Source organism: Hipposideros armiger, unplaced genomic scaffold, assembly GCF_001890085.2.
Source record: "Hipposideros armiger isolate ML-2016 unplaced genomic scaffold, ASM189008v1 scaffold_637, whole genome shotgun sequence".
NCBI lineage: Eukaryota > Metazoa > Chordata > Mammalia > Chiroptera > Hipposideridae > Hipposideros > Hipposideros armiger.
In genome coordinates, this window is record NW_017731987.1 from 609,064 (window position 1) to 681,152 (window position 72,089).

Genomic DNA, 72,089 nt, shown 5'->3' on the forward strand with positions numbered 1-72,089 from the left:
AATCTTCTGGGAAAATTTCCTATTTCATATAATTTGTCTAATCGTTGGTCATAAACTTGGTAGTAATATTCCCTTATTAACATTTTAATGTCTGTGAGATCTGAAATGATGTTCATTCTCTCATTCCTGATATTGGTACTCTCTCTCTCTCTCTCTCTCTCTCTCTCTCTCTCTCTCTCTCTCTCTCTCTCTCTCTCCCCCTGCCCCCTCCTCTCTAAGTTTAGCTTGAGATTGATCAGTTTTATTAATCTTGTCAAAGAACCTCATTTTGATCTTCTTAATTTTTCTTGATTATTTTATGTTTTCTTTTATTGATTTCTGCTATTATCTTTATTATTTCTTCTTTCTTCTCAATTTGGGTTGAAGTTTTGTTTGTTTTTCCAGTTTCTTTAAGAGGAAGCTGAGTTCATTATTTTAATCATTCTTCATTTTATTCTTCATTTTTAGCTGCATCTTACCATCTTTTAATGTTTTATTTGATTCAGAATGTTTTTTAATTTCCTTTGTAATGTTTTCTTTGATTCATGAGCTATGTAGAGAGTAAATCTTATGCCTAATATTTATGTATATATATATATATATATATGTATATTTAAGTCTTCTTGGTTTATAATAAAAATCATTTTCTCCTTAATTCCAGTTATAGAATATGATTTTTAAAGTGTAGAGTGATTTTTAAAATTATTTTAAATAGAAAATCACTTGTAAGCCATTGTCACTGATATTAATGTCTGTTAAGTAATTATACAACTTTAGCTGTTTAGATCAATTTGCATAGTTTATTGAAGAAAGATATTGAATGTTGAATTATAAAACATAAATCAATATTCCCGGCCCCCTTTGCCTTTCTACTTTTACCCATCACTGTCAGTTACATTTATTTTCTTTAATTTGTGTACCAAAAATGATACATCCTGAAATTGAAAAATATGATCAAAATGTATAAAATACGAGTACATTCCTTCTTAATGTGGTTTTATTTTCATTTGTACTTGAGTCATTTGTGCTTTTATCTCTTAAATTCTACCCTACTCATTCTCTCCTTCTTTTAATCTAAGTTATTACATATATGGATAGAAAAATGCTTGATTTTTTTTTTTAGGAAAAAGTCATCTTATTTTAGTTGTTTATTATGAAATCAGACAATTATTTTATTGATTTAACCAGTATTTCTCAAGAGTCTGCTATCAGCTCAGTTTGGGGGATATTTAGTGAAAACTATAATAGAATCCTCTGCTTATTTTTAAGAGGAAAAAATGTTGTTATAAAAATATATCAATAAATATAATAATTTTAACTAAATGCATGAGAAGTAAATAAAATAACAAAGAACTATGAGAAGACTCATAGGGAGATAAGAGAAGTCATCTTTGAAGAGGGGTTATTTGAACTGAGCCCTTCATATAAGATAGTACCAGCTGCACAAGAATATGCTAGAAGAATTTTCTAGGAAGAAGTAAGTTTGATGATATATAATGAATGTCAAGAAGACCCAGTGTGGCTACAATGTGAGAAATTAAAAGCAATATAGCAATGAGTCAAGGGATAATCAGAGGTCAATTTGTTTTAAAGGGACATCTAGTACTTAAGAATACATTTATAATTTTTGCTAGAGCAATGGGAAGCTATATAATTTGATTTAGGATTAAACGATTATTTTGGATGGTCTGTAGAGAACTGGTTTTAACTGATCACTAACGTAAACAGAAAGGCCAGATGGGAAATTATTGTAGGATCCAGGGTACCACAATATTGTTATGGAGGTAAAAGGAGAGATTGAAATTGGGATATAGATTTTGGTGATGGGGCTGGCATGACTTGCTGCTGAGAGATTTAATATGAGGACTGAGGCAAAAAGAAGAGTTAAGGATAGACTTGGCGTTGCATTAGCTGGACCTTAGGTGGGAAGCCTGGTCCTCACACTTGCTAGCTGTGAAAATTCTGGTAAGTATTTATCATTCTGAGACTTTGTTTTCTCATCTCTCAAGTCAGGAAAATAATGTCTAGAACTGATAACATTCAAAAAGGTAAATTTTATACCACATCTAGTAGAGTGCCTCAAACGCAATAGGTGTTTAATAAATATAATACTTTCAAGGACTTTGATAAACTAATTGAAAAATACTTCAATTAATTATGTAGTGTATTGTGACCTCTTTCTGAAAGACATTTAATAAAATCTCTGCTGATATTTGATGAAAGAGTGAAAAATCCCTGAACCTGGTGATAGTCATTATATCTAGTCATACCTGATTGACTGACTGTACCAAACAGTCATTGATGAGTGGACTGCCGCCATCTGGAAGGATGTCTCTCTGCTGTCATGCCCGTGCCTCCACCCTTGGCCAGGCAAGTGTTCAGCATTTGGTTAACACTTGGATGAAGAAAAAGAGAAGACATGGCTATCGATGTTTTAGATGATATGAGACTAGAAGAGAGAGTTAATAGGAGAGATGTTGAAATCAGAGCTCAAAATATTCTCAACAGGCTGACAGCACGGGCCAGAAAAAACAGGGAGAAATTTAAGAGCTAGAAACATGAAGTTCTACGTTTCTGTTAAAAACATGAACTTCACATATACAGGATTAGCAGCAATTCATGTGAAAGGATTTGGCAGTTAGAGTTGACTGCAAGGTCAGAATGAACTTGCAGCGTGACTTAGTCACTAAAATAGTAAAGACAGTTTTAGGCTGCATGAACGGAAGTCGAGTGTCAGGGGCAAGAGAAGGGAAGGTTCTATTGTGTTCTGTTCTGATCAAAACCATCTGGAGCATATCTACGTTTCTGAGGCCATGATTGATTATTTTTTTTTATTGAGTAGCTACAATGTGTTATTAAGATTGAGATTGTAAGAATACAAAATTATATAAAGCAAAGATCCTACCCTCAAGGATATCACAGTGGGATAAGAGGAAAAAGACATAAATATAAATAACTAACAAACAAGGAAGAAAGAGATAAAACCCTTCAGGTAGCTAGCAATAAAAAATAATGTAGATATGTGAGATAGCTATTGATCACTAATAATTGTAGAAATCAAAGAAGTTGGACTTTATTTTGTAGGCAATCAGTGGCTGCCCCACTGCCATCGAAAATGTTTGTATTGGGGAATGATATTATCAAAGCTGTGTTTCAAGAAAGAAAAGAGAAATAAATACCCAGCAATTTGCACATTAGTCCATATAATCCTCACTGTGTTGTAGATGAGGGGTTTAGACATTTGAGGCAGAATTCTCTTCTCCCCCAAAAATGATGGAAATTGCAAGGAGACAGATTTTGATTTACTATAATGAATTTCTGTCCATGATGTTGTTCAAGATTAAAGGACTACTGGTGAGCAAGTGACCAACCTTTCCAGTGGATGAGTTCAGGAAAAGACTGGATGAACATGTCTTATGCCCTGAATGACCTGATGTAGTGGTTGACCTTGGGGTTTCTTTCCAGCCCTAGAGATCTTGGAAGTCCTTGTCTTCATGGCATAGCAATATGCTGATTAATTAACATGATGAGCAAAATTACTTCTGTATTTTGCTAGCCTCATATATGTCCTTTCTAGTGTCTAAAACATACCATTATGTCCTTTTAAATCTAATTATTATTTTTTATTACATCATATTAAGGAGTTTTTCTGCTTTTGTCACACTGTTTTATTTTAATTCATTACTCATATGTTTTCATCAAATAATTTTGTTGACGAATTTTGCTTTTAGTCCCAATTTTAAAATGAGCTCCAAAATCTTTATTTCAAAAAATAAACCCCATAATACATAAATTATGAACCACAAGTATATGTGGCTTTGGATTTTCAGTTAATCCAACCAGTATGATAAATTTCTATCTTATGTTCCTTCTATGTTAAACATACATATAGCAATAGAAGTATAGAAGTGGTAATTTGGCTTTCTAACTAAAGAGTTTCATTTCAAGGACAATGGTAAAATATATTAATAGTTCATATCACAAACTATTATTCTGATTTCTTAACATTTTTAATAAAACAATGTTTTTTTTCGTTTTTGTCAGCTTTATGTTCATTCTCAGTATTGTCCATATAATACTAAAACATCAGCAATAAAAACATGGGCCTACCACTTTTACACGAAAGTAAAAAATCAATCACCATGCTGTCACAGGCAAGGAAACATTCAGGAAACAACAGGAAAGGGGACTACAGCACCGGCTCATAGTGATAAATTATACTGTGGCTAGTGCATGCAACTAAATCAACAGTGTCCTGATTAATGGCTCCTCCACACTACATTGCAGAATGAAAAAGCAAACTTTGCAAGTTTTCATTAGGGAGTGCTTTAGTACACCCAGGGGCACAGTGAATGGAATGTATGAGGAGTTTCTTTCTTTAAAAAATTCCTTGAGTACACTTGGTTTAATATTTATTCACAGAAAACTTACTCTGAGAAAATTAGACTTCTTGTGCTTCATTTATAAGGAAAAAAAAATGCCAGCTTAAGTATTAATAAAATTCCTGTTATCTTCCATTTCAGAATTGTATAATACCAGAAAATATGACTTTGCTAAAAAAGGAAGTGTTGCTAACAACACTTGTGATATTTGAAGACATCTTTAACTGACAAATAAAAATTAGTTTCAGATAATTTTAGATGATAAAACAGGTAAACACAACTGTGAAATTGCTAGCAATTCCCTATTTATAAGAGTGACTCCATATTTGATTTTTATTTTAAAATTTTATTTTGTTCACATTTTTCAAAATTTTACTTGTAAGCTAATGTCCCAATTAGCCCTCCTCTTCAGCAGCAAGACTGCCAACCCTCAGTGGTGGGAAATCCTACTATCTGTTTCCTTGTTTTCAATGACTTTGACCATTTTGAGGAGTATACTGGTCAGGTATTTTTTAGAAAGTCCCTAAGTTGAGATTTGTCTGATATTTTTTCCATGGTTAGACTACAATTGGAAAGAAAAACAAGAGGTAAAGTTCAGTTTTCATCACATTATATCAAAGGTACATACTGTCAACAGGACTTACTATGTTTGATGTTAACCTTGGGTATACAGCTAAAGTAGAGATTTTCAAGTTTCTCCACTATGAAGTTACTCATTTGCTACCTTTTCATAATGTTTTGAAAGGAAGTCACTATGTACAGCCCTCACATAAACAAATGAAGATTTAAGCTTTGTTTTCCAAATCATCCTAAACTTAATCACAAATTCCCTAGGAAACCCGCAGCAAATATAATGGTAGTACCTCAGCACTAGCCATCACCTTTGACACAGAGGTAACAACACATCAGCCAGTGCTGTCATATTTGGGTACTCTCCCAACTCCCACCCACATGGCTTCTAAGAACAGCTGTGACCCCAGGATCTGGGCCCAAAGAGACATGAAAATGTTGAATGAGTCTACCAGGCAAAATAGACACCAAAATTGTACAACTCAATAGTTCAACTTCCTTATCTTTAGTTCTTTCCTTTTGCTTAGTTTGCTAAAATTTATCCTCCTATTAAATTAATTTCTGGTCATTCTCTTTCCACTATTCTTTTCTTATTCTGTCTTATTTCGTAATTGTCTTATTCCCAAGTCCTCTTTTATAGGTCACTTATAATGAATTAGTAAAAAATCTGATTAGATAAACCTTAAGCAGCATCATGTTGACTGTGCCCTGCTTCCATACATTGTTTTCTGATGTTTACTTGTCTTTTTATGTATTCATAACATTTTTTTCTACTCAAGAAACTTTAATTTTACATTGCCAAATTTATTAATATTTTCCTACAGGATTCTCCTTTTCATATTATTTTAACAATATTACTAAAAATATCAAATAGAAAATATTAAAGCTAACACTGTATAAGCAGTATCATCATACTTTTGTAAAAATAAAAACAGAAATATAAGAAGGAAGAAAATTGCACTTCCCAAATTTTCCAAACGTTTTTTGGCTAATGTGTTTTATTCTTATAATCAGAATAACCTATAAATGTTACATATTTTTAATGTACAGATGTACCTCAAAGAGAAAATGCATGAACCCTTTAGCACCCATCATTTCAACATGGAAAAGCCAGTACCCTTGGAAACAAAGCTTAGGGGAGGTGAATTTTAAGCAAATAAAAGGAGAGATTCAATTTTCCTTTTGGGATAGATTCCCCGCCTCTGCCAAGACTGGTAGGTAAGGCTGGTATAGACTCCACATAAAAAAAAAAAAAAGGACACTGAACAGCTGGGAAGTAAAAAGGAACCAAGAAAAAAATATAACGTTGAGAAAACGCCAAACAACCTAATTTATTCATATATAAATGAAGGTCCTCAATTTCAGTTAGTAGTTTAAATCTATAAAACATTGGGGTAAGGCAATAGGGATTTGCAGGTTATTCTCTTTTTTCCTTAACAGACACTAAATGCTTCTGAGTCTATAAAATGCAGCCTTTTAGACCATAGGTATCAAAAAAAAAAAAAAAGGAGAGTTTTGAAGACCTAGCAAAATGGGAAGGTAAGTATTGCCTGGGAAGAGAAAAGAAGGATTCAAAACAAATCCGAGCAAGAACAGATTGTACTTAGGAGGTTTAGAAATTATCTTCAGACCAAGGGACAGCCATGTGTACTAAGCGTGCGTGAGTCTCTATCCAACCGGTGGGGTCACCGTGGCAGTGAAGTGTCTGGCAGGGTGACAGCAGCATTCAGAGGACTCGAGCTCAGAAGCCAGTCTCAGCTTCCTTTTTACTCACTGTGTGACCTTAGTAAGTCGTTTAGCCTCTCCAAGTGGCAATATCCTATTTGTACACTGGGGATGATACCAGTGTTAGCACACAAGATGACTGTGAGAAGTGACCGACGTGACGCCTGTAGGAGCACGCACAGTTCTTGCCTCACCGCGCAGCTGAGCACCGACACCTGGTAGGTGCTCAGGAAGTTGTCAAATGAAGGAACAGATATCACCCAACGAGGAGCTGGGATGAGTTACTATTTTCGGAAGGAAAGCAGCAGGTACATGGTATAGACATGTGTTATATTTGCTGAACAGAAGCACTCCTGTTCTGAGTGTGGCCGGGATGTTGTAAAGGGGAAGCTAGGTATTCGACAGAGCGCTGGATGAATGGGATACATTTGAAGATGTGAAGAACAAGAAAGAGAAGACATAAAAATAGTAGCATTTGGATGAGCCTACACAAATCATTTGTGATTCAAGTACCTGCAGAGTGGCAGGAGGTATAGTAGGAAAAGTTGGGTGGGCACAGGGAGCTAACAATAACTAATAGACCATCATTTAAAGTTCTGTGTATTCACAGGTGGTTTTTTTTCAACTTATGTATATAATATGTATATTTACTTGTATGTATCAAACATTAAATAATTATTTTAAGTGGGCAAGGGCAGGAGAGGAAAGATTAGCATGTCAAATTACCAAGTGGAGGGGAGATACCTAAATTTATGTTTAATGGAAAAAAAACCTTATCCCATGTTTCTGGTATAGCTATATCCTCTATTTCTCTGTTAACATTTTGTAACTGTCCTGGTGGATTAATAAAATGGTATAATTTTTTTCAAATAGATTATTAATAAAACTGAAAGAAGGGTGATATATTTTCTACACTTTCCTTCATTTGGGTGAAGGAAATTCAAGACTCCTTCTTTACCAATTCCTTAGCATGCTTCTGGACATTGTTGCTCTACTTGCATAGCTGAGTGTAAAATCTAGCTTGCAACCAAAGTTACGGAAGCTTAATGCAGCGCACAATAGCCTCTGCTGGTTTCCTACTGTTTTACTGACACAGTGCATTTTTTGTTGAGAAACTGCCTTATAACTCAGCCTGTTTATCAGCATTTCCTTTTGACCATCCTAAACTTTTGACAAGTTAAAATAATATGATACACAACACTTAATTTTAAAATAATTTTGCATAGTGTTTCTCCATAAGAATAAGGAGTTTGCTCAAGATGAAACGGAGGCTTCTACTGACCCCAGGGGGGAAATTGGAAGACGGCTAAATTGTGTTGGAAGAGGGCATGAGGAGACTTGAAGAAAATGAAACCTAGAGGAGGTCATGCTGAAGACAGCAGGTTCGGATAAAAGTGAGGAGAGAAACCTTTAAGTGGGCCTAAGGCCAATGTTTGGAGATGGGAAGTAAGAGCCTGGAGAGGCAGTTACAGGAAAGGCCAAGCAACTTTTAAACAAGACACAGATTCACAAAGCAAGCAAAATGTGAACATTTGTGTCCCCGCTAAGTGAAGGGAATGTAGATGTGGAGAGCTGACACAGATCTGTGCTTCTTAAGTGCTGGCAAATTTACATTAGGGCCACTAACATAAACATAACAGTCATATCAATAAAAGTACCAGCAGCGGTTATTTATTGAAATGTTTCTGTGAGCCAAGACTGTGCTAATTGTATTTAATAGATTAAACCCCGTCCAACAAACTGTGAGGTAGGTGTGGTCATCTCTACTTCATAGACGAGAACAACAAGGCCCAGAGAAGTTAAATAACCTGCCCAAATTCACAGGATTAGTGAGTCCTCAGGGAATGCAGAAGCTGCCAGAAACCAGGATTCTGTGTATATTCAGGACACTCCCCACCATATTCTATCACTTTTACAAAGTGGTCTTCCCAATTTTGGCTTGCACAGTTGTTAAAAGAATTCTCAAAAAATTGTACTTCCTGGCACATTTATAAGTTAACATCTGTATTTTTCCAAAGCTTGAATAGTTGTAAATGTATTCATTTCTCATGAAGTTTAAATAGAGGCATTTTAAAATAAAACTCATCACTTTAATTTATCCAATGTAATATATATTGTAGTGTTTTAACACCAATCATTGCTCATTGTTAAAATACATGAGCAAAATTTTTAAGTTACTATTTTACCTCTTCCCTATCTCTCTTTGAACTCATGTCCATTCAACTTTATCCCACATAATTTTATCTTATTGTAATATAGTTTTATTCTTAAAATCATCCTAACATACTTTGTTGTAATAAAAACATATAATACATTTGAATGTTTTTTACTTAACTTTCTATCACTTCAGGCTCTAAGAGTTAAAATGGTTTCTTCAGATTTATTTTTTTCAAATACTATGGGCATACAATTGATCAAAACACTGTAAGTATAATGCAAATGTTGACAGTCATTACACTAAAAGTATAATTTATGAGGAATACATTGTTTAATAACATGAATAGAGCTTTTTTCCTAACTCGTTGATGCATTTTTAATTACTTGCTGCTAAAATGCATCGGGACTTAGCAAAAATAGCAAAAAGAAGAGAAAGTACTTGTCTGCTTCAGAGTGTGGCTTACCAAAGGTGTACTAGTCTAGTCACTGCTATTATCTTATATAGTACACATCATGTTAAATTATCAAAACTGAATATAAAATAATAAATGAGGAGAAAGTGGTAAGGAGTGGCAGTAGGCAGAACACTTTTGTCCATGAAAAGAAAAAATGGTAAAGAAGTAGTTTCACCTACAAATAGGAAAAAAATGTTGAAGAAAATATAGAAATATAGAACATTATTTTACATTATACATTTTAACTTTTATCATAAATTAATTTAACTTTATTTTTTATGCTTGCAGGTTGAACACTGATTCATCAGAATTAAATTTGAAACTTGATTCAAATTTAAGTTTGAATTTAAATTCCTCTTCCATGAAAATTATATAACTGAGACACAGATGGCACCTTTATAAAGAACTTTCCAGACACTGATATTTTAAACTGTTGTTTTCTTTGTCACTATGAAGTTGTTTGGCTTTGTATTTTTTTTCTCTCTGGGACAAATTTCGCTGGCAAGATTATGGATTAAGATGCCTTTCTCTTGAAAGTAGAAGTATGGTAGATGTCAGGGGAGAGACGGAAAATAGAACCCACATGACACCCCTGACCAGAAATTGAGTCCCTGAAACTCTCCATGCCGACGAACCTCTTGGAAAGTCTTCAGATACCGCAGGGACACTCATGCCCAAGTTGGGGGGCTACAGACATATGATACTAAACATGTTTGAATAGGAGAGTGGAAAGAACGCCAACTTTGGAATTGATCAGATGTGGGCTCTAGTACTACCGGCACTGCTTACAACTTGTGTGATCTTAAGCACCTTACTTAAACTCTGAGTCTCAGGTTTCTAAGGTGAAAAAATGAAAGTCATAATTCTGAATACAAATGATTGTTGAGAGTATAAATGAGACAATGTGTGTAAATCCCATAATGTGGTACCTGCAAAAAATGCATTCAAGAGATATTAACTTTCTCTTAATAAGTTTCTTCACTTCATAACAGAGATATTAGTACTTATTCTACAGGATCAGTTGAGGATATAAAAGTAATTCCAGTTTTGTTTTTATTCCCCACTAGAGATTAGAAATTTTTATTTATCAAGAAGTTTGAATATCTAATTCAATATATATTTATTGAGTGTTTATCATGTGCCAGATACTGCTTTAGGTGCCTGGGTTAAAAAATAAATAAAACATAGCTCCTGGTCTCAAGAAACTCACAATTTGGCCATATAAATTAATGTTCCTACTAAGTATGATAATGAGTTAATTAGTTATTGTACTTAAAGTATTTTACTGACCTCTGAGAGAACAGTTTCAGTGAGAAGATGAGAAGAGATACTGGATTCTGATGGTGTGAAGAATAAATGGGAAGAAAGTGGACACAAAGTGTATGGACTACATCATCAAGAAATCTAAATCAAAATGGAAGAAAATGATGGAGATGCTTGAGCAGAAGGCAGAGTGAAAGATGTGAGAAATGCTAGTATGTTTATAGACATACGTTTAGCAAGAGGGACTGACACCTAAGATAGAGAATCAACATTGCAAAGTCAAAAGTGTAGGCAAATGATGTGTGTTTGTGTCCTAGAGGTGCTTATAAATGATGCATTAGAGCAGAGTTGGATGACAGAAATGGAAAATAGGCAAGCAGGACAAAACAGAAAAAGTAAACTTTGGTTATTGGGTCTGGACCCTTGATGCTGTCACACCTGACACATATTTTTCAATGAAGAGGCATCCTGCTTCTGCCATCCTTATGCCAGACCCATCTGCAACATCACCACTCACAGTGCACTGAGTTTGAAAATGGAACTTTAGTAATTAATATAAACAAATGATAAAAACAAGAAGTTAATCAAAATAATAACATTCTTAAAGAATGTTTGATATTTATTTTATTTACAATTTCCCTACCTAATGCAATCCACAAACCAGGAACTTACAGTTTATAATACTTGGGATCCCACTACCTGTAGTAGAAGTACTTTTTTACAGCTTGTATATTCCTCACCCACAATTCCTCCTTATTTTCTTGGCCAAAAAAAGCCAAGGATTCATGATCCCAAAATCTTATTCCATGTCTTTGTGTTTTTCTAGAAGTATAAAAGCGTGAACCTGTTTGGGTTGGGGATTTCTAAGGAAAAAGAAAAGCCTAGATTTTTGTGTAAGTGCAGTACATGCTATTATTAACTTAATGCGTCCTTAATGCAATAGATTTTAAAAGACCTTTTAGAAAGATCTCATCGATACACTATGGATGAGAAATGGGAATATTGAGGGTGTGTGGCAATTTTATAGTTCCTTGTAGGAAAAAAAATGTTTAAATTATGTGTTTGTAGGTTTAAAATTTCACCAGATGTCCAGACATTCTAATGTTCTTACTTCATGAGAAATTCTTTTAAAAATCTACCAAAAGTGATCTTGTCTGGTTGTTCTCCCTAAATGAAACATGAACATTGAATCTGGAATTAAAGATAAATGAAAATTAGTGTACAACTAAGTCAAACTAAATAGTTTTCAAGTTTAAAAGTACTAACAATATAGTGTTTAACAATAATATTCAAAATAACCTCTATTTACATGGTGATGTCTGGATCTTTAAAAGAAATGGAGATAAGTAGTTTGCCATTGAATTCTCCATTTTAATGTTGTACATTAGTAAAAAACTTAAAGGTAAGTTAAGTGAGGAAAATTCATTTTCATATTTATTAATAAAACTATAGTTTAATATTAATTTTTGATTACTCTGTAACATGCACTGGGCCAGGTATTTAATATAAATCATATTATGTAACCCCCTCAACTGTCCTGCTATTATCCCTATTTTATATATGGGGAACTAGATTCTTGGGAAGTAAATGTGATTTGTATAAGGTGAAAAAGATAATAAGTGGCAGAGCTGAATTTTGAACCTTTGTCTTCTGAATTTGCAATTCAAACTCCATCACTTGAAGCATTATTTTTCTTAAGTGTCCACAAGTAAAGAATTAAAATTCATGTATAAAATTCACCCACAATGTGCATCAAAAAGGAAAAAAAATACACATGAAGGTAGCAGCAACCTCTTGATGAACTTATGCTGTACAAGAATTCTATAAAAACATTTTCAATGTGAGCTATAAAAATACTTTAGGTTGTACTCTGTAGCCAAATGTATTAGAATCAGAGAGTTTCCAAAGAGCAGCATCAGATGTGATATACCCTATTACATTTCAGTAAAAAAAGAGGACAGAAAGAGATAATTTCCACATAATCAAAGAGGGTTTGTTTCCTACAGCATGATGTTAACGCTTTTCTGGGGAGCTGACAGGGTTTTTCACAAACTTTAGAGGGAAAAGTAAATTAAATGCCAAAAGGCTATTCAGAAATCTCCAACTACACAGAAACCCCTTGATGGCTATTGTACCTAGCATTTGCCAAGCACAGTTCTTTGCCTAGAGTTCTGGGGACTTAAACTGGACAATTAGGGGCAAATTTTATAGATTAGAAAACTAAAATCTCATATAAATAGCAGAGATGCTATGCACTCCCCAAACCGACTGTGTTTATCTGCTACACCAATTCTAGCCTGTAATGAACTCAAGGGATACTACTAGGAGAAGGGACTCTTTGACTAAGATTAAAGGACTAGTACATCAAGAACATCCAGAACAGTGACAAAGAGGAGCTGAGTTTGAAATATTTAGCCCAGTGCATGTCACAGAGCAATCAACACTTAATATCAAACTATTGTTTTATTATTAAATATAAAAATAAAATTATATGTCGCATCTAGAAAAAATAAATGAACAAACAAAACAGAAACAAACTCATAGATACAGAGAAAAAAATTGATCGTTGACAGGAGGGGTATTGGGGAGATGTATTGCAAAGGTGAACAGTATTAAGGAGCACAAATTGTCAGTTATGATATTAATCATGGTGCTGCGAAGTACAACATAAAGAATATAGTCAATAATATTGTAATAACTATGAATTGTAACAAACGGTTGCTAGACTTGCCAAGGTGATCACTTATAAGTTATATAAATGTCTGATCACTGTTGTACACCTGAAATTAATATATTATTGTACGTCAACTACAATTAAAAACAAATTTTAAAATATATGATATTTAAAGACTTGCAAAAAAGATATAAAAGTGTTAATGTTCATTGAACATAGTGGAATGGAAGATGAGACAGTAAGGCAACAGCCTCATCCTGAAGGGCTTCCTGTGTTGTTGTATATAGTTGAGGTTTTTGTCAGGAAGACAGTGGGAAGCCACTGAAAGACATTAAAGCAGATAAGTGGCATTATTGGATTTGCATTTTTGAAAGATTATTCTAAAAGCAAGTAGGATTTCCCATGGCGTGTAAAGAGGAAGGGAATCACAGTAGACATTCCAGGTTACTATATTCCTTACCCCCACCCAAATTGTTGAAATGTGTTCCAATCATATTTATAGAACAAATTGTTAGACATTATTTTTTATTAGTTTTTTGCACTGAAAAAATTTTAATCATCACAAATTGTTTTTCAAGTCGCAAGTAGCAACTATTATGATGTTTTTGTCCACTAAGATAGTGCACTAGTACTAAGTTGTCAGGTCATGCCCTTCCACTTTCAATGTTTTGTCTTAGGACATGGCAGAATAATGTTATAATTAGGAAATCATATCAGGGGATGGAGAAGAAAGCATATTAAGCAGATTTATCCTGATGCTACTCTACAGCATAAGGATTAAAGAAAAGAGACACTAAAGGCAGAACAGTAGACAAGTCTACTGAAGAAACTCAGGTGAAAAATGGTGAAGGTCTGAACATAAGCAGTGGAAGTAGAAATGGAGATAAAGTTTTGGGAAGATAATAGGAAAGGAGGGAATCTAATGTGATTCTTATGTTTTTTATTTGTTTGTCAAGGACAATGTAGAATACAGGAGGAAGTTTTGTGAAAGTGAGAGGATTGAAGAAGCAATAAGAGATGACCTTTGAACAATTTATTTTCAAATATCAATGGCACATCCAAGTGGGGTTAATTGTAGGAAATGAGATATATGGCTTTTGATCATAGTGCATCAATAAGATATGGTTGAAAATAAATGTGTGTGGGTTTAACTGATCATTAGATAATTAATCAGAAGGTCAGCTGGGAAAAATATATATTGGGAAATATAAGTCTGATGTTAGCATCCTAAGAACCATATATGGATGAAGAATTAAAGGGGAGACTGAGGAAAAATGTGAGAGAAGAGAAATCCTGAGGTGAAGCCGATATCACAGAAGACTGGATGACATCATTGAATAAACAGGGAGTGGTCAGAAAGGTCTAATGAGATAAAGAGAAAAAAAATTAATGGGCAATTAGAAAGTCAATTATCAATACAAAATATATATAATGCTTATATTCATTAAGTTTCTCAAACTTGTGGTATAATTCAAAACTTCTAATCCAAAAATGCATTCACTCTAAGAATAGAAATAAGAAGTGTATCAAGTAAGAATATACAAGACTATCACATTAAGATTAAGTATAAGAATAAAGAATACTGAAAGGTGTGTGTGTGTGTGTGTGTGTGTGTGTGTGTGTGTATTTGTGTGACAATATTATAAATCGGGGGAGCATTATTTAACAAATCTGTTGGGACAATTTGTTAGCCACTTGGAAAAAATCAGTTGAGATCTCAATACCCCATGTAAAATTCACAATTTTGTGGAAATTATATCACACACACTTATACAACTAATGGATCAAAGAAGAAAGCACAAGGAAAATTATAAAGTATTTAGAGATGAATGAAAACAAAACCGCAACATACCAAAACTTATGGGGTACAGATAAAGCAGTGCTATGGGGAAATTTATAGCTACAAACACTTGCATTTAAAAAAAGAAAGATTTTAAATCAACAACCTAACTTTTCAACATAAAGAACTAGAAAAAGACCAAACTAAGCCCAAAGCTTACAGAAAGAAGGAAATAATAAAGATTACATCAAGAACAAATAAAATATAGAATAGAAAATAGAGAAAATCAATTAAATCAAATGTTTTTTTTAAAAGATCAACAAAATTCACAAAGCTTTAGATAGGTGAACTAAGGGGAGGGAGAGGAAGAATACTTGAATTAGAAAAATCAGAAATGAAAGTGGGAACATTACTACCATTCTACAAAATTAAAAATGTTTATAACAGAGTACTATGAACAACTGTCTATCAATATATTGGTTACCTGTATAAAATGGATATATTTTTAGAAACACAAAAACTACCAAGATTGCAACATGAAGAAATAGAAAACTTGGATACATCTATAACTAGTAAGAAGATTGTACCAATAATGAAAAATCTCCTGGGGAAAAAAAAAGCCTTAGACCTGATGGCTTCACTGATAAATTCTACCAAACATTTAATGATGAACTAATATAAATCCTTCTCAATTTTTTCTAACAAATTGTAGAGGAGGAAATGTTTCCTAACTTATTCTATGATGCCAGCTTTGTTCTGATATGAAAGCCAAACAAACATATTAAAAGAAAAGAAAATTACAGACTAATATGCCTGATAAACATTGATGTAAAAATCTTCAAAAAATTTTAACAAACAAGATTCAGCAATACATTAAAAAGATTATACACCATGATCAAGTGGGATTCATTTTGAAATGCAATGATGGCTTGACATATGAAAATTGATCACTGTAATACATCATACTGACAGAATGAAGGACAAAAGTCACATGATCATCTTAATTTATGCAAAAAAGCATTTGACAAAATTCAACAACTTTTCATGATAAATACTGAATAAACTAGGAATAGGAGGTTCTTTGACCTGAATTACATTAGATCCCCCTAAAATTCATATGATGAGACCCTAGCTCCCAATGTAATGGTATATGGAGATGGTGTCTTTGGGCAACAAACAGGCTCAGATGAGGTCATGAGGGTTGTCCCTCATGAAGGAATTATTACCCTTCCAAGAAGATACAACAGGTAGCTTGCTCTCTTTATCTCTGCCATGTGTAGACACAGCAGGGAGGTGCCATCTACAAGCCCTCACTAGAAAGTGATCATGCTGAAAGCCTCAAAACTAAGAAAACAAATTTCAGATTTTTTTTTTAAGCTGAGCCATCCTGCCACCTGTTGGCAGCTCAGTGGCAGCTCAGCTTGGGCCGGGAATCGAACTGCTGTTGCTCAGAGTTCACACTCTTGAGCAAGCTCTTAACTAACTGAGCCACTCGGCTGGCCCAAATTTCAGACTTTTAAGCCACCTAATCAATGGCATTTTTTATTGCAGCCCAAGCAGACTAATACAGAGAAAATCTACCTCGACATAATAAAAGTCATATATAAAAAGCACAGTAAACATTATTTCCAATGATAAAAGCCTAAAAGCTTTTTTCTAAGATGAGGAACAAGACAAGGATTCCCACTTTCACCACTTCCATTCAAAATAATACTGATAATCTAAGCCAAAACAATGAAGCAAGGAAAAGAAATAGAAGGCATCTAAATTGGAAAGAAGGAAGCAAAATTATCTGGATTCACAGATATAATCTTATATGTAGAAAACTTTAAAGATTACACAAATAGCTGTTAGAATGAATAAACAAATTCAGCAAAGTATCAGAATACAAGGTCAACACACAAAAACCAGTTGCATTTCTATATAACAATGAACTGTTGGGGGAAAAAATTTAAGAAAACAATTGTATTTATAACACCAAGAATAAAATGCTTATTATTTAAGTTAACCAAGAAGATTAAACATTTATACAATGAAAACTACAAACATTGATGAAAGAAATTTAAAAAGACAAAAATACATAAGAAGGCATTTATGTTCATGAATTGGAAGACTTAATATTGTGAAAATATCCATACTACCCAAAGTGACCTACAAATTAAATTCAAGATCTATCAAAATCCCAACACTTTTTCCAGGAATAGAAAAATCTGTGCTACTGATACATACATACAATAGAATATTATCCAGCCTTAAAAAAGAAAATTCTGCCTTTTGCAACAATATAGATGAAAGCAGAGGACAAATACTGCACAATTCCACTTATATGAGGTACCTGAAATAATCAATCTCATACAAGCAGACAATAGAATAGTGGTTTCCAGGGGCTGGTGGGAGGGAGAAACGAGGAATTGTTTTTTTAAATGGGTATAAAATTTCTATTTTATAAGGCAAATAAGTTCTAGAGAGCTGCTGTACAACATAATACCTATAATTAAAAGTATAATGGTGTGCATTTTAAAATATGGTAAGAGGATAGATCTAATGTTAAGTGTTCTTAACAAAACAAAACCTAAAATATAAAATATAAATGTCATATAAATGACGTTTTTGCAGTTGATAGTTATATTCAATGTCTTGGTAGTGGTGATGGTATCATGGGTATATGCATATGTTCAAACACAGCAAGATGTATATATTAAATGTGTATAGTTTTTTGTATATTAATTATATCTTAATAAAACTAAACAAAAAAGAACAGTTATCTCCAGAGGGGGTATTGACTGGAAGGGTATTTTCAGGGGTGATGGAAACATTTTATACATGGATCTGCCTGGTGGTCACAGGGATGTATACATATAAAAAGTCATCAAGCTATACACTTAGGGTGGTAAATATTATGTTGTACATTCTACCACAATAAAAAAGTCATCTACAAGTATTTATGTGTAAGGCTATTGAGCATTACTTATGATTGGAATTAAAAAATTACCTGAATGGCTAATAATAAAGGTTTATTTAAGCAAAGTTTACACATTATGCTTTAGAGTAAGGCTTAACACTGAAAAATAGCCAAGTGCATGTAAATGGCAAAGCAGGTCACCACACAGTAAGTACAGTGTGAACTCAATTTGGTGACACCTAGTGCGGTAGCTGAGAACAGCAAACATTTGGAAGACCATGCACCAAAATGCTTATATTCATTCTCCATACTTTTCCAGGTTTTAAAATTTTCCAAAATGATCTACAATAATTATAAATTGATGTTATAATTAGAAATTATATGTAAAAATGTGATAAAGTCTATACAAATGAAAGAAAAATGTGAATTAGTAATACTTGTAAATATAAATATGAACAAGTAAACATAAAAGAGAAATACAAATGTCTAATGAACGTATAAAAGTATAACATAACTGGCAATTAAATAAATGCAACTTAAACAATAACAAACTATCAAACTGAGAAATGAAAAGCTCGCTGCCATAGGGTGCCTTCATTTGCTCTAGGGAGAGTTAACTGTTACTGACTCCTGGAGAACAACAGTAAGTTCTCGTGACTGCATTTCAAGCTATCTCAATACAATACGAGATAGGTTGGAGGAGACTCATGGAATCTAAGGGAGAGTTAAAGAATCAGGTCACAAAAAAGGCAAAGATGTAGCTGGGCCTGACTCACCACTGAAATTGGGAACTCTGCTGCCAGGAGGACACATCTGCACCTCCATCAGAAACTTCATTTCCCCCTTTTGTTGCACATTGACTTGCTCTCCATCATGGAAACGGGGCCCTGCAGTAGCTTTGGTGTTTTACATTCTGTAACTGCAGTTCCTGGTAAGATACTATCCTGTCTTCCTTGTAGCCTCTTGTCCATAAATGCTGGGCAGATAGTCATTGATCTACACTAGGTGAACTGTTGGCTGTAGCCAATGAACTGTGGCTGCAGGAGCAGATTTAATAAGAACTTGGAGGCACTACACAGTCCAAATAACAGGTGTCCACCACATACAAACCCCTTTACATTTGCAACCTTTGACACAGGTCAGGCAGCCTCAGAGATATTGAAAATTTGGTGCCAGAGCACTACAATAAAGTGAGCATCACAATAAAGCAAGTCAGAATCTTTTGGCTGGTGGAGGGTCTTGCCTTAAATTTATAAAAAATGCAACATCTGTGAAGCACAATAAAGCAAAGGAGAATAAAATGAAGTATGCCTGTAATCCATCCAAAGGAGACAATCAAGAACATTACTAAGTTGATGCACAGATATTTATCATAAGAAAAATTGCTTTGTGTAGACACATACACACATATACAAATAATAATACAGCCACCTTACAAGTTTAAGCTTGGACATTTTTCATAGCACTCTTCACTATCATTGATGAAGAGTAAGACAAAGAGAGACCCAAAGCCTGCTCATGAATATTTTCTGGCTTCCCTATCTTCACATGTGGGCTCATATAACTGGATAAGCAATACTGCAAAGTTGTGTCCCTCAGCAATTTAAACATCTTTAGGAGTAACTGACCATATTTTTTTTTCCCCCAAAGGAAATCTCATAATGGTAGAATAAAAATGGTGGAATGATAGAGGAACACCATGTCTGGAAGTCACGACAACCAAAAATTCATACTTTTACACATTCCTTAAAGAATATGCTAAGAAAATCATAGTATAAAACATCTGTATGTCAAAAAAATCCTATAAACTAGTGAAAAAAAACTAGTAAAATGTTTCTAACAAATATTGTAGGCCAAGTCAAAACGTCATCTACAAATATTTAGGTATAAGATTATAGAGTATACATGGCCACAATAAATTAAAAGATAAAAAAGATATTATAGTATATTTCCCTCGAGAGAGAAGGAGATAGATAGATGATAGGTAGATAGATGTAATATAAGATATATGATCCATACAAAACGTAACATAACATGTCCATTTGGAGAAAATACAATCTGCCACAGTTTACTCTCTGGACACAATTTACATCTCTCCCACATAAAAAAATTACTCATTCCTTGTCTCAAGACCCCAAATATCATCTAATTACAATTAGCTGAAAATCCAGGATCTTGTTAACTAAATAAGGTTGAGGTGTGGATGAGGTTTAGGTGTAATTCCTCAAGTACAGCTCATTGAATACTGTTCCACTCAAATCAATTTCAAACATTTTTGAAATAAAGAGACGAATTATTTACCCACCCTAATATCCAACATACAATGGTGGGATAGGTGCAGATAGACACTATGCACACTCCCACCCAAGAAAGGATGGAAGTGTGAGACCCACATGACTCAAGGTCCATGGCAATTCTAAAATCCAGCCTGCACATGTTTCCAGCTCCCTAACTGGGGCTCATTTCTACAGCCTGAGAGTTATACTCTGTGGCTCTTGGGTCTGCCATCAAGTACCTTGGGTCCACCCTTCCTTTTCAATAAAATTTAGCTCATATATGCAGTAGAATAGGGTTTGAAGTATGATTCATGTCCATAAAGTTGGGGAGTCCAAAGTCCTATTTTTTTCTTTTGTACTGTCCCTGTTTCTTTCAATCCAAGCTGGTATAATTCTTTTAAAACCTTTGGAGGCTTTTGTGTGTCAGTTTGTAATGGGCTCCATTATAATCCACCCACAAATTTCTTTGAGGAAAGTCATTCTTTCTTGGGATCTTTGTGAGCCTGCAGGAGGAACAGTGCCTCTAACATTCTCAGAAGTATGTCCTTACATGTATCCTTAAGACCTTCACAGGACCTTTTGCCTGTTTGAAAGGATCTTTGAGATAAAACCTCAAATCTTTTTTGAGTGTTACAAGGATTTCATCTTCAGACCATGTTTTCTCTTAAGTGTTCTGAATTTGATCTTTGTCCTAAAACCGTTTTTTTCATTTTAGAATCATTTGCTATCTGAAGAGGCTAAGGAAAATGCTTTATTTATTTATTTTTTTAACTTAAAAGCTTTGGCAGCTTTATATTAAATGGTGTGTTGCTTATCTGTTTTCTAGCATTTTAGTATACGCAGCAAGAAGTCAGGTGATACTCTTAATATTCCTCTTGTTACTATGATATTCTCATTTATAATGTTAATTTGCATAATCTCCTTTATTTGATAAAATTTTGGGTTGTCAGAAAAGTCATGATGCATTTTTGCAACGAAAAACATAGAAAAAAAATACGTCATGACTTTTCTGACAACCCAATATGCTTACAAAAATTATTCCTTCTTTTTATTGTATTGATTTTTTTGAAAACACACATTTTGGTATTATTGAGCAAGTCTAACTTGATTTCCAAATCTATTAATGAATAGTTATTAATATATTAATGACTATTTTACTCTTAATTTACCTTTACATATATTTAATTGTTCTTTTATTTCCAGTTAGTTCTTTGCTTTTGAGTATTTAGTGTTATAAAGTTGCAACTGAGAACTATTTCTGGCCACAGCATTATTTATTTTTAAATAATTTTTAAATAGTATTTTTAACTTTTAAATTGCTGAGGATAGGTTTGAACTTTTATTTTTTAATATCTTTTAATTGTTTTTTAACGAGTGAATAATATTTGTATACAATCTTTCCTTTTCTCCTTATAACTTCTTGAAACTATTTTAGTCTAATACTTTCAAAGACTATTATTCCATGTATCTTTGAAAAAAATGTGTATTTGTAGTTTATTGTATATATTTATATACATCATATGTAATGAATCAACCTTCTTAAATGTACTACAAAATACATTTCTGCTTTGGTTTTGCCTTTTACTTAGTTTTTCTTTATTTGAAATAAAAATTAACCAATCTAAGGTTTTGTCATTTTCCAAAAGGAGAACAGTTTCTCCAAAATTGTCTCCCTACCACTTGCCCTATGACTCAAATATTGTACTTACTGTTTCTTTGAATTCAGATAGTAATTTTTTTATTATACATCATTACTTATTTAACTTAACCCATTCTACTAGTCCCTTTGTTCAGCACTGTTTCTTATTTGTTTCATCTTTTCTCTCCTAAATTTATATATGTTTTTTGTGGATTATAACCTTGAGTAATTCTCTTACCCTCTACTCTAATTATCTAACTTTAAATCCCTATTTAATTCTTAGATTAGTTTAGCTTTTTATTTGACCTATATCAATTAAGACAAGCAAATCAACAAGGGCCTCATATTATTTAACATACATATCAGTTTGAATTCATTTCCAAAGTTGTTTCTCTAATTGAGAAGAATTCAGTGGACAACTCAAAGTTACATTTTTTTTCTTGTTCCATTCAGAAAACTTATTAAAGACCCTGAATAAATAGCCAAAGCAATCCTTAGAAAGAAAAACATTAGCAATAATTTTGACTCTTTGTTCTATGGCATAGTTTTTAACAAACACAATTCTTGAATAATTGTATAGCTAGTGGCACACCCCAAAGGGCAGGCCCTCTTCACAGAGAGAGAACTCACAAAACTATTCAAAATTAAAATAAATAAAAGAAAAGAAAACATGTCTCCTTAATCAGTATCTGCCACTTATCAAGATCCAGGAACTATAAGGCTACGCCCTCACAATGAATAGTCAGCTGCAGATTATATTTAAGCAAAATTTTAGTGCAGTTCTAGAGTAAACTACTAATTTTTCTTCATGAGAGTAAATCCTAGAAGTTATTAGGATGTTGTAAATATTTTGCAGGGTGTCATATGGTCACATATCTTGTTAGGGAGACCACTTCATGGATTGGGTAGAGGTTTGATCACTGCACTGTACACCTAAAGCTGATGTTGTATAATGTATGTCAACTATAATTTAATACATATATAGTCACTGGGTGTGAAGTATAGTGTGGGAATGAAGCCAATGGAATTATAATAGATATGTATGATATCGGGGGGGTGGATTGGGGGAGGGAGGCTGTCACTTTATGAGAGTGAAAAGTATAACTATTGCATTATTTTGTACATTTGAAACTAATAAAAAATAAATTAAAAACAAAAACAAAAATCTAGAAGTCATTAGGAACTATCCCCTGGTGTGATTCCGATTGGCTGTCTCTTGTTTTTGCTCATTTAGTTACCAATTGATCCTTCTCTTGTCCCATGGTTTCTCACCCTCCATGCCAGATTGTTTCCATACTGTGTAAGGAATACCAGTCTCTGTAAATGTATATTTACAGTATATTACAATTATATTATATTATGTGTTATATATATAATATACATATATATTGTATATTATATATGTATTGCAATTTTTGCCTATATTGGGAGTTTCTTGTGTTTATACTACTAAATAAGTGGTTGTAATTATAGAAGTATATAGCATTACTGTACTCATTACATATGATACCTAGAACCTTTTCAAAATGCCACCTTCTGGGTTCCTTAGCACTAGGATAGGTTCTGTAAAACACCTTAGGTTACCAGAACAATGAGAGAAAAAGGAAAGTAAAACAAAATCATTACTGAAGGGCCGGCAGAGTGGTGCGATGGTTAAGAACTGGCTTGGGACGCCAGAGGGCCCCGGTTCGGATCCCACATATGAGGGCCAGTGACACTGCCCTCCACAGCTAAGATGCTGAACAACAGCTCAACCTGGAGCTGGGCTGCCTTGAGTCACCGGCGACGGTGTAGGCTGCAGGTCCTGCTGCAGTGGGTTTTCATGGGCTACCGTATGTAGCCTGCAGCCAGCGTGAGCGGCCAGCAGCCGCAGTGAGCGGCCATCCAGAAGCCGGCGACTGATCTGCCTCACCCGGGAAGAGCGCAATGATGGTGCCAACTTGGGCCAGTGAAGCAACGTCCTCCACAACTAGACTGAAGAACAAAAACGACAGCAACTTGTCTGTTTCCATCCCCTCAATTCCCCAATAAAAATCTTTAAAAAAAAATCATTACTGAATATGTACTTGCTTGGTGCCAGACTAGCTACACTACATAAACATTATACTTTATTTCATCTAACTCTTATACTCCCTCTCTAAGGTAGATGTTTTTATCCTTAAAATAAAATTAAAGACATCAAACAAAACTTCAGGAGGTAAAGATACATGCACAGGTTGTATATTAGTTGTTGATGGAACCAAAATGTGAATAATCTCTGGGTCTCAGTCTACTTATGTTACAGTTTCTAGGCTCCATGGAACCTATAAAAGTTTTCTGTCATTACAGTGAGTGAGACCTCTGCTCTGTGGTTTTTCTCTGTTTTGCACTATCAGATTTCTACCTATTCCCTTCTCCTGCTTCAAATTGTAGAGCAGTTGAGGTAAATATGATCACTTGTGGCTCCACTGGAATTTTCTTGTTTGACAATTTTATTGCTGCTATATCCGTGATCTTATACAGAAAGTATTTAGCATTTTCTATGCCAAGGCAAAGTGATTTACAACTGGTGCTCCTCAAGTTACATTTTTGTAGTGATGTTTGATATTGTCTTTAGGAACTCAAAGATAGAATAGGAGGGATAGAAGTCACACTTGTTAATTTTACAAGTCAGCAGCTTTGTGTGCAAGTTAAACATACAGGTGTCACAGTGATCGCTGGTCAGAACCCTTAGAGATTAAATAAAATCTAAAGATTGAAATAAACTCAATAAACTATGACTTGTCACTAAATGTGTCTGAAAAATTCCCCTGCTTGGATGTCATTAAGTACATAAAAAATAAATATTTCACTCTGTTTGAGGTTTGTTTGTATCATTCAATATCACAATCAACTCATGGCTCAGATGAAGGAAATTTAATAATTAAGGGGTTGTTTACAAAGGCAAAGGCAGAGTTAAGAGAATATACAAATGATTTTGAGGCATCCAGAAACTAGTAACAACAAAGCATCAGCTACTCACCCCTGGGAACGCAGAGCCAATGACAGCTTGAATCTTGCAGAAGACCCATCTAGAAGGAGCTCCCTGAGAGATCCATTACAGCCAAAGGTGTGGTGTCAAAGTGGGTGGGGAGGAAAGAAAGATGGCTCTCTCTTTCTCTTTCTCTCCCATCCTCCAATCTCCAGGCAGCAAATGAGTATGAAGGTGAGGAGGAAGCAAAGAGACTAACCATGACATTATCTAACCTTAGTAATGTCTAAAGGTACCAGTCAATGACACACACTTACGGCAAACTCTTCCAGATCTCATACTCTTGGGACATCTTCACATCAACTTTCTGAAAAAATAAAGGAAAATTAATGATAATCAGGATTAGTGATTTACAACACTTAATATTGAAATTTCAGGTGTTAATTTCTGGGAGAAAAAGAAGATATAACAATAACATTCTAAGATATCTTTTCCAACTCCTTTGCTTCATAGAAAGCCAGTTTCCCAATCATTAGAGGCCTTAGCCAGTTGGTAAAAGGAGCAAAAAAGGAAGTTTTATTGATAATATTTCATGGAATTCAGTATGAGCAGTGATTTCTTTTTTCTGTGTAGAGGGATGATCTAAAAAGTAGGCCTTCTAAGAAAAAAAATTAAAAATAAAATAATAAAATAATAAAAAGCAGGGTTTCTGACATGAGGATTTATCTATAATTCCTAAATGCAGTTGTAATATCAGATTGATATACTTGAGATATAGATAATTTCTGATAGCATAAATACAACTTTTTTAATGATGAAGAAGTAAGAAGACAGTTAAGATTTTAGGATTCAAGTTTCATTTGCTGCATCAAAGCATACAAGTAGTTAAATCTATCATTTCATCATTATGGGCTGAAGGTTGCTCCTTCATCTGTTAATTCTATTGTAAAAGTTCCCAGAACCTGAGTAAAATTAGTCCTCACTGTTTATTATAAATTTTTCTAGGTATATTTTTAAACTTTTACAAATTGTTCATTTTACCAAATGGTTAAGGTGATTGTTTGAGTTAAATTTGAAGCCATTAATTTTAACTTTGTATTTCCATGTATGTTAATTTATAGGACATTACTAAATATGAACTTTAATATGCCCCAAAGGAGAGTAAAAAGAGTTCAACACTGTGATTTTTAAGAAACCTAAGTTTAGTCAGATCTGTCCAATGATTCATGTTTAAAAACATAATGTGTAAATAATCTATCAAGACAGAGTATAAATGAATTATATGCTATTAATTTAAAGATTTTAGCAATACCCAAAACAAAAACCTCAAAGACTGAGGCATGTCTTTTCCAGTAATTGCTTAGAAATCAAGGGCATGTCAAACTTTTCCATTTGTTGTTTCATTTTAAATACTAAAAAATAATTTGACTGATTGGAAAGAAATTTTGTCACACCATCTCTCGGAAATGCCATCATAAACGTTTTATTGGGGAGGAGGCTTGCATGAAAATTTTAGGTCCTAATAAACTACCTACTATCATGTTTAAAGGAGTAGATTTCTCTTGGACTGATATTGTGATGAAATATGTGTATTTCTTCCCAAGTTCACTTTCTATATATCTTTACATCTTTGTGGAAATTCACCATCCCAAAAATATTGACCTAAAAGGGAGATTTGATGTGGAAAAATCATCAAATTAGAGTGTATATACAACTCTAGATATTGTCTTCAAATCAATTCAAAGGACAGGTAATTTGGCAGTAGATACATTTGAGCAAAATATGAACACTGCTACTATTAGTATGCAAACTAGTCCACTTCTGTAATGAACTTGGCTTCCTCCTTTACTTCCAGATGTTGGCAGTCTTAATTAAGCAAACAAAGGGAACTGGCTTGCTTACTTAAAGCAGGGTGGGGCATACTGAATATTACTAGGGCCATGTAAGTTCTACCCAACATGGCTGAAAAAAGCAAGAGCAAAAGAAGAGGATAGACACAGCTGCAGATGCGAAGTAAAAGAACCAAAGTCCAGTTTGGTAGCCTTGGTAGCCAGGAATCAAATAACACATTTCAGTCTTGGCAAGTGGGCAAAATAGTGGTTGTAATTGTTCCAACAACTATGAAGAATGTGGTGATGGAAATGTAATTGAGGCAAGGGGATACATCTCCTAAGTCCAAGCAGGCTGGAAAATTTTGATATTACAGAAGCCTATCAAAAGATAGAGGTTCTGAAACAGACAAGCAACATCATCTAATACATATTTTAATAGCAAACCCTAGAGCCAGTGAGGCCACTTAGACGGCTATTGCAATCACCCAGGTAAGACATGATACTGGCCTAAATCCTCATCATGGCAATGGTCATGTGAGATACGGTGGAATTCTGTGTATATTTTTTACAGAAAGACCCACAGGATTTGCTGAGAAACTAAATGTGAAATATGGAAGAAAGGAAGACAGTATAGATACTATTGGGGGGCTTAGGAATTAGAAAACTGAATTATTATTAACTAATGTGAGCATGTAATATGTCATGATTTTTGAATTTAAAGAAGGCACTTTTAAAAGTTAAACAGGATGTTATTAAGAATTATGCTGAGAAAGCATGTAAAACTGGGGTACCCGGATATGCTACCATTTAATGATTTGGAAAGACTGTAGAAGGAGCTGGATTAGGGGTGGGGAGTGTTGGATATCAGGAACTAAGCTTTGAGTATATTAAGTTTAATAGGCCTATGAGATATCTTAAGAAGCTTTTGCATACAGGTTTTTTTGGGCATAGGTTTCTGAATTCAGAAGAGAGTTCTAGACTGGAGATAAAAAAAATTTTGGGTCATCAGTGTGTACATTGATGTTATCTAATGGCTTGAGACTGGATAAGAGCAAAAGAGAATGAGTATAGCTAGATAAGAGTTCAAAGAACTGAGCCTTGAGCCACTCTGAAGACAGTAGCATGGGGGCAAACCAGCACAAAAGGATGTAGAAAGAACTCTGATACATTTACGTATAGATTTCTGCTTCATGTATTGTATATATAACCCATGAGCATAAACCTCTATATTTGAAAGTTGCTAAGAGGGTAGATCTTTAAAATTATCATCACAAAAAAATTGTAACTATATATAGTGATAAATATTAACTAGACTAACTTTGTTGGTCATTTTCACAATATATATAGATATCAAATCATTATGTTATATACCTGAAACTAATACAATGTTATATGTAAAATATACATCATTAAAAAGGTATTTATGGGGGGAAAGAAACTAATAGAAAACATCACACAATGAAAAACTTTAGTTACTCCCTTTAAAATCAGAAAAAAAGGAGTCAGAAATATCCTTGAGACCTGCTGTCACCACTTCTTGTCAACAGTGTATTGCAGTTCCAGCCAATGCAAAAAGACAAGACTAAATAAAATAAAGTGTATAGAATTGGAAATTAAGTGGGAAAGTTATATTATGATGTTATATAGAATTATAATAATATGGTATTGGCAAATGGATAGCAAATAAATCAATTCAGTCTTAGCAATAATTTTTTTCTTTTTTTTACATATGGGACAATGCTATGTAACAGAGAGTATGGAAAGGATAAACCACAAAAAATTGGTGCTAGGCTATCCATATAGGAAAATTATGAAAATTATATCTATTACAAAGAAGACTATACCTCTAACTTGTTTTCAAAAGTTAACACCTGAGTTTTTCTAATACTAAAATAGTGTTTGCTTTTTCAAATAAGTAAGAAAATGGTGAACCTTAAACCACTTCTTGAGAGGTAATCAAATTCTATTTAGTCATACAGCTAAAGAATCAAGAAACTGACACCTCAATTATGACACTACTCTGACAAACCTTCTGCTAATGCCTCCAAATGGATTTTTAAATAGAATACATCACAGCCCAGTGTCCTGAATCAACTCAAGCTGCATATTATAATCACTAATAGAAGGCTGCCAAACCCAAGTTCCCATGGGGGGTGGTAAGAAACATAATAAACCTTTGTAAAATTATTTGTATGAAATTCACCAGGACAATGCCGAGATGGATCACTAGCCAGAGTATGGACAATATCATCATCCATTAGACTACTTCTTAGTAAAACAAAAATAGAAGTCTTTTGGAACAAAATCAAAGGCCATATTTTGAAATGAAAAAGATTTAACAGAAGAACAATCAAGGCTTTAACATTTAAATGCCCATCCTTTAAACCTCTCTCAAAATAAATTTCTTTGTGTGACTTTTTTTTTTATGATTGAAAATAAGAGTTGCTTCCACTAAAGATCTATCAGACTTTTATTGCTTTATCCTGTGATAAAAAGCATTTCACAACATACTTGGTGAAAGCTGAATTGAAAGTGTTTAAAAATTTAGTTTTGAAGGAATTTTCCTAAGGACTGTAGTGTCCAAATATTTTTATAAAATTTATAATTTTTTTAAACCCCTACCTTCACACTTGAGAATTTTTTCTAACAAATCTGAAAATTACCAAGAGAGAAGTTTCAATCTTATACCAAACTGTACCTGTAAGACCAAATTGCTTACAAAACACTTTGTTTTAAACATCTAAAAGACAACTTGTTCATAATAAATAGTTGCCTTTTTTTAACTCAAAGTGAAAACTATCCCCAATTTTTCTAGCTTCATCAACAAACCCCTTTGCTCCAGGTCTCTAATTTAACATATTAAACCATCTTTCATTTCTTTTTCTTTTTTCCATTATCCTCTTTCTAACCAAATTTTTAAAAAAATGTTTTTCCCAGTGCAGCTCTGCATAAGAAACATTCTTTATTTAAAATACTGTATTCTTTTCTCATAGAGACCAGAGAACCACATCAAGACTGATAGTGGCAAGCCTATTAAGAGTTTTAAAGAAATCCTATTAGCAATGAACAAACAGACAAAAGTTCCACTCATGTGGAGCTTGTATTCTGTTTGGGGAGATAATAAACAAATCAGTAAATGATAGTAAGTTAGAAGGAATAACTTCTGAAAAGAAAAACAAAGGAGAGATAATACTGAGAGTTGGTAAGTACAAGCAATCTTAAACTGGGTAGTCAAGAAAGGCTCACAGCAGGGTTGAAAAAGGTAAGAGAGAAGGCCCTGAGGGATACCTGAGGGAGAAGTTTCCAGGTGAGAGGACCAGTAAATACAAAGACCCAGAATTTTAAGGAACAGAGAGGAGGCCAGTGTGCCTAGAGCAAAGGGAGTAACCAGGTATTGGGATGAGATGAGCTTAGAAAAAAATGGGGGCTAGAGCTAGTAAAACCTTGTAGGAACTTAAGAACTTCGGATTTTACTCTGAGGGTGATGTGCAGGCTCCGGAAGATTCAGAACCAAAAATGACATGATCTGATTTACTTCTGACTACTATGCTGAGTACAATCTATAGGGCTTCAGGGTGGGAGCCAAAAGACCAGCAATCTAGAAGCACGATGATGGGGCCTCAGAACAGGATGAGAGAATAAACATAGTGAGAAGTGGCACAAGTCTAGATCTAGCCCAACGGTCAACTGGATTTAACAACAGATGAGGCAGATGTGACAAAAAGAGAGGAAGAGGGGATTCATCACCTGAGATGAGGATGAGTCTGGGTGAAGCAGATTTGGGGGGATGATCTGCTTCAGTTGTGGACATATTTAATTTGAGATATCTATTAGATAGTCAGGTGGAGGTGTTGAAAGAGTCTGAGATTGAGGGCCAAGAGATCATTAAGAGCATGAGGGTAGACAGAGAAGAAAACTAAGCTAAGACTTGAGGGTCTCTAATATTAAGAGTTCTCTGGACATTGAAGGAAACAGTTTCTAGAATTCCTATTTGGTTCTTTTACAGATGAGCCTATTGCTTTTTTGTTTTGTTTTGTTTTGTTTTAGCTGAGCCATTCTGCCACCTGTTGGCAGCTCAGCGGCAGCTCAGCTTGGGCCAGGACTCAAACCGTTGTTGCTCAGTGCTCGCACTCTTGAGTGAGCTCTCAACCAACTGAGCCACTCGGCTGGCCCTCTATTGTTTTGTTTGTTTGTTTGTTTTTTCATAGTTTGCTATATTGTTCTCTTCATGTTTTGATTCCTTATTCCCGTGCTTACTCATTCTAAACATAGATTTTGTATTGGGTTGTCAGAAAAGTCATGACATATTTTTTTCTACGTTTTTCATTGCAAAAATGTGTCATGACTTTTCCGACAACCCAATATTATTGTTCAAGTTGTTTTCCTATTACCAGACATTTTTGACACTCTAACTCTACCATGGGAGAGTGGCATATTTGCTTCTGCCACCACTCCAGAGCAGGTGCATAGCTCTGGGTGGTAGAGGACAGGGGCTCATAACTAATTTTTAATTTCTTCCATTTTGTGTCTCTATATACTGTTTTCTACACTAAAAATAAAGTTTTTGTAATGATAAGAAAGACAAAACACATATGAGTTTTTAAGTGTTCACTACACAAGGATACCAACCCTATGCAATGTTTTACTCTATATGACACAGAACTATCCATATGTCTGAAAGAAATAAAAGATGAGTGTTCTGTTAATAGAGTAAAAAATGTGTGTATGGCTTTTTCTCAGTGGTACGGAAAAGGCATTGGGATCTTTAAAGGAAACTAAAGCAGCTTTCAATTTTACCTTTCTACTCAGTTGTCTGAATAATAAATTATGTGCCAATGATATTTCAACATAGTGCCTGATATCTTAATAAAAATGGAATATTGCTCATCACCTGAATCTTGGTCTACATGACACAAACTTTCAGGTTTTTAAAAACAGTATTTTGAAAAACACAGTATTTGACTGAATTTTTAACTCTGCTTATTGAATGCAGCCATAATATGAACTGCCTACCAAGAACACTTCCTTTCTTCCATTTCATTTTTAAGGTGTCTGAGAAAATTTATTAGATAAAGAGATGTAAATAAAGAAAGCTATTGTAGGAATGTTTCCACTTAAGGAGTTCTTCCTGGTTGATATATGTTTCTGTGTAAAGTTGGGGGTTGGGGGGTCTTTCATCTCTGTCAAATCTTTGATCCTAACAAAAAGAAACATGCTAGATGAAGGCAATGAAAGGAATGCTTTTATGAAGTTCTCTCTTTTTGAAGATCACCAAATGTTGAAATATCGCCCCTTTATTATACCTGTCCTTGAATCTTAATATGGTTTACTTCACATTTACCAAAATGAAAATTCAAATAAATAGAACCTAAGGAATGAGCTGAATAAATTGAATATAAGATGAATTTTCAAGTGGCTACATTCATAAATGCATCTATAGCAAAATGAGAGTTTCTTTCCAGAGGGAAAAAGGTGAAAGGAGAAGAAAATCTTGCTGAAGCTGTATTTAGACAGGCAAAATAAAGTATAGAAAGTTAAGATACTCTCTGGGGAACCTGGTCTCTCTGATGGTATCTCAGCCCTGTAAGTCCTTCTTCCTCTACTCTGCCCCTCTACCCTTTCTGCTTTTTAATCATGTCAGTCATCTCAGTGATGGTGGCAAAGGTGACTTTCATGCAGAAATGCCCCAAATGCATTTTTACAGTTTCCAAAGAGACTTCAACAAAATCCTGTGAATTTTATTGTCTCCTAGAGTTTGCCTATACAGAATCAGAGAAATGGTGTGAAAACCTGTCCGTCAGCTTCCGTCAGCAGATGACAAGTTCTATTCTTTTCATAAAAGTCTAGTCTGCTGAGAATTTACCCTGGTAGATGTATAGAAAAGTCTAAAAAAAAATTAGTTTTGATGGTCTCAATTCTCCAAAGTTCTTTTTAAAAAGTAATTTCTTGAAGCACTGCAGACAGGGAAGGGGGTGGTATGATGCAAAGTACTCTTGCCAGAGTTACATCCTCGAAGGGCCAGGGGTGTTTACTGCTACAGATGGTGTGAGAGATCAGCACACCACATTGTTGTCTTCCTCACTCCGGTCTCCTAGACCAGAAGGATAAAAACAGAAATGTACGAATAATAGTAACACACAGGAGTTTTCAATTGGATCTGAATGGCTGTTACTCATCTGCTCCTGGGTTTGCTTTTCTTTGGAATCATACTTAAAACCAAACAGAATTTCTTAGTAATACTAATATAACCCTGGAATTAATAAGTGCATGCAAGGAGCTACATTCATTCCCATCTTCCCTATTTACATTGTACTTTCCAAGGAAAAGACATGGCTTTTGGAGGTGGCAGTGGGAGGGTGGACAAGGTTTCATCTATATCTCAGTAATCGTTCTTCAGTAAAAAATTGCTTTTTGTTTTCACAATAAATAAAATTATCATTAGGTATTAAAATACACTTCCCATTAAGACACAAAGAAGGCAAAAAATTCTTGCCAGTTTCTGGTTGACAATCTCTTTTGTTCTGTAAATTCAACAGATATGCTTTAAGAAGAAAGGTGGTTGGTAGTAGGGGTTGTTAAGACATTTCTTTAACAAAGAACTTTAGAAACTTACATTTTTAAAGATTTAATGTAAACATAAGGGGAAAAGTAACTGCTAGAGTTGACAAATTGTAGGAGATGAATTAATGGGAAGATACCATGTATTTATAGAGAACTTTTCCCTAATAGGCTTAAGAGTCATTAAAAAAAATTAATTATGATTCCCTGTAAAGTAAGTAAGAGGTTTGCATTATATTCTATGGATTACAGTCTAGAATTATGAAGCAAAGAGAAGTTTAATAACTTGATAAAGGTCATTGGCAAGTGGTTCACACCATGGAAATTGACATATGATTTCTCTGGTATTCTCATACCAGTTTTGTATTCATTAGATTATGTATGATTAATATCGATAGGGACAAATCCTGGGCTCAAACTATATTTATAGAAACAATTAGTAGACCTGACCTTGAATGTTTCTAAAGTAAGAAAAATAGCCTCTGTTAGCCAAATATGGTAGTGGCTAGGTGGGTGTGCTACTGATTTTACCAACAGACTCTTCCCCGAAATATTGCATCATCATTCTGGAACACAGGCTGCTGCCCTCTTTAATTATGTGTTTGGATGGCAAGCTACTTTCTGGAATTAGAGAAGTAGCAGTTCAGCATCTAGCCTGTGAACTGAACTGGGTGACCTTACCTTATAAAGGAATGGCAAAAAAGACACTGACCACAGGCCAGTCTGATGGATCCAAAGATATGTTTGTGGGCAGCTGTGCTGGATAGTGTTGAGATGTATGTGCTCTTCTTTATAATCATCTTTTTTAAGGGTCAGGAAAGGAGAAGAGGAGAGAGGGAATAAGAGGCATGGAGTTGATGTGCATTGTGAGACTGACCATTTTATCTTTGGAAATTCTTCAAGCTCATATTGGGGCCTGGTGATAAATGAAGATAAGAGAAGCAAAATGGCTCCCAGGAGAGATTCAGAAAATGAAGATTGGTCAGTCTAATCAAGCCTGCAATGTATCAATTATATAAATTTTAAACTGTACTAGTTAAATACATTCAAATAGCATGCACCTGTGCCCCATATTGGAGTGTATTAATAGATTAAATTAAATTGTAACCATATTGTTTTTTATTTTGTGCCAGTACAACTAAATCCAAAATGATACAATAGGAAATTACTAACACAATTAAAAGTCATTGATATGGCATAGCGTTATCTTTCGTGTCAAGTTTGATATAGAGTTTCCGTATTTTTCCAAAGTCAGTTTCAGCCCAACTTCCCTTAGTGGTTTTGAAAATGCAAACAGAGCAAGCTGAGATCGTGTGTTGCCTCCAACTCTATTCCCACAGGTGGGTTTAAGTTAGTGCTACACAGTCCAAATTGCTAAAGAACTGGCAGTTGTAATTTTGCCGTCTGAACTTCATTCCAGCAATTCGAAAAGGGAGTAACACAACAAGATTTTTTTTGAAAGAATATGGATTCCTTTGGTAACAGTTTAGAACTTTTTGTGTAGGAGGGATCTTATACAACGCTTTCCTCTAATAAATAAGAAAGCTGCGTGCCAGACAGGTTGTTTGATCTGTCCAAGGACACACAGTTAACATGCAGAATCAGAGGGCCAATAAATACAGACTCCTAGCTGATAATCAGGTGTTTGTAATAGGAGCCTCTTTATAGTTGCTGTTTCACTTGCTGATGTGTGTAGGTGTTGTCATATTCTTTTCCTGGTTTCTATTATAATGTTTATCACAAGGCTCTCAGTGGCAAGTAGAAAGAGGTCATGAATTCAGAAGTCCTGGGGTGGGAAAATGAACAGGCTTGACACGGAGAAGTGGACTAGATCGGCGATCTCGGAAAACGAGATCTTGTGTTTGTTTCAGCTCTTTCTTAATAGTTATGAAATGCAGTTTGCTTCACCTCTTAGGCTATATTTTCTCCCTTAGAAAATAAGAACTGCCAAGAGGGTAAGGGGGAAGGGGGTGGTAGATGAGGGTAAAAGGGTTCAAATATATGGTGATGGAAGGAGAACTGACTCTGGTGGTGAACACACAATGTGATACACAGATGATGTATTATAGAATTGTACACCTGAAACCTATGTAACTTTACTAACAATTGTCACCCCAATAAACTAACTTTAAAAAATGGAAAAGAACTTAAGAACTGGCTTCTTTGCTTGTCTACCTACTCTATGGCTGGTCAGAAGCCTGAAATTCAATCATTTAGATGAAAACATTTTATAAATTATAAAGCACCTCAAGTATAGGCCATCATTATCACAGAGGAACACTAAACTTTTGAAGATTCCAAGTTGAATTCTAACTGTGAGCAATAATAGCACTAGTACAGAGAAATGCTTAGTATAAAGCTATTGGTTAGGAAAAACACATTTGATCCAAAGTGCTTTCCTGCCCAAGAGTTTCAAAATCAGAATGACTAACACACCAAGGGCGGGATGTTGAGGCAAGCAGATCTTTTTGTAAACTGAGAACATGTTTACCCTTTTCAGCCTAGACTGGGGTATTGAGATAATTGATATTATTCACCTGACCATTGCTTTCCAATGTAGTGAAGGCCATCATTTCTGATGACCTTTATTTCCTGAGGAAAAAAAAAAACTATGTGGTGGCATATCCTATAAAAAATGTTTGGTCTCCAGCATTGTTACATAAGAAACTGTTTTCTAATGTAATATTTTAAAAAGTATTTATTTTATATTCTTTACAAACTCTATAGTGTTGTATAAACAATAAAAACAGTTAATGTTTAGAATCCTTTGGAGGGAATAATAACGTTCAGTTAATATTGTAAACTTTGTCCTGATATAACTTTTTATATTATGACAGTATATTGAAAGCCTGAAATGAGATTTAGAATCAGTGTATCTATACCAGATAGTTCTTTCTGGAAGCTCTGACAGACTAAATTAATGGAAAGAGGAGGGGAGAGGAGAGAGAGAGAGAGAGCAGGGAGAGGAGGGAAAGGAGGGAGAGGGAAGGAGGAAAAAAGGGAGGGAGGAAAGAAGGACAGGAGGAAGGAAGGGAGAGAAAGGAAAGAAGCTCCTAGAATTAAGTATTTAATAAGTATTAATTAATTTGGTCATGTTCAGTTTAAATTATTCTAAATATACTTTTAATGTGTTGTAGTCTTCTACTGCAACTTATGCTGGTTTATGAGTTTTATTTTGGATTCCACACATTTAGAGAAGAAATAATATTGATATATGTTGGGTTGTCGGAAAAATCATGACATATTTTTTTCTATGTTTTTCGTTGCAAAAATGCATCATGACTTTTCTGACAACACAATAATAAAAAATGCATATATTTTCTCCTATTCCAAAACATCTACACCCCCTGAGGGCATTAATATCTTCTTCATTACCTCCTGAAGAATCCTGTTTATCCTATTCCTATTATTCTCCTTCATCTCTCTAAATAGTTTATATCTAGTAGAGTACAACTTATTTATAAACTTTTATAAACTTACCATTCAAAAAACTTTGCCTAGTTTATCTAATTACTCCCATTTCATTGCTTTAGAACAGAGATCAATAAAGTACAGCCCGGGGGCCTAATCCAGTCCTCTACCTTTTATTCAGAAATAAAGATTTATTGGAACACAGCTATGATCATTTCTTTATATATTGCCTATGGCTATTTTTGCCCTACAATGGCAGAACTGAGTAGTTGTGACCGAGACCATGTGACACATAAATCCTAACATATACACTATCTGGCCCTTCACAGAAAAAGTTCAGTGACCCTGACACTATAGGATCGTTGTCTATTCAATGTTACTAATATTGAGGGCCTGAGTACTTCCTTCCCCACTTCCTCTTCTTGGGGACCCCTGGGAGATAACATGCTTCTCAGAATTTCAAAAATAAGAGACATAAGTATATCCACAGCCACCCTGCTCTTTCCTTCTTGGTGAGGTTCTACATGGCACCCTGGTTAGGAAGTGGCTACTCATTCTGACACCATTGTACATCCTTGATATTGGGTTACTAACTTCTGATGCTCAAACCTACCATGCAGTTGGCACTATTTTCCTCTCTACCTGTCTCATCTTCCGTATTATCTCATTTTGAGTCAATCTTCAAAATAACTGCCTGTGTCTTCCTTGTCCATTATTTAACAAGATCACCCTATTTTTAGAGTTTTTCTCTAAAACTTTTCCCTGAAATGGTTCAGAATCTCTCACTTCACTTTCTCTTTCTATCCATACACCTCTTTCTATCCATACACCCTTCAATATCAATACATCCCTAGATCATATTGGCCCAGTCTTTCACCATTCCATTCTCACCTCTAAGTATTCTCTTCAACCACATACTCTGTCTAGAATGCACCTTTCCATAGCCAGTTTCTACACGTGGATAAAGTCAATATCCTAGAAAATGACAGAGTACAAGATAAAGGAAACCTGGGTTCCTGAACACCTATTGGGGCAGAGCCACTTACTACCTTGAACTCCCCTTGTGCCTCTGAACTGTTATGTGAGAGGGAAATAAACCTGTTTGTCTGAGCCCCTGTATTTTAGGTATATTTGTTACATCAGATAAGTCTGTAACTAATGCATGACTAATTTCATTTATATAATCTCAGATTCCCATTAACCTTGTTTTAAAAATAATTTTGCTGGAGATGGTAAGTCAAGTGTAGAACTCTAGATACAGCTAATAACGGTTCTCTTTTTCTATTTATTTTTTAGTCTTCATGTAACTTTAAAAAATACATTTTTTTCCATTTTGTGTTAATTTAATTTCTGTTTGGAATGGCACTATATATTATATTTTTGGAAAAAACCCTAGAATCCTTTCTGTCTTGTGAAATGAATTTTTGATGCATTCTCTGAGGCAAGTGAAAGCCTGTACCTTAAATACTTTGATTCATTAACTAAAATCTCTTACAGAGAACAAAGGACTATCTGTATTCTGATGATTATTTACCTTCAGACAAAAAGGGGCTATTAAAATAACTTTGGTTACATTTAAATTTAGCTGCACTTACTTGTCTCTGTGAATGTTAATACTAACCAAATATTCTACAGGCTAAGTAAACTTTGTTTTTTTCATTTATTTAAAAAATACTTGCTTTCACTGACTAACCATCATTGACCACCCCCCTCCCCGTACCTAATTATCAAAGTGAAACAGAGAATGGGAGTGTTTGGTTTATTTACACAGCAGGAGAAAATTTGAATAAGGTAGGATCATTTAAATGGTTATAAATTTTTAAATTCTAGTCAGGTATTCTAAACTTCTGATACAAAAAAAATTGAAATGTATGTGGAAAAAAATCTTCACACAGTTATAAAATTCTAGTAAGTATGTATGTCAAATATTTCAAATCTTTTGTAAAAACAGGCCCAGTAGAAATGTAAACAGCCAAGATAGTGGGTCTTTTTGTTCAAAGAAAGGCTCACCCACAAAGGCCCACTGATGACCTTTGAAGAAATTAAATGTTACCTGTAAGAAGTACAGGGTCAGGCTGAGTGATTTTGACAAACAGATTGAAAATCTGTAAATTTGAGTTGTTTTAATTCACCATTAAACCAATACCATTTTTAAAAAGCAAATCTTCCTGAAAAAACATAACTATTGAAAATCCTGGGTTTGATTTATGTTGCATTAATATGACAACTATAATCTCATATACATCAGTGATTTTTTCTTTCTTTTTTTTTTTGGCTGACAAGTAAAAACAATATACTTTTTCAACGGCAAATTCTTTATATTCAAGGAAAGACAATTTTTATATTCAAAGTGTTGAAGATTAAATGTCTTCTTTGTGAAGAAGATTTAGAGTAAGCTACGCCATAAAATTCAGTATCTTGTCAGCCCTGGCATAAGAATCACAAGACCATTTCTAAAACAGATAATGTCCATAGTAATCTGATTCAGAGGGAAAAGAAGAGTAAAGAAAATGCCTTAAAAGTAATGGGGGAAAAAACAAAAAGAAACAGACAAGCTACCAGAAATTTTCATGGAACAGTAAAAAATGTCACTTTCCCTCTGATGGACTCAAAAGTACCCCATTTTTCAGCCTTCGAACAGCTTTGATGTGACCTCTTCCTAGGTTACTTCCCAACATTGAACTATATTTTTAGCTTGTTAAATATTATTGTAAAGATGTGCAGGAAATACACTTAAACCTTAAGTTTTTATGAAGCCTCAGACAAGGAAATTGAACTAGTCTGTTTTTATTGAAATGGTGAGTTCATAGGCACCAGCCAAATGCTAAAGTTAGACATTCAGGAATACTGGAGTGTCACTAGCTTTAGTAGGTTGAATTTTCAGTCACTTTTTCATATTATGTTCCAAATAAATTTCAGTCTACTGGGAGATATAAGGATATCAAGTTTTATGTTCTCTTCTTTGAGAATTTTCTCTTGTTTTACTTAGGAAGTGTTTCTTTGTAACTGTCTTGGACCTTGATCAGAGGAAAGAAGAAGAAAAGATAAAGTATTTATCACAATGTGGGTTTTTTTTTCCATATGGAAAAGTAAAAGAGAAAACAAATGTAATAATATATTACTAAAGGGTTTTCAGGTATTTTAGGATAAGGCCCTATTTGTATTGCATGCTTTGAGTAATTCTTCCCATGACACTTAAGCACTTGAAAAGCAAAGCAAGTTTAATCGATTTTTTCCCCCCTATGCGGGCAAGTGTGTTTAGGGCCCTGAAGAAGATGTTTCCTAAATTGTTTTAAAAGTCCTTCAATTGTATTCTCTGCATGTTTCAATGTAGTGCAGAGTATGGATAAGCTAACAGAAGGGAAAAGTTAATTTAAAAAATTTGAAAGGAACTTCCAGCTACAAATATACATCTTTAAAATTCTTTAATAATTTTATTAAACATATTTACTAAGCTACATAATCAGTTGGGATGATTAGAAAAGTTAACTAGAGGGTAAGCTGGTAAAGTTACTAAGGGAAGTTTCTTCCTGCCTAGGGTTATGATGTCATTGGTACAGTATTGGTCAACATTGGCTTTGGAGCCTTGCAGAGGAAGGGGTTTTTCAGATGACAATTACTCAGTTACCCCTCTCTGCCTCAAAAAATCTTGAAAATTAAACTCCAGAGGTAATTAGCTGAGTGAAGGTGCCAATTGTGATGGCCTTGCTCTATCAGGATACCTAACAGCACTCAGTAAGTGACAAGGTTAGTTTCATAGATAGCCAGGTTTAAATCTTGGTTTCACCATTTACTGAGTGGTGATAGGGAGGTGATTGTAGGAGGGAGAAACCTTAGACAAGCGACTTCATGAATTCAGCACATTTTTGTTGCATAGTTATGAGACATTCATCTATTTGATAGAGATAATAATTTCCACATCAAAACATTATTAAGAGGATCAAACAGATTAGTGAATATAAAGTATTTAGCAGAGTACTAGGCATACACTAAATAGCTCAAAATAGGGCATCTACAATTATTATAATAGGTGCAAATAAGGTAATAAAAAGCTTACCTTTGGGGATCTATTGTCCAAAAGCACACAGACAAATAATCATAGTCAGTTACACAGTGATTAAACCATTAAGGCTCATAAGAAAAGTTTCTTAAATTCTCTCTAGATATTTGTATTGTCTTCATTATCTTGCACATATTACATCCCCCAAGTTAATATCCAATAAATAAAATTAAATACTGTATATAAATGAATAAATTTTTAGTAGAACAAACATTATCAAATGTGTATATATGCACCTGTTTTTATTGCTCTAGGCCAGAAGTTGTCAAATGTGGTCCATAGACACCTGGAATAACCCAAGGCACTTTGAGGAAACTATTTTTACAACAATACTAAGCCATCATTTTAACCATTGACATTTGCACTGATGGCACAAAAGCAACAGCAGGAAGAAATGCTGTTGCCTTAGCACAAGTCAAGCCAATGGCACTAAACTAGTAATAATCATTTGCCCTCCACCATCACTTGCCATAAGGGAAAAACACCAGCTTCATTTAAAAATATCATAGATAAAGCAGTAAAAGTAATTTTATTAGCTCTAAACTCTGGTATACCCAGTTTTTTACTCTTCTGTGTGACAAAATGAGATTACCCATAAAGCACTTCAGCTGCATAGCAAAGTATGGTAGTACTGAAGAAAACCACCTGTGTGATTGATGGTTTGATTTGTGAAATAACTTAGCCACATTTTTCATGGTACTGTTTTTACTTGAAATAATGACTGGCAGACAAGGAATGATTAATCAGGCTTTGGTGTTTGGAAGACATTTTGTCAAATATAAACTTACTTTGTCACTTCAAGGAAAACAACTAACAATTTTTACCAATAATAAAAATTTGAGCTTTTGTAGGAAATTTAGAATTTGGGGAGACTGGTATCTGCCACTGTGAACTTAATGAATTCCAAATACCAAATATTTAAAAACTTTCTGAGGAGATCATTGGTAATATTTACAAATGAGATTTTTTTTCATGTTGTGTAATGAAATGTGTCAATTGTGGGAGATTTGCATAACTGTGAATTGATAGCCTTCTGATGACCGATGCATGATGCTACCACCCAAAAAAAAAAAGTATAAAAGATCCAAAGATCCACTCAAAGTTCAAGATAGATCAGTATATTTTATTTATTTTTATTTTTTATTTTTTTAGCTGAGCCATCCTGCCACCTGTTGGCAGCTCAGCAGCAGCTCAGCTCTGGCCAGGAGTCAAACCACTGTTGCTCAGAGTTCACACTCTTGAGCGAACTCTTAACCAACTGAGCCGCTCGGCTGGCCCCAGTATATTTTAATGTAAAAGACTATGAAAAGTTCATAGACTTGGTTTCAGATTCCACACTGCAACTAACCTTTGATAAACTATTTGAATTTTGGTGTAGCATTAAAGGAGAATGCCCACAATTATCAGAAGATGCTATTAAAATAAATCTCCCCTCTTTCAACTACATATTTGTGTGAGGCTGAATTTTCTTCATTAACTCCAACCCAAATCACATATTTCAACAGATTAAATACAAAAGCAGAAATGAGAACCCATCTGTCTTCTATAATGCCAGATAATAAAAAGATAGGCAGAAATTTAATGCAAGATCACTTCCCATTAATATTTGTTTTTTAAAATATAGTTACTTTTTATAAATATGTTACTTTGTTAATATTTAATGGATTTATTGTTGTAATTTTTAATAAGTATAGATTTATAACATTTCTGTTTTAGTTTTTATATCATATATAACCATAGATAGTCATAGATATAATACACAAAATAAAAGCTCCATAGTTTTTTAAGAGTGTAAATAAATCCTGAGATCAAAAGTTTGGGAATCTCTAAAAATCAATGACCTGAGATTTCACCTTAAGTAAAAAAAAGAGCAAGATAAACCTAAAATAAGTTGACAGAAGGGTATAATACAGATAAGAGAAAACAAACCCACAGAAATCTAATAAAACCAAAAGATGGTTCTTTGAAAAGGTCAACTAAATTGATAACCCCCAGCTAGACTGATCAACAAAAAAAGGGGAAAGAGAACATAAACTACCAAAATCAAGAGTGAAAAGGATTCACCACAACAGATTTTATAGACCCTAAAACAATAATAAATATAATGGACAACTTTATACTGATAAATTTGATAACTTTAAATAGACAAATTTTGGGCCAGCCGAGTGGCACGTTGGTTAGGAGTTGGCTTGGGACACCAGCTCTGAGCAGCAGGACCCGGTTCGGATCTCACATGAGGGCCAGCGACAGCTGTGTCCTCTACAGCTAAGATGATGAACAACAGCTCGACCTGGAGCTGGGCTTCTGTGAGTCACCAGTGTTGTCTTAGGCTGCAGGGGGACTGGCTGGCAGCGGGCATGAGCTTTCATGAGCTGCCACCATGAGCTTCCGTGAGCAGCCATCCAATGGCCAGCGAGCGACTGCCTCACCCGTGGAGAGCACAATGATAATACCAACATAGGCCAGTGAAGCAACGTCCTCCACAACTAGACTGAAGAACAAAAGGACAGCAACTTGTCTGTTCCCCTTCCCCAATACCCCAATAAAATCTTTAAAAAAAATAGACAAATTTCTTGAAAACACCTTGACAAGATTGATAAGAGGCGGAACTGAAAACCTGAATAGCTTTCTTTTAAATATGTTGAAACTGTTATAAAAAAACTTCCCACAAAGAAAAGTCCAGGCTGTCGGTTTCACTGATAAAATCTATCAAACATTTAAGGGGTAAATATTCCTAATCTTGTACAAATTCCTTCATGGGATGAAGGAGAAGAATGCACTTGATAGTGTTTGCTAATGGATTTTATGTGAGGAGTGAGAAAATGAAAGGAATCAATTTGACATACAGTTTTGTCTTGTACAAACCAGATAAACTCTGGTGTCTACTAGAATAGGAAAGAAATAAATGTGTGGGAAGAGAGAAAACAAACATTAATAACACTGTCTAAGATATTGGAAGTTGGTTATGCTAAGTGTGTATGCCAACTCTACAATTGGATATATGAGCCCAGAGGCCAATCGTGTAGTTCAGAGCAAGAGATTAAAGTGTGGAATTTATCAGCATATACAACCATGACTGAGATTACCTATAGACTAAATGTACATGGAAGAAAGAAGGAGCCATTACAGAATACCAGCACTGAAAAGTAAAAAAGGAGAAAGTTACTCTGTTCAAAGAAACTGAGATGGCATAGGCACTGAGGTCGTAGGAAAACCAGAAGAATGCATGAAGATGAAAACAGTGGTCTTTATCAAATGCAATGGAGTGTGCAGGCATGGTTTTGTTACACTAAAATCATTGTCGACATTGAGAAGAGGATTTTTAGGGGAGGGCTTATTGGAGTGGATTGAGAAGAATAAGCAGAGATAGAGAACATGGACAACTCCTTCAATAGGTTTTCCTGTAAAGGAAAGGGAAGACATTTATTAATAGATTGGAGATGTGAGGGTCAAGAAATTTTTTATTATAATTCCAGTGGGAAAACTCTAATAGAGGGGGACAGATTGGTAACATAGAAGAAACAGGGCCACATTGCATGAGCCAAGCCCTCGAGAAGGAGAAAAAAAATGAGCAGAGGAAAGTCAGCAGATGAACGGAAAGGAGAATGGGACAAAGCATGAAATATTGGTGTTGGAAAAGGAGAAAGTAGACACTCCAAGGAAACTTCTTAGGATTGTCATCCAGTAGTGAGTGCACATTTGAAAAATATTATGAATTTAAAGTGAAACCAGTTAGTTGTTTCTTTTCCAGCAATGTTCAATTACTTTGACTTAAGTAAGAGTAATTGGATAGTTAACTGCAGTTGTGGAATTTTCAGAACAAACAAATTTGACAGAGAAAGAAGCAGGAAGGTTAAGAGTGTTAGCATAACCATCTCCTCTCCCTATCATCAGAACGAAACCATTACCAGGGAACTTTTATTTTAAATCCACTGCTAAATACTGTATGAAAGGGTCTCATTTTTCTAGAGGCTGTGGCTGTTTGTCCATGACCTCCACCATTTTCAGTGGAAGATGGGAATGCCAGTGGCTCACTGCCCAGAAACTTCTGCCTGGCTTTTGGATTCTGCCTTCCTGTATTTTCAGCAGTCAGCTGACCAGGAACACTGCTATCTCAGGCACTTCATCCCCTAGTGAAATATCTCTCACCCTGCTCAAATGAAAGCTTGGTTGTTATATATGTCTTGAGCCTCACACAATCCCTGTTCAAGAGAGAGTCGGCCCCCTTTTTTTGGTGACAGAAATCAGTGTGATAAAATTTCAGACACTAAAGATGTGATAGGGGCTAGAGAATCATGACCGACAAAGTCAATAGCATTGTCCTCATCCAATCTTCCTTATCCTCTAAAAGGCCCATGGTGGGGTCATTACACTTCTGATCTGTAAACCAGCAAGAGATGAATTTTATTCAGGGTGAGGATCTATCTTTAGAGCTTGCAGGAGTTCTTGGCTTCTCTGAAGCTCATCATGTGAAATGTTTTAGTCATCTTTGACAACGTTATCACCCAACATGCACATGAACTTTGCTTAACACTCTAGCCAGAACTAAAAGATAATACTGGGCTCTAAGAACGGTTGCTCTAGTCTGAAAATCTCTCTTAAAAGACAGGCATATGCACATCTAATTAGTTTTCTTCCATAGCATTATTTGTTTATTTGGTAATTATAAGTAATGGTATTTACAATAGCTAACATTTATTGAGTGCCATCCTAAGTGTTTCATGTGGACTAGCTCCTTTAATCCTTGCAGCTACTTTATTAGATGGGTACTATTATCATTCACATTTTAAAGGTAAGGAAACTAATGGAGTCACAGATGGAGTAAGTGACCTGCTCAAGGTGAAGGCAACATGTGTCAGAGCTATAATTTGAACTCTTTTTTTTTAATTTTTTTTTATTTTTAAATTAAATTTATTGGGGTGACATTGGTTAATAAAATATTATAAGTTCAGGTGTACAATTCTATAAGACATCATCTGTATGTTGCATTGTGTTCATCATCCAAAGTCAAATTTCCTTCCATCACCATATATTTGACCCCTTTACCTTCTTCTTCCTCCACCCATTTACTTTCTTTGTCTGTGCCAATGAGTTTTTGTTTGTATTGTTCATTTGTTGCTTTCAGTTTTATATTCTGCATATCAGTGAAATCATGTGGTTCTATTTATTTGCTTTAAGAACAAAACTGAGATTGCTTGGAGAAGAAATTCTGCCTCAAGACTGTAACATAGAAATCCCTCCAGAGTTTCCAATTTGTTGGCCGACCCTATGAATTTCAGGATTTCCAGGTCTCCTATCACTATATTATACACACATTCGTCTTTCCTAGCTTCACAAGTTAGTAATAATCACATTATATTTCACTGATAATTTACTGGGTTTACATAAGACAAATGGTTCATTTAGTAGATTTTATCATCCTGTTTCTACTAAAATGTTGTTTTAGATTGCCCTGTACTTAAAATACTGTAAATCTGATCATTTGGCTTGTGCAAGTTGTGTTTGCACAAAAAGGAATCAGACCAGCTGACCTAGCAATAGAATTCTCTAAATCCTCCTTCCTACATTATAGTCAGGGGGGGGGGGAAATGCAAGTTTGAACTATATGAAATTGCTGTTATTTTACCTTTTTGACTAATAAAAATGTCCAATTTTCAATTTTGTGTGGTTCAGATTAATACAAAGGGGGAGCTACAAATCCATACTCAGTCTAGTTTTCTGGTTTATTTCAGTATCCTAATGATTCTCATTGTTATTTGTGATCTCTTTCCTGGCCTCCTTTATGTCAGAAACAAACAGCATCTCTTGGTGAGAAAGCAAGTCAGGGCCAGGGACACAGACTGTCACTGAGGAACAGAATCATTCCTTTTAACTTGGCCCATGGAGTCTAAAGCCTCCTGACCTTGGCCTCATTTGCCCTATAAGGTGCAGTCCAAGTGCTCAATAATGTGAGATGTGACTAGCCTCAGAAAGGAGATTCAGTCCAAGCCTGTATTAGTTTAGTTTACTGTTTTTCAAAGGACCTCCTGTTGAAACCTAACAGCAAAATACTCCGTCTTTCTGATTGAAAAGTTAATTAATTGTAATACTTCTGAGAACTCCATCAGCCACTCAGGAATCAGGATGTCTACAATGCAGTAAAGTCCTAATTTCTCTCACAGAATTTTTCAAAGCTAAAAGCAGCACCAATGCCAGTGTTCCCAGCAAAAACATGGCGAATTGACAATCAGCCAAACACAGCTAACGTGTTAACTGAGTGTGAACAAGAGAGGTCGTCACATCCAGACGTTCCAAAATAGTTTTCTTTCTTTAGAAAACATGTATCTTCCCTGGACGAGCAGCAGTTCTCTCACATGGTTTAGTCTGTGCCATTGGCCACCACAATGTCAAAACAGAGGTGACTTCTGGGCTATTGCAAATGTCATTTTCTGTATTTGGCAAGGGTGGCAGTCTGGAGGTCCTCACCACATGAGAAGATGGACAGAACAGTCATTTAAAAACCTGCCCAGCAAGCCTATAGAAGGTAAGAGAGGTGGCACCCAGAAGATAAATGGTAGGGTCAGAGAATGGGAACATGGTTGTTATCGCTGACACAGGCCATTCTTCCTGTCAGCAAGATATTACCAACATGTCTTTCACTGCGAGGTGATATGTTTTCGAGATACAAATCAGAGAATATAATTTCTATCCACTTCACGAAGAGATAAGTGTGGACACCTAAAAATGACCCACCAATATAAATCAGACTGTAGAGTAGCTAATGACACTTGGTTTTATAATTCCCTCCTCCCAAATTTCTCACAGTAGTTAACAAAATTAGTGTCATTAGACAGGAAGAGGGATAATCTTATAAGTATTTTGGAAACCATCTCTATCAGCCATCATAAATTAATGTACATGCTGGGAAGATTGTCTACAATTAGAGTGAAATAAGAAAGAAAGAAAGAAGCTACCAATAGCTGGGGAAAAAAATACAAAAAATTTCTTCATAATACTGAAAATAATCCTGCTCTTGGCAGGACCTTAGATGTCATATAATCCAACTGTCTTCTCTTTAAAACAGGGAAACTGAGCCCAGAAAAGCTAAGTCATATGTATTTAAAAATAGCATTTTATTAAACTCAATACAACCTTCAGTTTTATTTTAAGAATTCTTATTATTATTATTTTGTTTCTGTCAAGCTTACAAAATGTGTGAGCTACCAAAGTTTGACTGAAAATTGAAGAGTGTCAGCTCTTTTTAATACTTGGAAGCCAGTGCGGTGTCCTCTATGTGATTCTTCAGAAAGGAGAGATACGCACCTATCCTTCACATCCCACCTTCTTCAGATATCCCAATTAGCAAAAATCTCAACACACAGATAGACATTAAAAAAGATAAGTGATTTTGTGGTTAGAAGAGTTGGATTCCAAACAATTAAGGCTGTTTGATGTGGGGTAAATTCTGCCGAAGCCCCTGTTTGCTCAATGATAAAATATGCTTTATACTGCCTGACCTGCTGCTAAGTCCTTCAAAGTTGGATTTAAGCCTTTAACTGAATTATTCTCAATTCATGACTGTGCACACATTTAACTCATATATATGTAGATGTATTGACCAAAAATGTTACTTTTAGCCAAAATTCTATTTTAAATAGTAAATTAAATTTACAAAGATTAAATATAAATAATTCATTGGGTTACTTAAAACATTAAATGAGACACTATACATTAAAGCAGGAAATATTATATAAAATGTATAGTAAAATTTGGTATCACTTATGCATTAATTAATATATTCAACAAATATTGAATATCTATTTTGTGTAAACCCACTACTATAGAGGGGTTTTTGAGTAATAAAGCAAAGAATTTTATCCAAATTCTGTCAAAGCTATATTAGTATAAATGTTTTTAATAAGATGGAAAAGACATGCTATTATAGATGAATGGCCAGGCTAACCTCAGATAGGATTTATGCACAGTCCATGCCAGCTAGTATATAAGAAAGACCGATGAAAAGTGTAATTACTCTTACTGGACATAAAATGAATTAATGGAGGAAGGAGAGAATGAGAGAGAGAGAGAGAGAGAGAGAGAGAGAGAGAGAGAATAATTTTTAATGTTTGGGTTTTTTTTTTGACATTTGTTTCTTACCCAACACCTCTCATATCACCTCGCCCCCACCCTCATCCGCACCTCACCCAACACAGTATTATTCTCCTTTCTATTATTTATTACTTGGGGCTCCTTCTAAATACCCTAAGAACTCAAGCTACATCTGTAATCCTTCCAAGCTTGCTATCATCACAGAGTTTTCACACAACGGGCACATCAAAAATACTGTTATATTGATGAAGTGATGAATGAGTTAATAAATCTATAAAATGCATTTAAAAAGGGTTCTAGCTTTCCCCATTATTTATATAGATCTTATCATAAAATTGCCCCTTATAAGGAAGAAATTCCCTAGAAAATAGGTGGTGTCTCTTCTCTTGGCTGAGAGTACCACACTTTTCCTTCCACCATGTCCTTTGATACTGGTCCTTCTTGGACAACAGTGAGGTTACTAACAGTCACTTCATCCAACCAAATCTCTGCAGGTGAGATTCCTTCTAGAACATTTTTGAGAAATGATCAGTCAGCCTCTTCTTAAACACCTGTCATGATAAAACTTACCCTCTGTCAATGCATTGCAACTACTGTCGATCAATTCTGATTTATAAGACACACCTCCTCATATTGAACCGAAACCTTCTTTCCCCTGTAATATTAACGTTATGACACTAATTTTGTAATTTAGAGTAGCATATAGCAAATCATCTTCTCCTCCTTCAGAATTCTATTATTTGAAATTAGCTATTATTTCTCCTCTTAGTCTCTGCGTCTATACACTGCGTATCCCAATGCTTCCGAATCCATCCAGTTTCCATCTAAAAGTATGATGCCTAACTGTAAATACTGCAAAGGCAAAGTTTATCCCATCACTGCTGAGCTCTTAGCAGTAATAGAAGAAAGTAATTTGCAAAACAAATTTCACTTCAGAAATATAAATAGTAATAACTCCTTATATTTTATGGTCCAAATATTTTTTTAAGAAATATTATCATTTTTGATCTCAGAAAACCCTAACATAGCTGACATTGTTACTTCAAGTTCACATTACTTGAGAAAGTTCTGATTTGGGAAAAAAGAAACAAATCTCTAATGTCTGATTTTCAGGCTGTGTGACTGATGGTTGAGACAGGATTGTGCGTGGGTTTGCATGTATATTTTTCAGGAAATATTTGAAAATAATATATTTGTGTGCCCCTTACATTTTCCCATAGGTAACATATTATCATAAAGCCAGATTTTACAACACAAAGACTCACCATATATTGAAAAATTGAAAGAGCTAGTTGTTATGGGATCAGTCACATTAAATAGTCACTCTAGAGACCTTCACATTCAGTTGAGAATTAGGGCTGAGTATAGAATCATAAACTCAATACTTTTTTTTCCTTTCAGAATCTTAGAAGCACCTCTCCAGTGTTTGCTCACCAACCCCCAAACTCCCACACCCACTGACTGAAAGTAGGGTTTCTCCTTCTCCTTCTCTGACACTCTTTTCTCCTCTGATTCCTCTCTTCATTAACTTTCCAGTAAACGTTGGAATCTTGTCTTTATTATATGTGTGTGGAAAGTTCATGACGATGTAATTATCATGTATCCTGGCCAGGCTATGGTAAGCATTTCTGGTACGAAGACATTTCCTGTCTTCAGCTCTGGAAAATTTCATTTTATTATTTCTTTGATCATTTGTTTCCTTTCACATTTTTGTTCTCTCTTCTGGGACTCCTATCTAGTGAGATGTTCAGACATGGGTTCTTTTGAAGTAATTCTCTATTTTTCTTATTGTTTTTTCATATTTTCTACCTCTTCATTTTCTTCTTATGTATTGAAAGACTTCATTAATTTTATATTCTAGCTCTTTCATTGAACCATATTTTGGCAATCCTCTATTTTTAAATTTCCAAGAACTCCTTCTCTTTTCTTTAATTATTCTTTTATTATTATTATTATTTTCTTCTATGAATATATAAACTTTTTAATTTCCCTAAATATAAATTAGATGTTTGAATATTCTCTGCTGTCCCCTGAATTACCTCTGCTTGCTCTGGGTTTTGTTGTTTTATGAATTTTGATCTTTTTTGTGCTGCTGGTTTTTCTCACATGCTTAATGGTCCCTAAATGCTCCGTTATTTTTAACAGCAAATGAATAGTCTGATGATTCAAGGTAGCATGGTGGTTTCCTCTGCTGTTGAATTTATACATCTATTTTTGAAAGGGAAGGATGACAGAGGTCTGAGTCATTGGGCAGTGTTTGACAAAGGGCAAGTTTGAAGTTGGAAAGTGCAGATGAGGCCTGGAGGCTTGGGTCCCGAGGTGTCATCATAAACAGGGTTTTAATTTAGACACCCAAATCCACCTCAGCCAACCTCAACTGTTTCTCAGAAAATTTGTTCAATTGTTCTAGAGAAAGCCTTTTGCTGTTTGTTTCTTTGCTTGTTCTTGCATATGGGTAAATCCCTGTTGCCTGTTATTTTAGTACATAGGCATAGGCAGGTGGGAGGGGCAGGACCAGAGGAGCGGTACCATGGAGGTGCCTTCAGTGGTTCTGATTTCAACTCTGCTCCTCACCCCCTGGGTTCACTAGGAGATTGGCTCCTTCCTCCCTGCAGCCCTGATGTAGAGCTCTAGACCATAGCTTATTTTGCTGTATTCAGTCATCCTTTCACTTCCATCTGCTTCCTACTGTCCAAAAATGTATTTTATTGTTGCCTTGCTGAAGATCATGTGTGGTGGGAAATGTTGTTGAAGCCATCTTTGGAAAATATAGTCTGACATACTAGTAAATTCTACAGAATAGCACTACTCAGTTTCAGCACAGCATGAAATGGATCAGGTAAGGGGTTAGGGGAAGGTTACAGATAAAAACAACTCATTTCAGCTCTACATTTCTAGCTCAAGAATTGAGTTAAAATACACTTATTCAGAAGACATGTATTGAGACATTAGCTTATCCACCGCTTAATTTTTGCCCGTATATTTTGAACCCTTTATTATCTGCTCTTTGCATTCTTTAAGACCTTTAAGACCTTGGGAAAATGCTAACACTTCTATTTAATTCAACTCAGAAAATATTTACCAGTAACTAATTCTGTTCCAAATGTGCTCACAATTTTTATATTGTCTCCTCTCTAACACAGAAATGAGTATTCCCTAATTTAAACACATAACCCATTTTATAGCTTTTTATCTACTTGTAATATTGTACCTTGTATAACTTGATTGTAGGGACATGTCTTCCTCATTTTTATATGCCACCTAATGTCCAACAGTTAATAAGTATTTGTTGGATTAATAAGTTTTTCAAATAAGAAGCCCAGGCCCTAAATTCTATATCTTTTAGTAAGAGAAGAATTCCTCAAGCATATTTTCTTTTGTTTTACTCAAATTCTTTAAAATATGGTTCTATGATTAATCAACCTACATAATAGAAGTACAGTTAAAAGATAGCACTCTCTCCTAGACTATGAAGGGAAAAATGACTTAAGGAGCCAGTCAGTAGATGCAGGACCAAAAACTCAAGAGAACAGCCTGAACTTTAAAAGCACAATAGTATCAGTATATTTACAATATTCAATATATATACTTTACATTTAAGAAAAGTATGGGCAGCACTTTAGAATGATTTCTATCTAAAATGAATCAAAAAGAAAAACACAGGAAGTGAGAGAGGAAATTGATATTTACTGAATACCTATCATTTTAAAGCAGCTATGTCCCAAGCACTACAATGGGAATTACGCATAAATTTCCTCAGTAAAAAAAATACCATAGGTATTTTCATCTTCATTTTAAGGAAACTAGGGCTCAAAGATAATACCCATTTATTTTTTTAATCATTCAAGTAACATTTATTGAGATTCTACTATTTACCAAATACTAGCATAAGAAGAGCCTGTGAGCACGGATCATCTTCTAATAACCATTATTTACTTTTAAAATTCACTTAAGTGAAATTAGTGATTTTCTACCCTTGATAAGTGATTTATTATTTTATATACATAATTATCAAATATGAATTCATTGTGATAAACTGATGTACTCATAGGTACTAAAACATGGTCAATAAATGTTCAAATGATTTCCATACGGAGAAACATGAGAAAGGGAAAACATAAAAAGTATAAAATAAACCTAAGCACTTTGAATACAAGTATTTTAATATGCAGATCACATCACATACACTCTCTAAAGGTGTCCAAATTTTTCTGTTAAGCCTTGATTTAATAGCATTAAATATTTCCTAAAATAGTGTATCTTGAAATCTCTGTCATTATCCAAGGATTTTCTTTGTAATGTTTTCCTAATAGGGTATCTATATAAATATAGCACAATTCACTCAGGGAAGGGATGGTTCACCCCTCCCCTTGTCCCTCCTAGAAGTTCTGGGAACTTCTGTTATTTGTTATTTGTTACCATCTTTACCATTTTTAACATTTGCAGTTTTAGAATTATGTAGGTAAAGGACTAGATCTCAATGTCATTTTAATGGGACATTTAATAAATATTATTATTGATTGGCTTACTTGCATGGACTCTCAAAACAGTGGTTTCTTGTCATTTCTTGAAGGTTGTTTTGATTGGCCTGAATGGTATGATGTGATTGAAGTTGTTTTGTCCTCTAATTCCCACTGATGGAGCAGTTTCCTGGCTTCAGCACCATCCTGGTGGAAAAATATGGATTGAAAAATTAAATATTTGGATCAGGCATTTTAAAGTTGCATCCATATTCATTACTTTATTTTCCCATATTCAAACCATCTCTGACATGTGGCAGAAACTACACTAACTTAGAAGTTAAGAACTCAAGGTTCTGATACTCGCACTGGCATTTCTTAGCTTTGTGGCTTTAGCTAAAGCATTTAACCACTAGTTTTCTCAGTCTCTTCATCTGTCATTGGGGTCATAACATATCTACCTTGAAAAGATAAAGCAAATAAACTTAACATCATATTTATGCAAGCAGTTTGCAATTTTTAAGGTACATAATTATGTTGCTCTAAATCAAAGACTAACCCTACCAAATGATATCCAATTGTACCTAACTCTGTGTTATATGAATAGGTCCCTCATTTTCTCACCAGACCCTCCTCCTATTACCTCAACAAGCTTTAGAGTCACAATTCTCTTCACCTGAGTTTATAGTCCAAACCCACAGTCCAGTGTTCTCTCCCTCAGCATTCCCCAATCACCTCTTTGTTAAAAATAGTATTTGTTAGGGCTGGGCCGGCTGAGTGGCTCAGTTGGTTAAGAGCTCGCTCAAGAGGTGGATTCATTGTGAAGCTAATGAAGTTTAAGCTTCAGAGTCCTTCACTGGCATGGGTCCCTGTAAGTGCTGGGGGATTCTAGAAGTGAGGGAGTATTCTAGATGGGGAGAGGAAGCCACATTACAATAAAAAAGCATTTCAATATAAGCATTTCTGGTAAATCATCTACAGACTTTGGAAGGAAAAAAAAACAAATCTCCAAGGTTCCAGTAATTTGTTGTGGTTCATTTTCTCATTCTCAATAAAATTCATTTTAATACTTACTTTAAAATTTATAATTTTGTAGTATTTTTATTAAGAAGCAGCCCAAAATGATTAAGCTTCATGCTCCACAAAACCTGAATCTGTCCCTGTCTGCCTCCATTGCTTTTCTGCTTGGCACCACATTTTAATTCCCCTTTGTGGGAAGGCCTTACTACTCACTCAGTGGTAAGCACATGATCCAGGCCAAGTCAAACAGAGAGACAGTGATTGGTTCAGGAATAAGCATGTGATCCAATTTGGACCAATAAGAATCAGGGTCAGAATTGTTGCTGATCTTTCTACCATGGTTGTTACATTGTGGGAATGCAAGTCTGACATTGTCAATGGCCATTTTGACTCTACAAGAAGAACCTGCCTGAGAATATAATTAGCAGAGAAGAAAGCAGAGCTGATATACAAAGAAGCCAGGCCCTGATAATATTACTTTTGGCCCCTGAAACCAACTGTATTGAAGCTGGTATACATAACCCCGGGCTTTTCAGATAGACAACTCAAGAAAGCCCTCTTTTTTGCTTAAGCTAGTTTGAGTTGGGTTTCTGTAATTTGTAACTTTAAGAGTCTAGAAAAAGATAACTATTATTCAGTTCAGAAGGTGGTACTTTAGTATATTTGCCTCTTTTTCCTCCCAGCTTTATTGAAAATTGACATATAACTTTGTGTAAGTTTAAGGTGTATAACTTGATGATTTGATATACATATATATTGCAAAATGATTACTACAATAAAGTGAGTTAACACATCCACCACCCCACATAATTACATTTTTTGATATTTGCTTTTTAATAGTTATAATAATAGGTAATGCTTATTGATCATTCTTAATAAGGGTTAAATGACAGATTGTATCTTAATGATACAACTTAATGAGGTACATACTATTAATTATCACATCCATTTTACTGAAGAGTAAATTGAGGCATGTAGAAGTTAAGTAACTTGTCCAATTGGTACGCACTCTGGTTTTTGAGCTTGGGTTCCTAACTATAACACTGTGCTACTTGAGCCAATTGATTCAGAGGCTATTAAGATCATTTTAAGAAGAGCTCTCTTACCAAGACCTCATTAGCTATGCCATATGCCAGCCTATGGTTCAAATGCCCTGAAATAATGCCAGAAATGGACAGCATTTTTCACTTAGAATGAGCTAAAAGGCAGGTTCCAAGAACATACTAGACTCTTAACCAACATATGTATACCAGCCAATGGGACCCAACATCCAATCCCTCTTCTCTTGCTCAGTAAGTTCCTAAAGAGTCTCTCACAAATGGTTCCCTTTGTCTTCTGTCCCCCAGTTCATCCTGTAACTACACAGCTCCCTGGTATCGGTACTAACAATTTCTAGTTGTAGCTCATCTGTCATCTTCCATCTTTTCTGATGTGTTGTCACTGATACAGATGGGGAACCCCAACATGATTCCACTTCAATAGTCTTTATACTGAAGGTGGGGGGATGCTCTGAGNAAAAAAAAAAAAAAAAAAAAAAAAGACTCAGAGAGGCTAACTGGGAAAAGAAGAAATAGAGAATTAGTTTTAAATTTAAGGGTAAAGCCAGGCCTCTTAATTACATATTCTAAGTTTTTCCTAATGGATGATCATCTCTTCTCTTTGTAATGACTCTTATTGATATCTTCCTCATTTCTATTTACTTGTCCTGCACTTAGGCAGTGGTTTAATTGCTGAGCTAAATATTTTTAAAATTATAAGCCTCTCACTTATTCATTTATTTTCCCAGTCCCAGGAAAATACAAGGATATGATATTAAGATGAGATGGGTTAAATAGCCAATGTTTTTTATATTAAGGTGACAAAGGTGACCAATTTAAGCAATTCCCATAAAAAATAAGATGTTGAACTGGGAATTAAGCTGCTTTCTAATACATCTTGAGGTGTCCGTCTTCTCTGACTCTTATTGTCTTGTTGGAAGTACTTTAGCTCATAGAATATCAATTATGATGTTGCTCAACTCTAAGCACAAAACATAATCCAAAACCAAAAATAAATTTTGTCTATATAAATGTGTCATTGCCCCTCTGTACTTTTTTTTACTGTTATTGCTTCTATTCACATTTAATCTAATCACAAGGATTTAAATGTTTGTAATATTTCAAAAACACAATCTTCTTTGAGAAGAAATAAGCCACATTTCAGTAAAAAAATGTTTATCAAGTTATGTAGTAATGATTAAAAGCTAGTAAAGTAGTATACACATTTCAAGACTGTACAAAAACCAGTTAAACATGAGGAAAAAATATGCCTAATTCCCATGTCCCCTCACTTGTATCTGGGTGAATATAATTCAGATTCAAGCATTACAATAACTAAAATTACATCCAAAAAATGAAATTTTAATATTTAGTAAAATGTAAAAAATATTGAAGACCTTAGAAATTCCCTTAAAATTTCTTAAAGCCTTAAAAACATGAAAGTAATAAAATAAATCTCATTTAAGTAAATGACAAAAAGTATTTAATAATATTAATAATAAAATAAAGATGCAATAATGTTTTACATTTGTGCAAAACATTATACTTTTCAAATCTTTTCTCATATCAATTCATTGTTTATTGACTACAATTTCTGGTCCTCAAAACTTTTTGATGTTGATAATTCCCAATAAGTATTGAAAATTTTAACTGTACCAATGATAGCTACAAAGAAGTCCAGAGCAAAGAAGTCTAGGTTTCCTTGAAAAACAACTTCCAAAAGGAAATAATGGAAGATGACATTTGGACAAGGTGAGAAGACTCAACTTCCTTTGCTGTTTCATATAGAAAATGAAATGAGTTTGTCCCATCATTTTGTTTTCACCTAATTTTTCACATCCTTCTGGTATATTCTGTTCTCTCTTCCTAATTTCTACAAAGAAAGAAAACAACCGAAAACCCCAGCATTTCCAGATGTAGTAAATAACCACCATGAGGAATACAGGTGATTGTCACCTATTGTTCTTGGTTTTGATATGTTTTCCTTTTTCTATCTGCATGTCCTTCAACACCTACTACATTTCCCCACAGCTGCAAGATATCTTAGCTGGACAAATAGTAGGTGAGTCAAACAAAGATCAAAACTGCAGACTCATGAGCCACTTCCCATACATTATATACTAAATCTGCTGATAATTGAAATGCAGGTGGGTTTTTTCCACATTTTTTAAAAAAAGACAAATTTACTACTGCCAAGTAGACATTTTGCTATTGAGGAAAGTGGCTCAGAAAATTATGAGGAAATTATATCACTGGGTAAAAATTTATACAGAAAGCCAAATCTCACCAAGTGTGGCATTTGTGGTTCTGTTATAATGGAACAAGACAAAATGACCTTCACTTGAGTTTCCACTTAACATTTAATTTCTTACTACTAAGTCACTGGACCTGTATATAGGAATATTCAGAACTAGAATATAAAGAACCAGATCAGTATCCAAATGTTGATATTGATTTGGATCATTCACATTAATCCAAATATGGATAAAGAAGGGAAAGGCTGAAAAACATGTTTAATTACATGATCATTAAAGACTGGGAAACTAAAAAATAGACCATGAAAAAGATTCAATCCTACTTCTTCACAATGTAAAATTTTATATTATTCATTCTGTTTTAAATATCAAATCATGCCTTCTTGTTATTTATGATTTATAACAAAATTATTCTTTTTTCTTTCTAAAGAAAAGGAAGTTATCTTTTTATCTAATGAGATCTTGAATCAGAAAAGAGCCAACTTCTTCTGGTATTTATTACTTGGACAGGAATACATACTGCTATAGTCAAGTGATGATTTGGTCCTTCGAAGAAACTTTTTTGTGTGTGTGTGTTTTTTTTTTTTTTGTATCACCAACTTCCCTATTGGAGTGGAATCTTCAAAGTCAAGTCAAGACCTGAAGAGTCCCGCTTTGATGGAAAAGAATTTGACAAATCAAAGGTTGGACATTTGGTTGCCAAGTTCAAGCAAAAGATGTTAAACACATGATTCAAGAGGCTGAGGAATAAAAAGCAGGGAGTTCAAGGTGCCTTCCAAGAAATTCGCACAGATCCTTCCACAATAAGTCCATGTTAGAGATGAGAAACTACTAAGTTATGATAAAAAATAAAGACAAAAAACAATTATTAGCTACTAACAATCAGACTGCTGGGCAGGACTATAAAAGAGCACTGAAAGAGACAAGGGTGTCTGCAGTCCCATTATTGCTATGCCGAAAGAATGGAGGGGCAGGCTGGGCGATAATAACCTGTAGCTTCTCAGGGGTGACTTAACTCCACCTGGAGGTGTTACTTCTAGACCCAAGGTCAAATAGGATGCCTAAGCAGGCCAAAAATGCATATTCACAGAAACTTGTCACAAAATTTGAAGGACCTACATTTGTAGCAAAGTTGGTATAATGGCAGTTTAAGAATCTCCTTTGAGATACCATTTCTAAGTAGCCTGAATTCTTGAATATAAGTTTCATCATCACCCTGAATTAGAGAAAAATATAATTCCTGCCCTTTAAAATAAAGACTTATTTAAAACTGGTACCATTAAACGTTTTAGAGGACTTTTATTTAGGTTCTAATGATAGAGGTAATGAATCTTTTCTTCATCCCATAGACTCCCCTGTTGCCTAGTATCCAGGAAGAAGCTGAAAGCATGCTTTGGCTGAATTTAGGGCTCTCTTAACATTGTGAAAATTGGGGCGTTTCTCAGGGAGAAGGATAAGTAGCTTTACATAATTAGATGTACGAAATTTTCTACTTAGCAACAAATTTGTGTAAGCAAAAAAATGTATTCAGCTTGAGTTACTCTGATGAAAGCTGTAGAGGCCCTTGGAAGCCTAGAAAAATCCTTTAGCCACTTAGGGATGCCAATTTACAAAGGACAGAAAAGCAATATGCTAATTTTTGTAAACAGCTATTCTTTGGACATTCTGGAATACTACGAAGGGACAAGGAGAGACAGTACATCTCCATTATTCTCAGAGAAACAAAACAGCCTGATCCTAATATTCTAATTAAATGGGGTTCTATGGAAATTTACTTCATGGAAAGTGCTGAGATTTTTCAAAATGCTTGTTTGGATATAAATTCCTTGTGCCTATTTAATCTGAGAGATTTAAAGTTTTCTGTCACCAAATATTTTCATGACCTATTTCAATTGGGCTCTTAGAAGGGAAAAAAACCCCGCAAAACTTAGAAATCTCTTTTTTACAAACCCCCATCAATTCAGAAATGTTACTGAAAGCATCCCTGGTATATGTCCCTTCTACGTCTATCTGACACTACCAATAAGAGGGAATTCATTACCTAAAAAAGTGAGTCAATCAATTTGTGAAGAGCCTAATTGCTGTAAAGTTCTTCCTTATATTGTCTTTTTAAAACTTTCTTAATATTTCTGCCCATTAGTCTTATCTTTGCTATTTAAATATATGAAAATTAACTTATTCTTTCTCCTATGCAGCAAACTTTTCAATATTTAAGGACCATTGTAGCTTCATTTTCCAGAAAAAAACTACCTCAGTTTTTCCAATTGTTCTCCTTTAGATTATCTCATTTTTACTGCACATACCAGTTTTTAAATTTGTGATTTTTTTTAGGTACTTCTTTCATCCCTCAAGAAAATACATATTTCTGAAATGTTTAACTTCTGTGTTTGATTACTGGTTTCTTTGCAAATGCTGAAACCTTGAGTAGGCTCGGTGGTACCGCAAGAAGCGAACCACAGAAAAGATAGGCTATGAAACTGTGCTGCAGTAAGAAAGATAACACAGATGTAAGATTAGGACCAGGTGACATGAAGTGAACTAAAACAGTACCCTCAGACAACCCCAAAGATAAAAAGGAATAAACAATAAAAATTACCCATGGTCATGGATCCTCTGTTTACAATGGCTGTCAGGACCACTAAGCCAAGGGCACGCTTTCTTAGGTACAAGTAAGTTTGTGGGAATGTATACTTCCTCATGTTGTCATAATTCTTTATCTCTGGTATATCTTTCACAAAGCTTATTTCTTGTTTTTAAGAAAAATAAAATATAAGCAACCTCATCTGAGACTGACATCCTTGGATAAGACTTCATGGTCTGGCTCAGCTTTCTGGCCCATTACTATAGTAGAAAATAACTTCCAAAACATAGCAACCAAAAAAGTTTTAAAAGCTCTAGCTCTAGTTGAAAATTAGTTAACAATTCACCATACCCACAGATTACTGCAAGATTGTATCATACAAGATCAATACACAAAAATCAATTATATTTTTATATACTAGCAATAAAAAATTCAAAAATTTTAAATGAGTGTCATTTATAATAGCATCAAGCAAATGAATAATTAGGGATAAATATAATAAAATATAGGATCTATATAATAAAATACAGATCTATATACTGAAAACTACAGAACACTAAAGAAGTAAAAAATGCTTAAATACATGGAGAAATATTACTTTTCCCCTACCTGAAGAACTTTAAAAAATACCTCCTTAGTATGTGTCTACTGGTGTTGAATTCCCCGAATTCTTGCATGAATAAAAATAATTTCACATTCCTTTTTGAAAGACTTTCATTAGGGATAGTATTCTAGTTTTAGACTGCTTTTTTTTTGTTTTTCTTTTAGTACTTTAAAGATGTTCTACTGTCTTCTTACATTCTTTTTGAAGAAAAATCTGCTATCATTCTTGACTTTGTTCCTCTGTACGTACTGTGTTTTTTTCCACTGGATCATTTTAAGATTTTTCTCTATATCACATATTTTTAGTATAGTAATACCTTGGTTTGTGAGCATAATTCGTTCCGGAAACAAACTACTCAGATTGCACGACATCTCTCGTTTACCAAGATAAAATGTATTAGAAACGTTTTCTCGTCTTGTGAACACTCACAAACCAAGTTACTTGCAATCCAAGGTTTTACTGTATTTTAATTATTTTAGGTATTGCTACACTTTTCTTCATGTTCCTTGTGCTTGGGATTTGTTAAACTTCTTGGGTCTGTGGGTTTATAGGTTTTCTTAAAATTGGCAAATTTTTCAGCTACTATTTTCTCAAATATATTTTTTTTCCTGTCTCCTACTCTCTCTTCTCTTTTGGAGACACCTATTACACATATAGTGGCTGCCTTGAAATTGTCCCATAAATCATTCATGTTCTGTACATTTGTTTTGCTTTTTCCTCTCAGAAAGTTTATGTTGTTATGTATTTAAATTAATCTGTTTTTAATATTCCCTTCTTCAAAATCTAATCTGATATCAATTTTATCTGGTGTAAGCTTTATCTCAGACACTGTAGTTTTTATTTTGGGGATTTGATTTGGATCTTTTTTAGTTTTATAGCTCTGCATAACATTTTGAACATATGAAATACAGTTATAACTAATGATGTCCTTATCTCCTAATTCTAATATTTGTTTAAATTCTAAGTATATTTTAATTATTTTTCTACATATTATGGGTCATATTTTTAAGCTTCTCTAAATGTCTGCTAATTTTTTATTGGATGCCAGACATGAATTTCACCTTGTTTGGTGTTAGATATTTTTGTGTTACTATAAATATTTTTTAATATTTTCCTGGGTTATAGTTATTTAGAAACAGATCCTACTGTGTCTTGCTTTTCAGTTTTGTTAGGCAGGACCAGAACGGTCTTTAGTCTAGGGCTAATTATTTCACACTAAGAAACCAAGATTCTTTAGCATGATCTACCCAGACCCCCATGTATCATAAAATGTTTCAGTCTGGCTGGTAGTAACAGGCACTGTTTTAGGTCCTGTATGAATATTAGGCACTGTTCTCTCTAATCCTTTTGGATTGTTCAGATAGTGTCCTTATATACATGAGCTGATCAGTACTCCGCTGACTAATAGAGGGTGACTCTCTGTGTATCTCAGAAGCTTTCTCTGTGTAGCTCTCTTCTAGCCAGGACTTTGCCCCATGAAATCCAATTGCCTTGATTTTCCCAAATGGTCAGCTTCATCTTGTCAACCTAGAGTCTGCTGGGATCTGCCTGGCTTCTTTCTTCCTACAGAAGGGCTACGACTCACTATTAAGGAATTCAATTGGGTAACTGTAGGCCTCACCTCATTTGTTTCTAGCCTCTCAGGAATGACTGTCCTTTATTATCTGATGAACTATGCCTCAAAAACAGTTATCTCATATGTTTTATTCATGATTTGGTTGAATCAGGCATGAAGGAAATCTGGTCTCTGTAACTCCACCTTTTCCAAAGATTCAAGGAAACTATTGCAATAGCTTCACAACTGGTTTCCCTACTTCTAGATTCACTCTTCTTAAATTTTATTACTTCCTTAGTTAATAGTTTTCTATAACCCCAAATCACCACAGCAATAGTGCCCAAATGTCTGTCTTTAGTGGCCGGGTCTATGGGGAAGTTCTCATCAGAGAAATGAAAAAAATAATAGTGCACTGAGTTAAAAAAAACAGCATTTTATTGTGAAATATAGCATCAAAATTTTTCAGTTTATATGAAATAATTGTACAGTTCAATAAATTATCACTAAGTAAAAATTCATTTAACATCACCAAATTAATAGAAAACTGCCAGCCTCCCAAAAAACCCATATATGTCCCTTCCAAATCATTTATGCATGTTTTATATTGCTTATTTTTTTCAATAATTGATTACAGTTAACCGAAGTTAACTAACTATACAGTGAGTTAACTATACAGTAGGTTGCAGTTGGAACCTCATTGAACTGAGGCAATCAAAGTGACTTCCCTAAGAAAGTGCTATTTAAATTGAGACATAAAGAATAAGTAGGAATTATTCAGTTAAGGAGGAGAAGATGTGAGGTGATTTAAGAAAAATTGTGGTTTTTCCAGGCAGAAGTAACTTTCAGCTAATCTATCACAAAAACACATACACACACACACACACACACACACACACACACACACACACCCCTGGGAATAAGAAGTGGATAAGACTACAGGATATATGGGATATATGTATTAAAATCATCCTAAAATTATGTAAAATATAATTTCCATTAAACTTGAAACTTCCAGCAAAATTAATATTTTCTAGAAAATATTGAAAAATAAGAAATTAAATTCCTGTCTACATTGTTAATCATGAAAGGATTTTAAAAGCCATAAAATAATTATTCAATTAACTATGCTGGTTTTAACAATTTCATGGGTTATTTTATTCACATTTACAAGGAACAAATAATATTTCTGTTATAGAAAATGTTAAGGCATAAGAAAAGGCAGAAGGCTGCATTTTATGAAGCTTTTAAATATAACATAATAATCTATCAATTAGCATCCTGTAAGTTTCAATAAAAATACTAGAAAATTTTATCTAACATCAAATTAAACGAACAAGAAGTTTTATCCTAAGAATAAATGAATAATAGAAAATCTATTAATAAATTAATTATATTAACAGATCAAATATAAAATTGTTTGACAAGTTTATGTAATATTAAATATTGACTTATTAACAAATAATTTTGGAACACTATGTATGAGGTACTATTTAAGTTCTGGGGATACAGAATAAGCTATATAACATCCATGTCATAATGGACTTTACAGTATACGAGGAGAGAAAGATACTAAATATATAAAACAAGTAAAAGAATAAACACTCTTATTTCAGGTAATTCTAAGTGGTATGAGCAAAACTATAACAGGGTGAGTGAAAAGTGTCAAAGAAAGAAGCAGCTGTTTTAAAAGGCAAGTGAGTAAAAACTCAGAAAAGTTCGAATGAGGTAGAGGAACTTGCTGAGAGAATATTTGAAAGAAGAATTTTGCAGGCAAGAAACATTATATAAAGTTTCCAAAGTAAGAATGAGGACAGTGTGTCTTGGGGGCCATAGGAAAGCCAATATTCATAGATGGGAGTGGGGTAGGAAGAAAAGGATATGCGATGTAGCCAGAGAAGAAGGCAGAGGCCAGATCTCTCAGGAACTTTCTTGCCAGGATTTTAAGTGTTGAAGGACGCCAATTAGAGGGTTTTAAGCAGAAGTGATGTAATATGACTTCCATTTTCAAAAGGCATTCTGCTGTGTGGGGAACACATTATAAACCACAGAATAAAAACAGGAGCACAGCTAGGAGAAGATCGGACTAGTTTGGTCCAAGGAGGGACATCTTAAGAAGTAGTTGGATTGGAGATATATTGTGAAAATATGGGGACAGGTTTTTCTGAGTGGATTACGTGTTGTAGTTTAAGTCTACTTCATAACAGCAGGGAGTTCCAGGGAAGAGAGGATGTGAGGAAAGAGGCGTTAGAAGTTAAGATATGAAGTGTGTGGCTTTGGACACATAGATTAGACACTTGTAGTAGTATTAGTTGTTGCCACATCCTCCCAAGTAGCTTCCATCGTGAATCTGAAGCAGCAGACCCTGTTGTTACCCAATTCCAGTCAGCAGATAGGGAAAAGAGAGTAGAAAGCAAACTGCTTTCTTATAATAACATGATACAGAAGTTGAAGACATCACTTCTACTCCCATCACACTGGACAAAACTTAACAGCTAACATGGCCTCTAGCTGGAGAGCCAGGTGCTCAGCTGCAACTCAGGGGGTTCTACTAGTAAAAACAAGTAGAGGAGAAAGAATTACAGAAAAATGAGCAGTCTCCAGCACAATAATTAACAGTTTCTGGCAAGGCACTCCAAGTAGGAAACTTGGTATATAAGTTTCCTTAGGAAACCAAGTAGGCAATTGGTATATAAGTCTAAAAATGACTACTGTAACTTAATAAATTATGTTTATGTAAAAAGGAGAGCTAATGTACTTATAGTGAAATATTAGTGAATTTCTTTTCAAAATCAGAACTAACAAGCGGTTATTAACTATTATTTAACAAGTTGCTGGGCTGCTACATAATATCAACCGAGAAATGATAGTACTATTAAGAACTAATAGGAGTTCAATAATGTGATCAATTTCAGATATAGGCAAAATAGATAAATTTCATATATACACATATATAAATAATTACATTTATAATAGCCATAAAAATATGTGGTTTATTATAGAAACTTTAGAAACTACTACAAATTAAGAAATATAAAATAAAGGTCCCCTAACATCAGTCTTCAGAGGTGTCCACATTAACACCTTGCTGTGTATCCATGTAAATACCTGCAGATTGTTTTTTCTTACAAATCATTCTCAGATTGCATATATTTTTAATATTTTAATTAAAATATAGCTAACATACAATATTACACTAGTTTCAGGTATACAACACCCTAGTTATTCAACATGTACAAACCTAAAGAACTGATCATGATAAGTTCAGCAACCATACAATTTTAGCATGTTTTCACTACCTCATGTATATAATTAGCATTTTCCTATGCTTTTACATTGTTTTGCTGAACATAATTTGTATTATTACATAACAGTTCCTAAAAGGTAAAGACTTAAATGAGATATTTGGGTCCCACCACTAAAAATGCTGACATTTTCTTGTTCAAGAAGAAACGATTCTCTAAGCAACAAGGATACATCCTACATTCCAAAAACTGTATGACATTACCAGAAACCAATTCTTATCTCTTCAAAATCTCTGGAGTTAAGAAAAGACAACTGACAACATGACAGGAACATTAAGAAGTATCTGGGCTCTTTATTTTTCTGAACTACTAACAACTCCCAAGTTGCCCTAATATATTGCCTTGAGATGATTACAAAACCACACATTTATGAGCCTGAATTTGCAGAGGTTTTTGTTGTTGTTGTTGGTGGTGGTGGTTTGGTTTTTTATCTGTAGTCACAAGAAACTGCTTTCCTAAAGTAGTTGTGTGGAATAGACAGGATACACATCATTTAGAAAAGACCAGGGATGCTTCTAGCAGTACTTTCCAAGTCATCACCTAAGGACCCCAGGTGACCCAGAGGAGGCTTTGCAAGCTCTCATCTGTATCTGCCACCTCACAGCCTCCCCTCTCCCAAACACAGCAGTAGTGTCACTCTCATTCATTGATACTGAAGATTAAAGAAAAGGAAGTGAAGAAAATGATAATTTGGAAGGGAAATTTAATTTAAATCAACCTAGAATGTATGAAGCCTGAAAGGCTAAAACCTGGGAAAGTATAGAAACCCATTTGGGGTTCAACTCGGAGACTCTGTTTTTTCATCTGCAATAGACTGACGGGAACCAGTAATGATAGCTCTATCTCTATGCCAAGCACTGTAAACATATGATTTAATTTAAACCTCACAACTGTCTGTGGTAGGGATTGTCATCCTCACTCTATAAATGAAAGATTTAAGATTCAGAATGCTTGGTAACCATGTCTCAGGTGATGCAACTAGTAACTGCCCCATGCAGAATTCCCCACCTACCTCTTGGTGACCCTCAAACACAGTTCCTTCTGTTTGTCAATGTAAATGCTTATCCCACTGATTGCTATGAGCACTAAAGTTTTAGGTGCCTGTCGTTACATCTCAATAAATGTTAGTTGGCTGAATTAAGACAGATTATACAAACTGAATGTAAACAGTCAACTGTTAAGGGAAAATCTATATTGAGTTAAATTTGCCGAAGGCTTAGAAACTGGCATTATTTAAATATTGTATAAATAGCATAATTATGGAGTATAGTGAGAAAGAGGAAATGTTGATATTATACCTGAAAAGTCTATTATACCATATCATATTATATTATATTATATTATATTATATTATATTATATTATATTATCATATTATAGTTAGGAAATTTACATATTTTCATATTTTAAAAATTTGTCATATTATTAAACTCTTGGATTACTTTTAACAGTTAGAGGCCAGCTCATAAAAAGCCTTGGGTATCAGACTTGGTTTGTCTTGGGTTTAGGGTGGGGACGATTGCTATTCCATTTTATCTCCATTCAAGTTCTTTGATTGGTACAGCCTTCACACATGACCATCACCAGCAACAATGAAGGGGTAGGGGACATGGTGCCTTGAGCCTTTGCTCCAATAAGTTCCCACCAAGTGACACATGTCACATCTCACATTTTACACAGGGACAGAACAGTGCAGCTTTACCATGTGCTAGAGGGAGGGGGACTGAAAATATTGCTGAAGAGCTCAAATATTTTTCAATAATGTTTTGAAAGGAAATGAGACTAGAGATAAGAAGATCAGTCTAGCAGCTGATTCAATTCAACATGAAAGAGGTAATGAGGACCTGAGTTGGGAGTGGCTGAGGGGAGACAAAGAATGAAGGAAATAAAAGCAACATTAGTCAAAACAATAAGCTACAGCACATGGAAATTTCCTGGGTACAGATGGAAAAAAGTGAAACACAAAATATAAAGATCATCCGTGCACCTACAGTCTTGATAAAGTTTTGATTTTTTCAAAGTGGAAAGTGGTTTTAACAAATTTTAATGGTTTTTATTTTTAGAGTACTCTGATCAGAGCAAGGGAAATACAAAATGTATCCAGAAAGCTGCCCACCAGTTTCTTTCCTTAATATATATTTTTTAAAAATAATAATAAGTCAGCTTTTATAACTGATAATAATAATAATAATTCCATTTTTAAAAGTGCTGAGAAGGGCCGGCCGAGTCGCACAATGGTTAAGAACTGGCTTGGGATGCCAGAGGGCCACGGTTCGGATCCCACATATGAGGGCCAGTGATGCTGCTCTCTACAGCTAAGATGCTGAACAGCAGCTTAACCTGGAGCTGGGCAGCCTTGAGTCACCGGCAACGGGTGTAGGCTGCAGCCCCTGCTGCAGTGGGTTGCCATGGGCTACCGTGTGTAGCCAGCAGCCAGCGTGAGTAGCCAGCAACCACTGTGAGCAGCCGTCCAGAAGCCAGCGACTGATCTGCCTCACCTGGGAAGAGCGCAATGATGGTGCCAAGTTGGGCCAGTGAAGCAACGTCCTCCACAACTAGACTGAAGAACAAAACGACAGCAACTTGTCTGTTCCCCTTCCCCCAATTCCCCAGCACTGTTCCCATCCCCCAATTCCCCAATAAAAATCTTTAAAAAAAAAAAGTGCTGAGAAGAATGTATTTAGGAAACGAATCCAAAAATTGTGTTAACAAACTAAATTTTAAATCCCATTTCAAAAATAAAACAATAATATCCTCTGGTACCCTTCCAACAAATCTTTATTATTAACATGGTCTGAGAAAAGCACAAGAATTTTAGGGGAAATGATGGGATTAAAGTAAATTTGTAGCCTAGAATTGATTTCTGGGACTCTATTTCCTAAGTAAAAGCCACAGGATTAGTCCCTAAGCAATATATTATTTAAATTGGAAGGAACAACATGTTTGTGGTAAACATGTGCAAGAATCTAGATGTGACTACTAATTGAGTAATAAGATATACTTAAACTATTTATGCCAAATGAATGTAATTTTCCCTGGTAACAGTGTAGGAAAGTCTATGGCATTGCTGTTAAAACTCTAGGATGGTGAAATACTGAGTCAGCATTTCCTTACCCTGGTCACAGCATTGCTTTACCACAGTAGAGAGGTTGTGAAACAAAACACATTCCTTCCTATTTTGATATGATACTGTATGAATATGCTGGCATTTGTTTCTCTGCTGAGAATTGCATCACAAGCCTCAATAAAACAAGGTGGAATGTTGCAGAAACAAAAATTCAACTCGATCTAATTTATGTAGTTACAGTTCTGCGTGCCCACTGCTCTCTACATTTTAAGTTGAATTATTAGTCACAGGAGAAGAAAGTATACCTAATTCCCTTCAAATGTTTCAGTGAATTTTCATAAAGTCACAAACCTGGAAGACACATTGGAAATTGATCTCCCTAAATGTAAACTTTGGAATATCCTTGAATAATGCCAGGCAAATAAGACTCCATAAGGAAATATCATGGCAGAATAGCCTATATTCTGTTTTTACTAGTCATCAACTCCCTCTTTGTAATCATGATAAGCAAAACTATAGAGGACACTATTTATTTTCAAATTTAGAAAAATTATATATGTTAGATTTAGTGAAGTATAAAACCCCACATTTCAAAAATAATTTTTCTTCAAACTTTAATTGCTTTCTTCATTTTATAGTGACATAGAATATTTAAGTAGCTATTCAGACTCCCCAAATTAAATTTGTATTATATTTCTTGTTCTGTCATTGGTCTTATATCAGACACAAACATTTTCTATGTACTTCAACACCCTTGTCTAATAAATTTTCCCAAACAAATGTGAACATTTCTTTCATTGGAAAGGTATAAGCAACTGTCCTTTTAAGTATGGAAAACCAAAAATCTCCTTTCTGTCCACCTCCTGTACTTTTCTTTATATTGAACTTAAAGTAAGAGTAAATGGACTTTCCTAAATGTATCTGAAATAATAGCTAAAGCATTGTTTTCAGATTATTAAAAAACTCTTCACATCCTATTTGTAACTCCTAACAATCTTTCAAAGTAGACAGGAAAGTTATCACTTTTCCTCCTTTACAGAAAAGAGAACTGAGGTTTAAGAGGCTAAGCGATGTTTCCCAACATCACATTGCTATACTCATGGCTGGCTCAGGGCTCATTCTACCGCACTTGGTAAACACTGTACATTTACCAATAAATCATGCTTTTTGAAAAAAATCATCTACTTGCCAAACACTATGCTAGCTCTTTTAGGTATACAAGAAGTCTAAGATATGGTCACCAGTCTTAGTGAATATTAACATATTAGTGAGTCAAAACACCTGAATCTAAGGAGGAACAAATATAGCTGGGGACATATTGAATGAAAAGTTACACAAAATGAAGTCACTTACTATAGACAGAAATTGAGGAAGAATCTATATGAGCTGGAACATTCCAGAAATATTTCATGGCAAAGGGCAATATTTAGAACTCATTATTTGGGCAGGAGAGTGAAGCTAGAAGGCTTTCTGATTAGAGAGGGGAGGTACTTGCTAAAACACAGAGACAAGAGTAGATGTGTGTCCTGAGACATTAAGGACAAGAAGATACACTATAGATGTTTCTGAAGCAAAGCTTGTGCATCAGAGAGGGCTGAAAAAATACATTTGAATAGATAGGGTAGTAAAGCGCCCTGGAGGCCTTCCTGAAAAGTGTAGTAGCAGAATTTGTTCTTGAGGTAAATTTTGAAAGAATACAGTGTTCTAAAGTAGGTAGACACTCTTGCAAACGTTCCACTGAAATTTGATTAGCCAGATTAGTCCGGCTAATACATGTAATGTGTATTTGAGTCAAGGTGATGCAGTCAGGGTGATGTAGCAATTTAAGTTTACAAGGATCAGCCTAGAATGGTAATCCATAGCAGTAAGGAACAAGGAATATCTATCTTTTGGTAAAGAGTGGCTAAACAAGAACAATTTAAAGAGAGTTGTGAAGGTACTATGCCTGGATACTCAGAGCAATGAAAGCAGGCGTTTCACGGAGAATGTGGTTAAACAGTCACTAGCGTCAGGTGTGAAGATTGTGGACTGATGGAGAAAAAAGTCAGAGCTGGTTAAAAGAAAGAAAAAAATCACAACCTTGGATATACTTTAAAAGTTTGCAATCTTTTTTTTCAATCACAATATAAAATTGCAAGTGAACAGAAGCACTATCACTCACAGGTATACTTATAATGCCTTATACATATAGAGCTATAGTATAAATTTGGGGGCTGTAAGTGTAACAACACGATGACTGAGATGTTTTTGTTGCCCTGAATTGGGGACTAAGATCCAAGTCTGAGACACAAAGATATATCCTATACTAACCAACCTAAAGTGAACTTTAAGCAATTGGAACCCCTCCTCCAGGGGTTTTTAAGTGGTGGCTGAACCCACTGCTCTTTTTAGTGACCACAAGCTACTCCCTCTAGATGCATAAGCAGGGATGTAGGGAGAAGGGGGAATTGGAATAACACTGTTGGGGTTGTAGGAAGGATTATTGTTTTTCTCTCCCTTACCCAATGACAATTTGGATGTGGGGGACATTTAAGACAAGTATTCATTGAGAGATGCCTGCAAAAAAAAAAGATAAAAGATAACATATTTCATTCCTGGTTGGACATTAGCTTATGAAGTGGACTTGTTGATCTTCCATAGTGTTGTCTTGAACAAGGAAAAAAGAGAGTGGGAGGAAAAGAGGATAGGTCAGAAAGAGGGAGCAGCTGTGGGAAGTCTGAACTACCATCATGAGAAACAGAAAGGAGGAAGGTCTATTATTTCAGGAAGGTCAAGTGGATCCCTTGGAAGATAGCTAGTCTTGAGCCCTCTTATCCATTCCAAGCCCAAGATGGCCATGTAGGTATGCCAGCAATAACAGGCTTAGTCATGGCTATTCAGGAACAGACTCTGAGAAGTGATCAGGAAAAAAACCAAATTGGACTTGATGCCTCACATCAGAAAAATTTGAAATGGGAAGATTCCACCCCCAACACACAAGGCACCCAAAGAATTCACATGTGTACCCTAAAAGAGAATCTACATCAAACAGTGACTAACCAGAGAGCATCAAAAGGTAAAAGGAGAGGCAATGGAAGTTCCATTATAGGCAATCAGTCCTCTCCATCTTCCTCCTCCTTTTTTTAACAAACGAAACAACACACACACACACACACACACACACACACACACACACACACGTGAGAAAGAGTGAAAGAACGGATAATATTTCTTCTCCAATTTATGTCCCTTGGGTCAAAGCTGCAAGAGATGAGTAAAAAATTTAAAAAGATGAGCATTAAGAAGATGATAGGTTTCTATAGTTGTGAGTGACCATAAAGATAAAGAATCTGCCCAAGATATCCTTAAGTGAAAGGATGGGCTAGTAAAGAGCACATGATTGAAGGCAGTGATTAGGAAATATATGAAAGGCACATTCTAGTTTCCCATAGTTCAGAGTGTTTAAAAACTAATACATAATGACTTAAGTATGTACAGTATTTGTAAAATGTTTGATACTTACAAAAGT

The 72,089-nt window shown here is 34.7% G+C and overlaps 1 long non-coding RNA gene across 2 annotated transcripts; it reads right to left on the reverse strand.

Annotated features, from left to right (window-relative positions):
- Positions 1–25,070: 25,070 nt before the first annotated feature.
- On the reverse strand, positions 25,071–53,888 carry LOC109372442 (uncharacterized). 2 transcript variants are annotated; one of them, XR_002122045.1, is made up of 3 exons: positions 53,838–53,888; positions 53,231–53,368; positions 25,071–25,119 (listed from the first exon to the last, which is right to left on the reverse strand). It is a non-coding gene; the product is annotated as an uncharacterized LOC109372442 (long non-coding RNA). The 2 variants fall into 2 exon arrangements; XR_002122044.1 differs by having other exon boundaries at positions 53,805–53,872.
- Positions 53,889–72,089: the final 18,201 nt, after the last annotated feature.